This window comes from Triticum aestivum, chromosome 2D (genome assembly GCF_018294505.1).
Source record: "Triticum aestivum cultivar Chinese Spring chromosome 2D, IWGSC CS RefSeq v2.1, whole genome shotgun sequence".
In the NCBI taxonomy this organism is placed as follows: Eukaryota; Viridiplantae; Streptophyta; class Magnoliopsida; order Poales; family Poaceae; genus Triticum; species Triticum aestivum.
The window spans coordinates 566779472-566841580 of NC_057799.1; the positions used below are offsets into that span (position 1 = coordinate 566779472).

The 62109-nt window shown below is 46.0% G+C and overlaps 1 protein-coding gene and 1 pseudogene across 2 annotated transcripts; both read left to right on the top strand.

Annotated features, from left to right (window-relative positions):
* Nucleotides 1-44029: 44029 nt before the first annotated feature.
* Nucleotides 44030-46736, top strand: LOC123050022 (uncharacterized protein At4g15970). Its single transcript, XM_044472870.1, has 4 exons — nucleotides 44030-44379; nucleotides 45353-45718; nucleotides 45862-46343; nucleotides 46493-46736. Exons 1-4 carry the CDS (start codon nucleotides 44134-44136, stop codon nucleotides 46509-46511), a joined length of 1113 nt encoding a protein of 370 aa, XP_044328805.1. The 5' UTR covers nucleotides 44030-44133; the 3' UTR covers nucleotides 46512-46736.
* Nucleotides 46737-47375: 639 nt separating this feature from the next.
* On the top strand, nucleotides 47376-60099 carry LOC123054545 (glutamate receptor 3.1-like; annotated as a pseudogene). Its single transcript, XR_006426227.1, has 23 exons — nucleotides 47376-47838; nucleotides 47927-48019; nucleotides 48107-48180; nucleotides 48371-48429; nucleotides 48511-48559; nucleotides 49174-49271; nucleotides 49488-49522; nucleotides 49594-49695; nucleotides 50105-50163; nucleotides 50250-50424; nucleotides 51283-51456; nucleotides 51669-51768; nucleotides 53299-53356; nucleotides 53449-53554; nucleotides 53874-54055; nucleotides 54669-54732; nucleotides 55057-55160; nucleotides 56147-56346; nucleotides 56460-57811; nucleotides 57897-58174; nucleotides 58768-58799; nucleotides 58891-59297; nucleotides 59397-60099. The product of XR_006426227.1 is annotated as a glutamate receptor 3.1-like (transcript).
* The last annotated feature ends 2010 nt before the right edge of the window (nucleotides 60100-62109 follow it).

Sequence of the window (62109 nt, forward strand, 5' to 3'; positions counted from 1 at the left end):
CACATCACAATTCGGACATGTACACTAATGCATGCACACCCAGGGAAAGGAACCCTTAACGGAACTATTCTCTCTGGAAGATGTTTCTTACAATTTCAATGTAATATAACATAACTAGCCGGATACAACTTGTCTGTTCAAGCAACTATGACCCCTACGCCTAGTTTCCACGCATACCCCAGTCTATTCGGCCGCGCGGGTATTCGAAAACACTCCGCACCTTCGGGTCCGGAGGTTGAAGTGAAAAGGTCTGCCATGACAAATGTTATACAATTCAGCTAGAGTTACATATATCAAGGAAAGTACATAGTCACTTGGACTCAAACACTTCCTCCTCTACATCGTCCAACAGGCGGTCTAACTTACAATCCTGTTGGGAATATTTGGCAGCCACCTCTACTTGGTCATATACTAAACTAACGGGAATTTCTTCCCCATTTGACCCTAACGGTCCGACACGGGCCATGTGATTTGGATCCAGCTTGGTATACCGTGTTTTTACCATGGCCCATGCCTCTCGCGCACCCTCTCGGCAGGCTGATATCTTCCATAGCCGGATACGCCGCCGCGCTCCCGTGAACAGCTCTACAAGCTTCTCCATACTCCCTGGAGGGGAGGCGGATGGCCATAAGGCCTTGGTTACACTCCACATTGCCAGCCGAGCTTGCTCGTGCAACTGCGACAGCCCTTGCAGAAGATCACTTGATGATCCGGACACCTCCTCTTCGGGACGGCCCGTCAGCATACCTGCAATCATAGCTATATCAGCTACTTTTCCTCCCAAACTGTTATGAGGTAAATATGGCCACATACTGAATATGCCTCCTCGCAGCTTTTTGTTCTCCTTCACGGAGTCGGCTAGCTAGGCCCGCACATCCTTCAGCTCTTCGCCCAGCTGGGTGTTTGCATCTTGGAGCTTGTTTTTCTCCTGTCTGACACGGGTCAAAACCCGCTCGCCTGCGGCATGCAGTCTTTTCGACTCTTTTTCCTCCAATTGATCCGATGGTCCTGTTATGAGATAAAGCCACAGTGTCAACACGATCGCTATACAATAATTGTTTCTCGATGGAAGCAAATATTACCGGAAGATGCCGCCTTGGATGTTTCCAGTTCGGCGGTCATTGCATTTAACTGCGTCCGGCACTTTTCTAGCTCTTGGGCTAGCATGTCGTTCTTCTCTCTAAGGACCTGGTTATACAACGATCCTTAAATCAGTTGTACCAACTGCTTTCAGTCTCGGGGGCTACGGGCACATGGTTATCCATTTCGGACAAAGAAAACTTACCTGCACATCTGTCAAATATTGCTTTGTGGCCTTTCTAAGCCCATCTCGAGCAGCTCGGATGTATGCGTCAGCCGAGCTGAAGGCATTAAATGCCTCTTCCAAGAACTTGGAGTTCCGTAAGACAGCCCTGCAGCGCCGATGATTCATGGCACTCTCTACTTCCGAGTTGGTAACGGACATATCTTCCGAACCCTCGGCTGAAGGACAGTCCGACGGTGTCCCCACAGCAGCCCCTCCTCTCCGGTAGGATCTAAATCCCGGTTGCTGGGAGTACGACCGGCCGGATCCCCGGACATTGTCCGGCGAATTTTCTTCCTGATAAAGGACCAACATAACAATCACGGTTGGGTACGATTGCTAAGGCATACCTTTAAATCCGTACCTCTTCGACGAAGGACCGGCCTTGTCTTCACCGACCTTCCTTTTCGAGGCCTTGCTCGGCGCGGGAGCCGCTCGCCTTGGAATCATCCCCGGCATAACATGACGTGCCGAACGCCTCTAGGTGAGGCAGTGCGAGGAAACTCTTTCGAGAGGGATTTCTCCTGATTACTTACGTGGGAAGCTGGAAGAATACTAGGATAATCGGCAACGATGGCCACTCATGTGCCGTCATAGCTCGCCTGGTAAAACACCCCTTCCGCGAGTACCACGAATATCTCCGGGTCCTCTTCAAACCCGGGATCGAGCTCCCGGTTGTGGTTCTCCGGCTGTGGGGCGGGGCTATTAAGCCCCTCGGTTACCTTTCGCCAGTGCTGTTTCAAAATAAACGGATTGGGAATTCGTTAAAAATGGCTAAGAGAGCAGAGTGAATAAAAGCAAAAGGGTTAGGTCTTACCCAGCTGGGAGGGTTGTACATGGAGTACCCGTCTCTGCGATTGATGTGGAGAAATTCTTCTTCCTCCCCTTTGAACAACTCGGCCAGTATCTTGGCTAGAGCGGCGGGGGTGTCCAAACCTTTCCGACCACAGCGGGAGGCATCATCCTCCCCATTGTAGTGCCACATTGGGAGCCCTCTATATTGAAGTAGTTGAACCCCTCATGCTATGGAGGTTGCTATTACCTCAATTATTGTAAATCCGGACTGGGCAAGCATCTTTATCTTGCCCAGGAGCTGACAAACTTCCGCACTGTCCTCCTCTTCAAGACTTCGGGGACGCTAGTTGTGACGTTTCTTCAGCGGAACACTTGCAAATTCCGGGAGACCTGGCGAACTGGGTCGGGAAGAGCGACGTCCTCTATATAGAACCATTCGAAAGGCCATTCTTCAGATGCCTTCCTTGGTGTGCCGGACAGGTATCCGGTATCGGCGACGCGCCATACTTCGGCTCTGCCCACTTCAAATATTGACCCCTTGTGGTTGCGCGGGACAAGACAGGACAACTTTCTCCACAGTTTGAAATGGGCCTCAATGCCTAGGAACAGTTCGCATAAAGCAACATAGCCCGCAATATGCAGAATGGAGGCGGGAGTAAAGTTATGCAGCTGAAGGCCATAGTATTCCAGAAGCCCCCGGAGGAATGGATGGATTGGAAACCCAATGCCCCTTAGCAGATAAGGGACAAAACACACTCGCTCCCCCCGGATGGATTGGGAAAATCCTCCGCCTGGGTCTCACCGTTAAGGGAGGCTAGCCCTGCTCGAACAGGGACCAGATCTGCAGGGGGGAGAAATCCCTGTGTTTGTAGTTTCTCTAACTGACTATGGGCCACTGAGCACCTCTCCCACTCGCCTCTCTCTGAGTCGGAGCAGGAACTGGGAAAGCTAGCCATGTTGGAATGGCTTCTCCTAGTAGTCTTTGGGGATTTTCTCCGCGGGATGCCAAATGGAGCTAAGATCCGATCTCTTTAAATAGGCGCTCTTCCTGGCCTGAGCGGGGTGTTATTTGCAAAAATACCCCGACCTTCTGCATTCGCTCGACACGTGGAAGACGAGGTTATTAACGCGCAGAAGCCGAGGGGAGACATGGAAATCTGCGGCCGAATGCATTACTTGGAAATCATTAAAGGAGGAACCCGCCTTGCAATGCCGAAGACAATCTGTGTGCCAAACACCTTGCTATTGAAGAATGGTTCGGGGGCTACTGAGGGAGTCCTGGACTAAGGGGTCCTCGGGCGTCCGGCCTGTTATCCATGGGCCGGACCGATGGGATGTGAAGACACGAAGGGCGAGACTGTACCCGTGTCCGGATAGGACTCTCCTTGGCATGGAAGGCAAGCTTGGCGATATACTATGAATATTCCTTCCTATGTAACCGACTCTATGTAACCCCAGATTCCCCCGGTGTCTATATAAACCGGAGGGTGTAGTCCGGAAGGGATATACTCATTACCATAGTCATACAGGTTAGACTTCTAGGGCTTAGCCATTACAATCTCGTGGTAGATCAACTCTTGTAATACTCATATTCATCAACATCAATCAAGCAGGAAGTAGGGTATTACCTCCATAGAGAGGGCCCGAACCTGGGTAAACATCGTGTCCCCTGTCTCCTGTTACCATCGACCTTAGAAGCACAGTTCGGGACCCCCTACCCGAGATCCGCCGGTTTTGACACTGACACTTATTGCAAAAAATTATTAGCTATCGAAACAAAGTACTACACGCATGATCCTAGGGGGATAGATTGGTAGGGAAAGACCATCGCTCATCCCCGACAGCCACTCATAAGGAAGACAATCAAAAAATAAATCATGCTCCGACTTCATCACTTAACGGTTCATCATACATGCATGCTATGGGAATCACAAACTTTAACACAAGTATTTCGACGAATCCACAGTTACTCACTAGCATGACTCTAATATCACCATCTTTATATCTCAAAACAATATGCAAGGAATCAAACTTCTCATAGTATTCAATGCTCTTTATACAAAAGTTTTTATTATATCCCTCTTGGATGCCCATCATATTAGGACTAAATTCATAACCGAAGCAAATTACCATGTTGTTTAAGACTCTCAAAATAATATAAGTGAAGCATGAGAGTTCGATAATTTCTATAAAATAAAACCACCGCCATGGTCTAAAAAGATTTAAGTGAAGCACTAGAGCAAACTGCCTAGCTCAAAATATATAAGTGAAGCACATAGAGTATTCTAATAAATTCACGATTAATGTGTGTCCCTCTCAAAAGGTGTTTACAGCAAGGATGATTGTGGCAAACTAAAAAGCAAAGACTCATATCATACAAGACGCTCCAAGCAAAACACATATCACGCTTAGATGCTTGGTTGTCCGTGAATATTAACTTGGGGTGCCTTGGGCATCGTAAGCTTAGGCTCTTGCCACTCCTTATTCCGTTGTCCATCAAATCATTACCGAAAACTTGAAAACTTCACAACACCAAACTCAACAGAAAACTCATGAGATCCATTAGTATAATAAAATAAATCACCACTTTAGGTACTGTTGTGAACTCATTCTTAATTTATATGGGTGTTATATCTACTGTATTCCAACTTCTCCATGGTTTATACCCCCGATACTACCCATAGATTCATCAAAATAAGCAAATAACACGTAGAAAACAGAATCTGTCAAAAACAGAACAGTCTCTAGCAATCTGGAAATTTCGTATACTTCTGTAACTCCAAAAATTCTGAAAAGTTAGGACAACCTGGGAAATTTGTATATCAATCTTTTTTAGACAAATCAGGATTTTATCATGCTTCTGTGAATTTTAAAAATTCGGCTACTGGACGCAAAAGTTTTTGTTTTCAGCAAGATCAAATCAACTATCACCATAGATCATCCCAAAGGTCTTACTTGGCTCAAACACTAACTAAAACACCAAAACACAATTACTACAGAGGTAATAATGTGTTTATAAAAACAGAAAATAAAAATATTGGGTTGTCTCCCAACAACCGCTTTTCTTTAAAGACTTTTAGCTAGGTGTTCATAATTTTAATGATGCTCGCATGAAAGATAACAATTGAAACACGAAGAGAGCATCATGTAGCATGTGAAAAACAAGTTTAAGTCTAAAATACTTCCTATGCATAGGCATTTTACTACAGAGGTAATAATGTGTATATAAAAACAGAAAATAAAAATATTGGGTTGTCTCCCAACAACCGCTTTTCTTTAAAGACTTTTAGCTAGGTGTTCATAATTTTAATGATGCTCGCATGAAAGATAACAATTGAAACACGAAGAGAGCATCATGTAGCATGTGAAAAACAAGTTTAAGTCTAACATACTTCCTATGCATAGGCATTTTATAAGCAAACAAATTATCAAGGCAAGCAAAAACTAGCATATGCAAGGAAGAAGGAAGAAACATAGCAATCTCAACATAACGAGAGGTAATTTAGTAACATGAAAATTTCTACAACCATATTTTCCTCTCTCATAATAATTACATGTAGGATCATAATAAAATTCAACAATATAGCTATTACATAAAATATTCTCTTCATGATCCACATGCATGAAAAGTTGACACTTTTCCAAAATAGTGGGATTGTCATCAAATAAAGTCATGACATCTCCAAGACCACTTTTATCAAAAAAATCATAAGATTGATCATTCTCCAAAGTAGTGGGATCATTATTACCTAGAGTCGTCAGTCTTCCATACCCACTTCCAATATTATCGCAAACATATTCATCATGAGGCTTAAACAAATTCTCAAGATCATAAGAAGCATTATCACCCCAATCATGATCATTACAATAAGTAGTGGACATAGCAAAATTAGCATCCCCAAGCTTAGGGTTTTGTATATTATTAGCACAATTGACATTAATAGAATTTATAATAACATCATTGCAATAATGCTTTGAATTCAAGGAAATATCGTGAATCGCTTAAATCACTTCATAAATTTCTTCTTTTAGCACTTCATCACAACTTTCAGATTCATGAATTTCAAGCAAAACTTCATAAAGATAATCTAGTGCACACAACTCACTAGCAATTGGTTTGTCATAATTGGATCTTTTAAAAAGATTAGCAAGTGGATAACGATCCATAAACTCTTTGCTTCTGATTTTCAATAAACACACAATTATACCAAGCAAACGAGCAAACAAACCAAGTAAGACATAAGGGCAAACAAAAAGACGGACGAAAGAAGGGCGAATAGAAAGGCAAATATTTTGTGTTTTCCCGAAAACGTTCTAGAAGTGGGGGAGAGGAAAATGAGAGGCAAATGGCAAATAATGTAATGCAAGCGATGAGAGTTTATGATGTGTACTTGGTAGGCTTGATGTAGAACCTCCCCGGCAACGGCGCCAGAAATTCTTCCTGCTATTTGTTGAGCTTGCGTTGATTTTTCCCTTGAAGAGGAAAGGGTGATGCAACAAAGTAGAGATAAGTATTTCCTCAGTTAAGAACCAAGATATCAATCTAGTAGGAGGCACAAGCAAGTCTCCAATCTACGCACCTGCACAAACTAACAAACACTTGCACTCAACGCGAAAAAGGGGTTGTCAATCCCTTCATGGCCTCGAACAAGAGTGAGATCTAATAGAGATAGGTATAAAAGATAAATAAAAATGCAAACTAAAATAAATCAAAATAAATTGCAGCAAGGTATTTTTGGGTCTTTTGGTTTATAGATCTGAAAACGTATGATGGAAAATAGACCCGGGGGCCATAGGTTTCACTAGAGGCTTCTCTCTTGAAAGAAAACATACGGTGGGTAAACAAATTACTGTCGAGCAATTGATAAAAAAGCACAAAGTTATGACGATATCCAAGGCAATGATCATAAATATAGGCATCACATCCGTGTCAAGTAGACCGACTCCTGTCTGCATCTACTACTATTACTCCACACATCGACCGCTATCCAACATGCATCTAGAGTATTAAGTTCATAAGAACGGAGTAACGCCTTAAGTAAGATGACATGATGTAGAGGGATAAACTCAAGCAATATGATGAAAACTCTCGGTGTCAAAACCGGCGGATCTCGGGTAGGGGGTCCCGAACTGTGCGTCTAGGATCGATGTAACAGGAGACACGGGACACGATGTTTACCCAGGTTCGGGCCCTCTCTATGGAGGTAATACCCTACTTCATGCTTGATTGATCTTGATGAATATGAGTATTATAAGAGTTGATCTACCATGAGATCGTAATGACTAAACCCTAGAAGTCTAGCCTATGTGTATATGGTAGTGAATGTGTCCTATCCGGACTATGCCCTCCGGTTTATATAGACACCGGAGAGATCTAGGGTTACATGGGGTCGGTTGCATAAGAAGGAATCTTCATAGTTGATCGCCTAGATTGCCTTCCACGTCAAGGAAAGTCCAATCCGGACACGGGTATGGTCTTCGGTCTTCATGTCTTCACAGCCCATCAGTCCGGCCCATGGATAGCAGGCCGGACGCTCGAGGACCCCTTAGTCCAGGACTCCCTCAGTAGCCCCTGAACCTGGCTTCAATGACGAGGAGTCCGGCGCGCAGATTGTCTTCGGCATTGCAAGGCGGGTTCCCCTTTTTTCCGAACTCCAAGATAATCTTCGGTCATGATGATTGTATCCGGACCTGTTATACACCACACACAATCACAGAGAGAATATAATATTTGCATGAATCTAGTTTGTTGACAGCTTCTTTATAACACGACATCGCGTCCGTCCGGTTATAATTTCGAACCGTTTTTCTTCTGCCATCCCACGTTTTGATACACGGTTGCTATTGGCATGTCTTGTCGAAGCAGAGATCGTGTCCCCTTATTGCGGGATTCTCATCAATGCAGGCATGGGTAACCCAACCGTGTCGTTTGCACAACCCTTGGGAATAGGCGAATCTTAAGGCGAGTGAGGAGGCGTTTAATGTTTGCTGCCTTTATAAGAGGATAAGGATCCCCTCTTCCTCTTCTCACGCTATCTCTCTGTCTCCGCCTTCCCGATCTCGAGCTCCAGCGCCCAATTTCTCATCTCCTTTCCACTCAAGCAACCATGTCCGGATCCGGTGGTCGGGGCAAGTGGATGGTCTCCTCCGTTAAGGAGGAGGACATTACTGAGCTCCGAGCGGCTGGATATCTGGCGAAGGGAATAGCCCATCGCTTGCCGGCCGAGGGACAAATCGTCCCAACGCCGGAGCCCGACGAGAGGGTAGTATTCCTTCCTCATTTCTTCCGCGGGCTGGGGTTTCCACTCCACCCTTTCGTCCGCGGGCTGATGTATTATTATGGGATAGATTTCCGTGATCTGTCCCCGAATTCCTTCCTCAACATCTCGGTGTTTATCGTCGTGTGCGAGGCCTTCCTCCGCATCCATCCCCACTTCGGGTTGTGGCTCAAGGTCTTCAATGTGAAGCCGAAGGTGGTGGATGGCCAGCACGCGGAGTGCGGAGAAGCCATGGTGAGCAAGCTACCCAACGTCTCCCGGCCCAAAGGCACTTTTGTGGAGACAGTAAAGGAATGGCAGAAGCAATGGTTCTACATCACAGAACCCCGCAGCACCACCTGGGCCGCGGCTGCCGAATTCCGCTCCGGCGCTCCCATGCGACTCACCTCCTGGGTCGAGAAGAGTCCGGACTGGTGTTCACGTGATGAGCTGATAGCGCTGCAGACGCGCGTTCAAAGCATGACGACCAAGAACGTCAAGCTCGTTGACATCATCCAGGTGATGCTGGTCCGCCGGATTCTTCTGTGCCAGCACTGAAGCCGCCCTTTGTGGGAGTTCAATTCGAAGAAGCACCAAACCTTGGTGAGGCTCTTCGAGACTACTCACGAAGGTGCCTGGAAGTTGCTTTTTAAGGGCAACGACAAGCCACCGGCCACGGATTCAGACCGTGGCCACGCTTGTACACACCCCGCCAGCAAGGTATGTTATTCCCGACGTATCCCCAACCTCATTGTTTCGAGGGTGGCGTCTGAGCTTTTATTATGGTTCCTTTAGGACTGGGTGGAGAGGGCGAAGCGGATCCAGTGTCCGACTCCGCTGCCCGAAGAACCGGTCATCCCGCGCCTAGCGGAGATGCTGGTGCCGGCGCCATACAAGGCGCCGGAGAAGAAGGCCAAGGGGGCCAAGAGTGGCCCCCGTCGCAAGGGTACTTCAGACTCGATGTCCGAAGACGACGAGGCCCATTCCTCCGTTCCTGAGGACAACAATGAGGAGGAGGAGGAGGAAAACAACCCTCCTCCCGAGGGGAAGAAGAAGAAGAGGGCGGCCTCGGCACATCCGAAGGCGAAAGCGCCCAAAAAAAGGAAGGGCGCCCCAGCGGTCAACACCGCATGGGACGTTGAAAGCAGTCCGGAATGGCGCCCCCGCACTAAGCCCCAGGCCGCATCATAAGTGACAGGGCTTGCTCGTGCGCACATCCAGCCCTTTCTCTCCGTTATCTTGATATAGTTAACTGTACTTTTGCAGTCCGGCCCGCGACCTAATCCAGCGATCCTCGTCTGGAGGCCCGTTGGCTCCGTCGGAGATGGCGAGCCAGTCGCCACCGCCTGCTTACTCTCCCGGGGCCGGGGACGACATCGAAGTGCTGTCCCGGAGGGCCGATCCGAACCGGAGAGGAGCCTAGGACGCTATCGGGGAGGCGCCACGAGGCGAAGCATCCACTGCCGGACACATGGAGGAGACGATCCCCATGAAAACTGGCGAAGAGGGCCGCATCCAGTTTGGCCCTCAGCCGAATATGATTCCGAAGGCCCATATGGCTCCGGAGTCGGGCGAGTAGCCTCCTATGAAGGAGGGGGGTGCGCCGCTTCCGCCGGTGGTCCCTGTCCATCCAGGGGCGCCGGACAACCTGATGGAGGCGCTGGGAGGCGCCTCCGTTATGGAAGAGCACCGCGTCCTTATGGGCGCGGTGATTGAGAAGGTTCAGTCTGCCAAGAGTGAACTGAACGAGGCCTGCAGCAACCTGTTGACAGGTTTCGAGGTAAGTAACATAGAAAGAGAAAAAAACCTGTAGTCAGTAGCCCCTGAGACACTGTCCGGCGAGAAGAACCGGACAGAGGATCTATTGTAGGAGACTAACATAGCATTTATGCATAAGCAGGCGTCGCTGTTGGCCGCAACCTCGCATGCTGCCGAAGTCTCTGAATTGAGGCAGAGGCTGGAGCGGACCGAGAACGAGCTCGGCGAGGTTAGAGTTCGGCTCCAGGAGAAGCAAGGTGAATAACGACTCACTGTATGTTCGGAAAGCGTAAGCGATGTATATTGACTGTAGTGTCATAATATGTGCAGGAGCCACGACCGAGGTCAAGGCCCTGAGGAAGGCCCTGGGCGAGGCTAAGGAGGAAGTTGTCCAGCAGCAAGCCGCCCGTAAGAAGCTCGAGGCCCGGGTCAAGGAAATCCAGCAGGAGCTCCAGGATGCGGTGAAAAATGTGAGACCTTGGAGAATGATGCGTCGGCTCAAGAGGCCGAGCTCACCAAAGCTCGTTAGAGCGCGGAGACCGCACGGAATGAGGCCCAGGCCGCCCTCCAGGAGATCCAGGAGGCCAAGAAGATCACAGTGGATAAGGCATTTAATATGCAAAGCAAGTATGCGGAGAAGCAATACCTTTTACTAACCCGGGTTCGGAGTTCCCCAGGGGCTTTTGCTGATCTACCATGCAGCGTATCAGACGCTACAGAGTTCTACCGAGCCGAAAGAGGAGGTGCTACGGAGAGGTTATTCTGGTCGCAGTACGCGACGCCAGAGCATCCCGTGTCCCTCACCGATCAGCTGAAGCAGCTGGTGGAGCTGCACAGGGTGGCCGAACTAGCCATGAAGGATTTGACAATCCGGCTATGGCCAGCCGAAGCTATGCCCAGCAGCTACTTTGGACTCGTGAGGCGTCTGGTGGAGGCCTGTCCGCGGCTGGACGTCATCAAGCGCTCCGCCTATATTGAAGGTGCTCGTATGGCCTTCGCTCGCTGCAAGATGTGGTGGGCGAAGATGAACGCTGTTGAAGTTGCCAGCGGGCCGCCGGAGGGCAAGGAGCACCGCACACCCGAGCGATATTTCGCGGATGTCGTAGAGGGGTCTCGACTTGTGGCGGCGCAATGTTCGTGGGACATTATATTTGAATAAATGTATTCATGTTGCCTTTGCCTTGTATTATGGGAACAACGCCAGTGTTTGTAAAATAATTTTATTATGCTTTGAATTGTTTCCTCATGTGCGGCCGTGTTATTTGTAATTTGAGGGTTGGTCAGTCGTCGGCTTCTGCCCTCACGTATGTAGTACGGAGGTGTTCGGGATGGGTTCTAAACAATCTTGATCCAATTATATGGTCCTTTGGAGGAGTTGTTTAGCGCAACGAACAAGGCAATCGGACTATACGGCTTGAATGCCCTCAGTTAGCCATAGGAGTTTTATAATTAAGCAAGTGTGCAGCCCCTGGTCCGAGCCAGGGTGCTGTCAACATCTGATCAGGAAGTACCGATCCTTCGCCTGACGCGGAAAAAATCTCCAACGATTTTGTAACCCTCGAACAGCTGACCGGCTCTCGCCGTATCAGGACAGTCAGTTTTCAGCTTTCTCTACTGAGGTGCTCATCCGGTCAAGGCCAGGGCACAATCGCAGTAGTTCTCCCTTTACTACCCTAGCCGATAGAGCGGAACGTAGGGTAGCAAGCACAGGAGCCGGGCAACCCAACTATTGACCAAAGACATGATTCGGAGCCAATGCATATAATGCTAAATTCGGGGTGCCGAACTTGTACATAGGAAGTGTTCGGACTTTACTGCCGTATTGTGGGGCTACAAGTAGCCCCTGGCAAATATGAAACGTACAGAAGAGTATCGATGCAGCAGATAAGCAGATCGAGATAAAACGAAGTAAGAAGCGGAAATCACACATACTGGGCCACGAACCATTTTTATTATAACTGGATGGATATGTCAAGGCGTATCTTGTACATATGGAGCGAGAAGTATCCGGGCTATTTAACATGCCGGGATCAGTAGGGGGCAGCGTGCGGGTCCTGAGAAATAAGTTTTAATATCGTCAAGAAGAACGTATAAAGGTTACCCTACACACCTGTGCTGCTTGCCTCCGTTGTATGCCAATCCTTCTAAAGGACTTGCGATCAGGCCCGCGGAAAAAGGAACCTGAAACAAGAAAAAGGTAAAAGTATGTGTGTGTCCGGGATCTGTCTGGCCGAACTGTAGACCCCGGGTTATCTTGTGCCTCCGTCGATGTCCATGGAATTTTGAGTGCGTAATTGTGTACGCGTGGTATGAATGCCACTACCTCATTGGGATTGAGACGGAGGCCGGATTGCTAGTCGAGCTCTTGACGAGCCGCACCGTCCTGTTTCAGTGTAGTCCGGGACCTCTTAATGATGTCTGAGGGCTCGTCAGCCGTACTATGGTGCTGCTTGAGAAGGCCGCTCTGTACTTCTGCTGCTAGGGCGGCGGTGTGCTCCTCTGTTCAGAGGGAGCATTCCGTATTGCCATTGACTGTTATGACGCCGCGTGGGCCGGGCATCTTGAGCTTGAGATAAGCGTAGTGTGGCACTGCGTTGAATCTAGCAAACGCGGTTCGTTCGAGCAGTGCGTGATAGCCGCTGCGGAAGGGGACGATATCGAAGATTAACTCTTCACTTCGGAAGTTGTCTGGAGAACCGAAGACCACTTCCAGCGTGATTGAGCCCATACAGCGGGCCTCTACGCCTGGTATGACTCCTTTAAAGGTAGTCTTTGTTGGTTTGATTCGCGAGGGGTTAATGCCCATCTTCCGCACTGTGTCCTGATAAAGCAGGTTGAGGCTGCTACCACCGTCCATCATGACTCGTGTTAGGTGAAACCCGTCAATAATTGGGTCGAGGACTAGTGCGGCTGAACCGCCATGGCGGATACTTGTTGGGTGATCCCGGTGATCAAAGGTGATCGGGAATGATGACCACAGATTGAATTCTGCGGCGACTGGCTCTACCGCGTAGACGTCCCTAAGTGCTCGCTTACGCTCCCTTTTGGGGATGTGTGTAGCGTATATCATGTTCACCGTTTTGACTTGAGGGGGAAATTTCTTCAGCCCCCCAGTGTTCGGCTGCCGGGGCTCTTCGTCCTTGTCCTCACTTTGTGATCCCTTTTCCTTGTTTTCGGCATTTAACTTGCCAGCCTGTTTGAAAACCCAACAATCTCTGTTGGTATGATTAGCTTGCTTATCCGGGGTGCCGTGTATCTGGCATGGACGGTTGAGTATGCGGTCCAGGCTGGAAGGTCCTTCATTGTTCCTTTTGTAGGGCTTCTTCCGTTGGCCGGACTTGGAGCCAGTGAATCCGGCGTTGATCGTGGTGTCATCGGTGTTGTTGCCATTGCTTCGGCGTTTGTGTCTATTGCACCGGAGCTTGCTAGTGCTATTCTTGGCCTCGGCGGGGCCTGTCTCGCTAGCTGTGTTGTTACTACGGGACAGCCAACTGTCCTCTCCCACGCAAAAGCGGGTCATGAGTGCCGTGAGGGCTGCCATGGACTTCGGCTTTTCTTGGCCGCATGCTAGCCATTCGTCACGGATGCTGTGTTTGAAGGCTGCTAAGGCCTCGGCATCCGGACAGTCAACGATCTGGTTCTTTTTGGTTAGGAACCTAGTCCAGAATTTTCTGGCTGATTCTCCAGGTTGTTGAACTATGTGGCTTAAGTCATCGGCGTCTGGTGGCCGGACATATGTTCCCTGGAAGTTGTCCAGGAAGGCTTCTTCCAAGTCCTCCCAGCTGCCGATGGAATTTTCAGGCAGGCTATTAAGCCAGTGCCGAGCTGGCCCTTTGAGCTTTAGTGGGAGGTATTTAATGGCGTGGAGGTCATCTCCTCGAGCCATGTGGATATGGAGAATAAAATCCTCGATCTATACTGCGGGATCGGTTGTGCCGTCGTATGATTCAATATTGACAGGTTTGAACCCCTCGGGGAATTCGTGATCCAGTACTTCATCTGTGAAGCAAAGAGGGTGTGCGGCGCCTCTATATCGGGCCGCGTCGTGGCGTAGCTCTGACGGAGTCCGTCTGCGGTATTCGGCCCGGGCGTGATTAGATTTATCACGTCCGAATAGGTAGCCGTCGTCGTGCCTCGAGGCACGCCCTCACGATCCGTAGATCGATCTTGTATGTCCTGCTCTATCGTCCAGGATTTGCCGGAGGTCGTACGTGTGACCCCGAACTCTTCCGTCTCTATCTTTACAAGGCAGTGGGGCAGGCTGCTGTTCGGGCTGAGTTGCCGCTTTATCCCGGCCGCGGGGTGGCCGGTCGGCCGCCCTGTCCCGACCACGTGGTGGTCATTCTGCATTACGCAAGGGAGATGTGTGCTCCGGTGCTTCCTCATCGAATTGAGGTAGCAGTCTGCGTTTCGGGTAGCTCTTTGTTGGGCGCCTGAGGCCGTATTCTTCGGCTGTCAGGACATCAGTCCACCTGTCGACGAGCAGATCTTGTTCAGCTTGAAGCTGCTGCTGTTTCTTTTTCAGGCTCCTCGCAGTGGCTATGAGCTGAAGCTTAAAGCGCTCTTGCTCCAGAGGATCCTCAAGCACGATGAAGCCTTTGTTGCCGAGGCTTGCCTCCTCCTCGGAGGGTGGACGGTAGCCGTCGTCCTCCGAGTCATCTTCTATGGCCTGTTCGTCAGGGTTGTCTTGCCTGTTGTCGTGTTCCTCCTGTTCGGATGTAGCTCCGACAGGGTCTTCATTGTTTTCGGCGTCGCCTGGAGTACTATTCTCTCCAGTGCTGGTGTTGCCGTCCTTTGAGAGACGAGGCTTAGAACGGCGCTTGGGGCGTCGGCGCTTGGACTGCGTCTCAGAGGTTTTATTCGCATCTGGCTCTTCGTTGTCGTCGCCAGATCCTTTGGGTGTATCAACCATGTACACGTCGTACGAAGAGGTAGTCGTCCAACGTCCGGTGAATGGCGGGTCTTGGCCTTGCTCCATATCAGCGTCATCGTCTATACCATCGATGTCTTCGGAGCTATAGTCCAGCACGTCGGTTAAGTCATCGATAGTGGCTATGAAGTGGGTGGCGGGTGGGAAGCAAAATTCCTTGTCATCTGTCTCTAGCTCGACCCAAACATAGTTCGGCTGTGAGTCCTCCTCCAAGGATAAGTTCTTTAAAGAATTTAGTATGTCACCAAAAGGCAAGTGCTGGAAGAAGTCTGCGGCGCCAAATTCGAAAATCGATAACAGATCCAGCTCGGTGTCCGCAGGCGCGTCTGATCTGGAACGTGTAGCCGAAAACGAGTCCGGAGTTCCATTGACGCAAATATTGCAGGATGTCGAGTCCGTGTGCGGCTCCAATGCCATGGACTTTGTGGCCTCGAAGGGCATGATCTGCTTCGGTTCTGAGGCCATTGCAGCAACAGGATCCATCTCCTGGGTGTGATCCGATGACAGATTTAAGTCATGTTCATCGAAGAGAGGGGGAGCGACTGCCGCAGTCTTGAATCCATCGGAGATCAAGTCTCCGCGAGTATACGTGACGCAGTTCAAGCTTCCAGATCTGACCTGATGGTCAGGGGCGTGACTATCGACCTGCTCCAGATGGCCACGCGAGTTGGCCCGCAGTACGAAGTCGCCGAACACAAAGGTTTGTCCGGGGAGGAAGGTTTCTCCCCGAACGGCGCCATTACTGACGATCGAAGGGGACATCGAATCCTTTGCCGACGGCACAGTGGAACTCTCAATGAAAGCACCAACGTCGGTGTCAAAACCGGCGGATCTCGGGTAGGGGGTCCCGAACTGTGCGTCTAGGATCGATGGTAACAGGAGACACGGGACACGATGTTTACCCAGGTTCGGGCCCTCTCTATGGAGGTAATACCCTACTTCCTGCTTGATTGATTTTGATGAATATGAGTATTACAAGAGTTGATCTACCACGAGATCGTAATGACTAAACCCTAGAAGTCTAGCCTATGTGTATATGGTAATGAATGTGTCCTATCCGGACTATGCCCTCCGGTTTATATAGACACCGGAGAGATCTAGGGTTACATGGGGTCGGTTGCATAAGAAGGAATCTTCATAGTTGATCGCCTAGCTTGCCTTCCACGTCAAGGAAAGTCCAATCCGGACACGGGTATGGTCTTCGGTCTTCATGTCTTCACAGCCCATCAGTCCGGCCCATGGATAGCAGGTCGGACGCCCGAGGACCCCTTAGTCCAGGACTCCCTCAAAAAACCCATCTTTTTATCCTTGATGGCAACAGTACAATACGTGCCTCGCTACCCCTACTATGTCACTGGGTGGGGACACCGCAAGATTGAACCCAAAACTAAGCACCTCTCCCATTGCAAGAAGAACCAATCTAGTTGGCCAAACCAAACCGATAATTTGAACAGAAATACAAAGATATTTGATCATGCATAAAAGAGTTCAGAGAAGACTCAAATAATATTCATAGATAATCCGATCATAATTCCACAATTCATCGGATCTCGACAAACACACCGCAAAAGAATATTATATCGGATAGAACTCCAAGAACATCGAGGAGAAAATGGTATTGAAGATCATAGAGAGACAAGAAGCCATCTAGCTACTAGCTATGGACCCTAGGGCTGTGGTAAATTACTCACGCTTCATCGGAAGGGCAATAAAGTTGATGTAGATGCCCTCCGTGATCAAATCCCCCTTCGGCAGGGTGCCGAAACGGCCCCAAGATGGGATCTCACGGGAACAGAGCCTTGCGGCGGCGAAAAAGTATTTTGGTGGATGCTTCTGATGTTGGGGGAATATTTGGGTATTAATGGAGCAAAGATTAGGGTCAGGGGACCTCCGAGGGGCCCACAAGCCCTCAGGGCGCGCCCCGAGGGGCGCGCCTAGCAGGCTTGTGGCCTCCTCGGGAGTCCTCTGCCCCCCTCTCCAAGTCTTCTGGTCCAAGAAAAATCATCGCATAAGTTTTATTCCATTTGATATTCCTTTTCTGTAAAAACTCAAAAATAAGGAAAAAGACAGAAACTGACACTAGGCTCTGTGTTAATAAGTTAGTCCCAAAAATAATATAAAAAGTATATTAATGCATATAAACATCCAAAACAGATAATATAATAGCATGGGACAATAAAAAATTAGAGATACTTTGGAGACGTATTAGTCAGTAGTCTCCAAACAAAGTTGGAATCCTTGAATATAACTTCTTTTAGGAGAAGATTATCCCCTAAGCTAATGAACTCGTGTGAAGAGCTGAAAAAGGAGGTTTTGAACCTAAAAATAAGTGAGCTTCCTGATGAAGTGTATTGGAAGTTAGATAGCTCTAATAAGTACACTATTAGATCTACGTATATTTGGTTGTAAAAGGACCTTGCTGGGTCTAGCTTCAAATGGATTTGGGCTACTAAAGTTCCTCTTTAAATCCAGATCTTTATGTGGCAGGTTTTTCAAAATGCTATTCTAACCAGATACAACATGAAGAAAAGGCGGGGCCTAGTAACCCAAATCGTTCATTCTGTGATCAGTTGGAGACGGCCCAACATATATTTTTCTTATGTCCTGTAGGTAGGGTTGTCTGGAGGACTGTTGGGTCCATGTTGGGGACCGAGTGTTGCCCTAACTCCATATGGCAATACTATGCATGGGTTTATGCTTTCTTTTCTGGTCATGAAAAGCTTTACACTGTTGGATTGGCAGCAATTTACTAGGCTATTTGGCTTGCCTGAAATCGTGCCACCTTTGAGCTTAAATGGATAAACACTCCTTTTGAGATTGTTTATACAACTTTTCTTATGTATTGGGCAAGTCTTTAGAAACAAGATATGATGGATGTGGTCAGGAAAGGCGCGGAACTGTTGAAGGAGAATGTGTCCCAAATGTTGTTGATGTGCGGATCACCAGTTCCTGACAAGGGTGATCGTGAGGAAGTCTAGCGCGGGTGGACGCTGATCTTGCCCAAGAGGACGTGCAACATCTTCTCTCATCTGGGCGATCGTCTCATTTTGGTGTCCTTGATGCTTCGCACAGGGGGGGGGTTGTTTCTGTTGAACTATTGGAGCCATGGTCTGGTCTCCCTTTCTTCCTTTTGTAATAGGCGTAATAGGTGGTTGCTTGTAGTGTACTTTGGGTGACATCAGATTTTTGCCGCATGGTCTGTTGTTTCGATGACACGCACATACAGTGGATTTATTGGTGTTGCTCCGAGTTCGCTTCTTCTCTTTGCCTATCTTTATTGATTCGGTTACTTGAGACAATGTATTTCCGTTATAAAAGTAATAGAAATGAGGAAGCCTAGTTCAATGAAAAAAAACAAAGGGACTTTTGCATTTATGTCCCTAACTCGAACCACCTACTCATATTTGCCCCTAATTCTGAAGCATGCACAAATTTGCCCCTCTGTCGTTAGGTGACCTTATAGAAATGCCCTTCTGTGCCATTACCGTCCGGTTAAAGGGCTTTGACCATTCGAAAAAGCAGCAAAAAAACCAAAAAAATCTGAAATTTTGTGGGATCGAAGATACTCGAGTGCGCAAGGTGCGCGCAAATTTTTGTGGTGTTTGGACATTCCAGGAGCCCGGGAGAAAGGAATGAATTTAATTTGTATGCCCGTGAACAGTAAATTCAAAAATAGCCAAAAAATCAAAAAATATGAAATTTTGCGAGATCAAAGACGCTCGGGTGTCCAAGGTGCGTGCAAATTTTTGTGGTGTTTGAATATTGCAGGAACTCATGGAGAAAAAATTTCAAAATTTGGCTAAAAAATCTTTCAAAAAATGCACTATTTTGTTCTTTTGGCTAGAGCTCATCGCATGTCATTTGATCACAAAAATTTGCTCGCACCTTGCGCACTCGAGTATCTTCGATCCCACAAAATTTCAGATTTTCTAAAACCTTTTTTGCTTTTTTTGGACGGTTAAATCCCTTTGACCTGACGGTATCGGCACGGAAGGGCATTTCTATAAGGTGACTTGACAGCAGAGGGACAAATTTGAGCATGCTTTGAAATTAGGGGCAAATATGAGTAGTAAATTCGAGTTAGGGACACAGATGTAAAACTCCCAAAACCAAAGCATGATTGATTGGAGTTGCGATAAAAGGGAGAAGAACTAATGTAAGTGGTTGATGTGCCTATTGAAGAAATTGATCTCACAATCCAAAATCGATGATAAGAATACTCTTGACATTCCACTTTGGCAAGATGTCGAAGACAAGAGGACGATGCTTTATGATGTTATCCTTAAGCCTTGCAAAGTAAGTCCATACTAGTTTAAGTGCACGAGTCTCTACTTTCTTCCATTTTAAATGGTCTTTACTTAGCACAATTGTATATGCTTAGAATTACAATCGCATCTTAGACGTGCTTACATTTTTTGGGAAAACATCCAATCTATTAATCTTCAATCATGGTGGTACAACAAACACTAAAAATAATAAAAAATTACATCCAGATCTGTAGACGACCTAGCGACGACTACAAGCACTAAAGTGAGCCGAAGGCGCGCCACCGTCATCGCCCCTTCATCACCGGAGCGGGCAAAACTTGTTGTAGTAGACAACTCGGAAGTCGTCGTGGTAAGGCCCCATAGGACTAGCGCACCAGAACAGCAACCGCCGCCAATGAATAGTAGCGTAGATTGGAAGTATCCAACCTGAAAACCCACGAACGTAGATGAACGACGAACAGATCCGAGCAAATCCACCAAGGACAGATCCGCCGGAGACACACATCCACACGCCCACCAGCAATGTTAGATGCACCACCGGAACGGGGGTTAGGCGGGGAGAACCTTATCCTGTCTTCAGGGAGCCGTCACCGTCTCACCTTCCTGAGTTCGACACAAACCCTAACAAATCTCAAAGACACATCTAAAAACGAAGCCCTCCCACCGGCAAGGGCCGGGATCCGCCGCGCTCCCATGACCCTAAGGCCATTGGAGACGAGGCGGACTGGCGCCAGCGCCAGTGGGAGGCAGAGGGACCCTAGTTGGGGAGGAGACGACTGCCTGAGTCATGTACTTTAACATGGACTTTCCTCTATAATTGTCTCACCTAGACATGCTTACATTGAAATATTGAACTACTTTTTTCAAAATTCTCGCAACGTTAGAGAAGCCGCATAGTAACATGCTGACGTAGCTACATCCTACATTACAACAACATGCTAATCATCAAATTACAATGAACAAAACTAAGCACGAAAATGTGTCATTTGAGTATTTTCAAGAGCAACATAGAGAGATAAGGTTGTGGTTTTGAGAAGTGGGATCTCATGCCATGACTTAGTCGCTAAACCAAACTTTTTTTTGATCAAAGGGGTTTCCCCCCGCCCCATTTTTATTAAAAACGGAGCAAAACGCGATTCAACAGAGACTGCTACAAGCAATCGGGCCTACCCGAGGTGGCAGACTAGAGTAAATGGAAAGCAGGATAAACTACGGCCTAAAAAGTTTAATGCGTCGCAGACACAACTAAAGCAAACTGCCGAAAATGGAAAAGCGTCTACTGTCAAACAGACAGACTATAGTCCTCGCCCGAGCCATGACAGAGGCATCCAAGATATGTAGGGATCGTTCTTTTTGTTGTGCATCACATTTTTTCTTTTACTCTGAATGAGCCTTCAGCGCCTCGCCTCGGGTCCTCTTCATGCAAGCTCTCAGCCCAAAACCCACGCAATCCTGAGTAGCTCGCCTCTTCGTCAATCCAGGAGTTGAAGGCATCTTCTCAGCAACACTGATTGGTCGCCCACACAGAGGATCTTCCATTGATGTAACGATGCGCTGATCCTTGCCAAGATTCCACGGGTGCTTGTCCATGGTATGCCTTGAAAGCACATGTCATTACGCATAGTCCAAATGCCCCAAATGGTAGCAACCCAAGCAATATTAACAACAGATTTCTTGTTATTCAAATTCCAAAAGGAAGATAATTCAGTCATATTATTAGGACTATTAAACTCAAAGGAGTCAGTCACATCACTCCAAATCTGTTTGGCAACCACACATTCAAAGAATAAGTGGCAAACTGTTTCATCCTCATCACAATACAAACACTTTAAGTTTTCCACCACCCTCCTTTTATTTAGATTATCTCTGGTAAGAATTTTATATTGAAAGCTAACCACAGAAAAACTAGATATCTATGGGGCACAACGATCTTCAAAAAAAAATCCAGATAGGGGTAGAAACCCCACCCCAGTTAATCATGTTGTAAAAGGACTTGACGGAGTATATCCCTGATGATTCTAACACCCAAATAGGTTGGTCCTCCTCATTAGTTATGGTTATGTTAGATATGACTCAGATCAAATCATGCCATCTCTCCATAAACTCAGCCTCCACACATCTGTTGAAGGTAAGTTTTAGAGTAAAACCATCCCACACCTCTGAAACTGTACAATGTTTTTGTTGATAGATTTCATAGACATCCCAAAATTGGGTTTTTAGGGAAGAATCCCCCACCCATACGTCATCCCAAAAGCTGACCTTATCGCCATTCCCCAACTTCCATTTGTAAAAAGGTCTAATCCCTTCAAAAGCCCAGGTAACCCCCTTCCAAAAGGGAGAGCCCACACCCTGTTTGGCCCACAGTACATTGGGTTTGTCAGTTCTATATTTGTGATCTACCAGCCTCACCCAGTTTTTATCACTGTCCATAAATACCTTTTTGCCCAAGAGGCTAGCAGAGCCATGTTAAATTCCCTTAAATTGGGTACCCCAAAACCACCAAAATCCTTTTTCTGAGAGATTGACCCCCAGCTAGCAAGATGGTATTTATGTTCATCTCCCAGGTTCCCCCAGAAGAAATGAGCCATCTGTGAAGTGATAGCTTTGATTGCCCATTTGGGGAATTTGATGACAGACATTAGATACATAGGAATACTAGCAATGCAGGCTTTAAGGAGGACTAACTTTGCCTCATAGCTAAGTAGTCTCCCTTTCCAGCCACAAATTCTCTTAATAATCTTATCTATGATATACTGAATGTCTTCTCTTCTCAATTTGAGGTAGTGTAATGGAACTCCTAGATATTTCAGAGGGAAATCCCCCAACTTACAGCAAAAGATTTGGGATAACAACTTAGCATCATCTTCATTCATATTTATTGGCACTACCTCACATTTATCATAGTTAATCTTCAACCCAGAAAGGTTTTCAAAACATGCCAGAAGCCACTTTAGATTCTTAACATATTCAGGTTTGGGATTAAGGAAGAGGATTGTGTCATCAGCATATTGCAAACATATCAGTCCTTGTGGGATGATATGGGGAACAATCCCAAAGATAATGTTGCTGTTAACAGCTTTAGCCAGCATACGAGAGAACACATCAGCTACCAGATTGAAAAGCATGGGGGAGCTCGGATCTCCTTGTTTGAGCCCTTTACCCCCTACAAAGTAAGGTCCTAGGACATCATTAATTTTGACACAGAAAGAGCTTTTTTGCAAAATGGAGAGGTTCCACCTAATCCATTTAGCTCCAAAACCCCTAGAAGTTAGCATCTCCACTAGGAAATCCCAGTTCACCCAATCATAGGCTTTTTCATAATCTAACTTGAGTACAATCCCAGGTTCATTTGATTTATGAACTTCATGAATGGCCTCATGGGCAGTAACCACACTTTCTAAAATAAATCTACATCTTAAAAAAGTAGATTGGCATGGAGATAGGAGCCTATGACCTACAGGGGCCACCCTGTTTGTCATAGCTTTACTAAAGATTTTTACAGAGCAGTTACTCAAGCAGATTGGTCTGAATTTCCTCATATTTTTGGCATCTGGCTCTTTAGGGATAAGAGTAACAATAGAGTAATTTAATCTCTGGATATCCAGGGTCCCATTTTCAAAATCCCTCACCAGGGCCATAAAATCACCTTTGATAACCTCCCAAAAGTGTTGATAAAACAAGAATGAGAGGCCATCAGGGCCAGGGGCCCCATTAGCATATGAGCTCATGATAGCTTCTTTGATTTCCTCTTCTGAAAAAGGCTTTTCCAGTGAGGCATTCTCTGCTTCTGTTACCAGCTCTTCCTCAGACCAAAATTGGTCATCTAGATGGATATTGGGTCTGGGTTCATAACCAAAGAGGTTTTTATAAAAGTCAGTAGCAACATCTAGCATGTCTTTAGTGGAGTACACAGGTCCATCTGGACCCTCCAGGATAGATAGTTGATTTTTCCTTCTGCGCTGGTTAGCAACAGCATGAAAATATGTTGTGTTTCTATCCCCCTCTTTGATCTTCCTATCTCTACATCTCTGCCACATGGCAGTTTCTTCTTTTCTCCAAATTTCTTCAAGCTCTCCTCTGATTTGTTTCATTCTGAGGACATCCCCAGCATTGGTTCTGCTTTGTTCAGCAAAGACATCCAGGATATCAAATTCCTGAAGTAGGTCCTTTTTTCCTTTTCTTCATGGCTGCTTCTAGGTTTATACTCCAACCTTTAACACTTCTCCTAAATAACTTGGTTTTAAACTGCCAGGTCCCAATAGCAGTTGTGCATGGTGAAGGTGTGGCCCATATTCTTTCTACCAAGGCTCGAAAATCTGGTTGTTCCAGCCACCACTTCTCAAATTTAAAGGGTCTGGTTGGGTTGCATGTACCCACCCCAGAGTCAAGGAGAATTGGGGCATGATCACTTCCCACCCTAGGCAGCGCACACAAGGTAGTGAGAGGGAAGTGACTGTCCTAGCTAGTGGCAGAGAAAACCCTGTCAATGGTGGCAAAGATGGGGTTGTCCTGATTGTTACTCCAGGTACATACCCTGTTTGATAGTTTATATTCCATAAGGCCCCATTTTTTTATCCAGTCATTGAACAAAAATGTCCAAGAAGTATTAATATTGCCTGAGGATTTCTCCTTAGCTTCCCTAATCAGATTGAAGTCACCCCCAAACAGAACAGGATAGCACAAGCCATCCATACTTTCATGTAGTTCAGCAATAAAGTCAATTTTGTCTACAGCATAAGCTGTTCCATAAACCACAATCAAATGCCAGCAGAAGCCATCAGTTTTATTTTTTTAAAGATATAATAATACAGTACTTCTTATTACTAACACTAAGAACCTCAAAAAGATTGGATTTAGTACCCACAAGGATACCCCCAGCAGAGCCTACTGCAGGTAGTATATGCCACTCATAAGCAGTAGAGCCAGCTAGGGCATTGAGGAAAGAGTCAGATAAATTCTCTCTCTTAATCTCTTGAAAGCCTAAAAAATTAGGCTTATACTTGTTAACTAAGTTAGACAGGCACTGTAGTTTCCCTTTTTGGCCCAGACCTCTAATATTCCAAAAGATACCAATCATGGAATTTTGAATGGATGTGTCAAACTAAAAAGTCCACCTCTCACAGCATTCCCAGAGCCACCTTCATCACCAGCAGTGCCCCCTGGTGTGTTGGTGCTGGGAATGTCTCTTTTAGGAGTATAAACTCCAGTGTCAGCACTAAATCCAGTATCTAAATTGTCAGGCAGAGATATCTCAGGATTCTTTGAGAAGCAAATAAAAGGCATTTTTCAGTTTCATCTCTAATCATGTCATTAATAATCTGGTTTTTCTCTATCTCATCATCACCAATCTTGATGTTAACTGCAGAAGCATAAGCCTCTAAACTAGATGTAGATTCAGTATTAAAAGACTTACCTTTAAAGGTAGGGGGATTTCCAGGTTTTGTTTCATCTTGTATGCTGCAGCTTTCTCCATGATGTTTTGCCTGTTGTGTACCCTGGAGCTTAGTCTTGGAGCAACAACTGGGCCCCACTTGTTCTTGGGTGTTGGCCTTTCCTTGATTTTCTCCATAAGTCCCATTATCTTCAAGCCACTGGCTATTGGAGCTTCAACAGTATCCATTTCCTCATCTGATTCAGCAGTTTCACTAGCAGTATCAGAAGTAGAATCCTCCAGTTCTTCCAGCAGGCCAGAGCAGTATAGCAGACATTGGGGAAGTGATAGCGGCATCACCACTTGATGATGCAGCAAGCATACTGGCCTCATTTGTTTTGTTGTGGGGAGTGTTAAGGATTTTGACTGCCTCAGAGAAGGGTATCGAAGAGCACATGCTCTGGGCCTTAGTTTCTTCTTCAGTCTTCTTATTAACTCTCACAGGAGAGATGCATGCCTCTAACAGAGTAGGGGGATGGAATGTACACTAGTAGAAAAAGGGTCAAATGTGAGACACATTAGTCCCGGTTTGCATTTGAGCCGGCACTAATGTGTCCATTAGTGCCGGTTCAAACGGCTAGGCGGGAGGAGATCTTTAGTACCGGTTCAGTGTGAACCTTAAGTACCGGTTCATGCCACGAACCGGTACTAAAGAGGCTGGGGCCAGGCCAGCCCCTTTAGTACCGGTTCGTGGCATGAACCGGTAGTAAAGAGGTTGTGGCAGGCTATTTTTAGTCCCACCTCGCTCCCCTAGCAAGATTTTTACCACCTTAAATATGTTACTTCTCATACTATCACAAGCACTTGGTCTTCATTGAACTCTATGTGTAGAATTTGTGGTCGCAATATGAGTCTTCACCGGTTCTAAACCGTTCAGGACTCATATTGACAATTCAGATTGTACACAAAAAGATCATAGATAATCAATGTATTTTTATGTATATTTTTACATGTTTACGCCCTCACTCTCTCCACTCACTCGGTCTCCCCCTCAATCCCCCGCGCCGGTCCTCCCCCGCCAGCCGCCCCTCACTCTCTCCACTCACTTCAAAACTGGACGCACTTCGTGTACAAACTGGACAATCTCTTTCGGAGTATCAGGGTTTCGGACGAGAACTCATCTGTTACACGGGCACTTCAATGTTTTTTAAACTTATTTGAACTCCAGACTATTTTGCGTTTAGTATGCAGCATTCAAAGCGATGTCATCAATTTCCAACACGTTCTGACATCATTTGCTGTTTTTCAATCATTTACCGATTTTTTTAGAGAGCTAAATAACCGTGAAATTGAAAATCACTACAAAATGAACTCTGAAAATGTTGGAACTTGGCATGGTATCATCATTTCACCCGCATAGCATGTGCAAAAGAGTAGAGAGGGTCACGGCAAAAACTGGACGCACTTCGTGTACAAACTGGACAATCTCTTTAGGAGTATCAGCGTTTCGGACGAGAAGTCATCTGTTACACGGGCACTTCAATGTTTTTAAACTTATTTGAACTCTAGACTATTTTTGCGTTCAGTATGCAGCATTCAAAGCGACGTCATCAATTTCCAACACGTTCTGACATCATTTGGTGTTTTTCAGTCATTTACCGATTTGTTTAGAGAGCTAAATGACCGTGAAATTGAAAATCACTACAAAATGAACTCTGAAAATGTTCGAACTTGGCATGGTATCATCATTTCACCCGCATAGCATGTGCAAAAGAGTAGAGAGGGTCACGGCAAAAACTGGACGCACTTCGTGTACAAACTGGACAATCTCTTTCGGAGTATCAGGGTTTCGGACAAGACCTCATCTGTTACACGGGCACTTCAATGTTTTTTAAACTTATTTGAACTCCAGACTATTTTTGCATTCAATATGCAGCATTCAAAGCAACGTCATCAATTTCCAACACGTTCTGACATCATTTGCTGTTTTTCAGTCATTTACCGATTTGTTTAGAGAGCTAAATGACCGTGAAATTGAAAATCACTACAAAACGAACTATGAAAATGTTGGAACTTGGCATGGTATCATCATTTCACCCGCATAGCATGTGCAAAAGAGTAGAGAGGGTCACGGCAAAAACTGGACGCACTTCGTGTACAAACTGGACAATCTCTTTCGGAGTATCAGGGTTTCGGACGAGAACTCATCTATTACACGGGCACTTCAATGTTTTTTAAACTTATTTGAACTCCAGACTATTTTTGCGTTTAGTATGCAGCATTCAAAGCGACGTCATCAATTTCCAACACGTTCTCACATCATTTGGTGTTTTTCAGTCATTTACCGATTTGTTTAGAGAGCTAAATGACCGTGAAATTGAAAATCACTACAAAATGAACTCTGAAAATGTTGGAACTTGGCATGGTATCATCATTTCACCCGCATAGCATGTGTAAAAGAGTAGAGAGGGTCACGGCAAAAACTGGACGCACTTCGTGTACAAACTAGACAATTTCTTTCGGAGTATCAGGGTTTCGGACGAAAACTCATCTGTTACACGGGCACTTCAATGTTTTTTAAACTTATTTGAACTCCAGACTATTTTTGCATTCAGTATGCAGCATTCAAAGCGGCGTCATCAATTTCCAACATGTTCTGACATCATTTGCGGTTTTTCAGTCATTTACCAATTTGTTTAGAGAGCTAAATGACCGTGAAATTGAAAATCACTACAAAATGAATTCTAAAAATGTTGGAACTTGGCATGGTATCATCATTTCACCCGCATAGCATGTGCAAAAGAGTAGAGAGGGTCACGCCAAAAACTGGACGCACTTCGTGTACAAACTGGACAATCTCTTTCGGCGTATCAGGGTTTCGGACGAGAACTCATCTGTTACACGGGCACTTCAATGTTTTTTAAACTTATTTGAACTCTAGACTATTTTTGCATTCAGTATGCAGCATTCAAAGCGACGTCATCAATTTCCAACACGTTCTGACATCATTTGGTGTTTTTCAGTCATTTACCGATTTGTTTAGAGAGCTAAATGACCGTGAAATTGAAAATCACTACAAATGAAATCTGAAAATGTTGGAACTTGGCATGGTATCATCATTTGACCCACATAGCATGTGCAAAAGAGTAGAGAGGGTCACGGCGAAAACTGGACGCACTTCGTGTACAAACTGGACAATCTCTTTCGGATTAGCAGGGTTTCGGACGAGAACTCATCTGTTACACGGGCACTTCACTGTTTTTTAAACTTATTTGAACTCCAGACTATTTTTGCGTTCAGTATGCAGCATTCAAAGCGACGTCATCAATTTCCAACACGTTCTGACATCATTTGCTGTTTTCAGTCATTTACCGATTTGTTTAGAGAGCTAAATGACCGTGAAATTGAAAATCACTACAAAATGAACTCTGAAAATGTTGGAACTTGGCATGGTATCATCATTTGAACCCGCATAGCATGTGTAAAAGAATAGAGAGGGTCACGGCGAAAACTGGACGCACTTCGTGTACAAACTGGACAATCTCTTTCGGAGTATCAGGGTTTCGGACGAGAACTCATCTGTTACACGGGCACTTCAATGTTTTTTAAACTTATTTGAACTCTAGACTATTTTTGCGTTCAGTATGCAGCATTCAAAGCGACGTCATCAATTTCCAACACGTTCTCACATCATTTGGTGTTTTTCAGTCATTTACCGATTTGTTTAGAGAGCTAAATGACCGTGAAATTGAAAATCACTACAAAATGAACTCTGAAAATGTTGGAACTTGGCATGGTATCATCATTTCACCCGCATAGCATGTGTAAAAGAGTAGAGAGGGTCACGGCAAAAACTGGACGCACTTCGTGTACAAACTGGACAATCTCTTTCGGAGTATCAGGGTTTCAGACGAGAACTCATCTGTTACACGGGCACTTCAATGTTTTCTAAACTTATTTGAACTCCAGACTATTTTTGCGTCCAGTATGCAGCATTCAAAGCGACGTCATCAATTTCCAACACGTTCTGACATCATTTGCTGTTTTTCAGTCATTTACCGATTTGTTTAGAGAGCTAAATGACCGTGAAATTGAAAATCACTACAAAATGAACTCTGAAAATGGTGGAACTTGGCATGGTATCATCATTTGACCCACATAGCATGTGCAAAAGAGTAGAGAGGGTCACGGCAAAAATTGGACGCACTTCGTGTACAAACTGGACAATCTCTTTCGGAGTATCAGGGTTTCGGACGAGAACTCATCTGTTACACGGGCACTTCAATGTTTTTTAAACTTATTTTAACTCCAGACTATTTCTGCGTTCAGTATGCAGCATTCAAAACGACGTCATCAATTTCCAACACATTCTGACATCATTTGCTGTTTTTCAGTCATTTACCGATTTGTTTAGAGAGCTAAAGCAAAAATATTCACAAAGAAACTAAATACAGCAAAAAAAACTACTCAGAAATAAATAGAAGAAAATAAATAAAACAGAAAAGAAAAAACTATATAAAAAATTACTTAAAAATAAATAGAAGAAAATAAATAATGCAGAAAAGAAAAAAACTATATAAAAATTGTTGGGGCGCTGCCTAGTGGGCCTGCCAGACCTAGGGTGTGCAAATTCAGGCCCAGAAGGGCCAGCAGGCTCACAGGGCAGCGCGCCATAGTTAGGCCCAGAAGCCTGCTATATAGAGAAGTTCGAAGGAGCAGTCGCGGCTGGGTTTATAAACCAGTGCGGCTGCCCTTCGCTCGGCGAGGTGGGACTAAACATTGTGCACCGCGGGTGGCAGCGCACAACCATTAGTACCGGTTGGTGGCTCCAACCAGTACTAATGTGTGGGCCTTTAGTACCGGTTCATGCCACGAACCGGTACTAAAGGGGGTCGTTTCCCGCCGCTTGACCTGGCGAAAATTGGCCTTTAGTACCGGTTGGTGGCTCCAACCGGTACTAAAGGCCCCTCCTATATATATGGCACTTACGAAAAATTCAGTTTCATCAACCACCACTTCTTCTCCAACTTCTTCGCGCGACATCGCCGCCGCCGCCGCGCCGTCGCCCATCGCGCGCCGCCCTCGCCGGGCCCGCCGCCCCCGCCGCCCGTCGCCGCCACCCCGTACTACGTCGCCGTCTCGATCGCGCCGTCGCCCCCGGCCCGCCGCCCGTCGTCGCGCCTGTTGGAAATATGCCCTAGAGGCAATAATAAAATGGTTATTATTATATTTCCTTGTTCATGATAATTGTCTATTGTTCATGCTATAATTGTGTTATCCGGAAATCGTAATACATGTGTGAATACATAGACCACAACATGTCCCTAGTGAGCCTCTAGTTGACTAGCTCGTTGATCAACAAATAGTCATGGTTTCCTGACTATGGACATTGGATGTCATTGATAACGGGATCACATCATTAGGAGAATGATGTGATGGACAAGACCCAATCCTAAGCATAGCACAAGATCGTGTAGTTCGTTTGCTAGAGCTTTTCCAAATGTCAAGTATCATTTCCTTAGACCATGAGATTGTGCAACTCCCGGATACCATAGGAGTGCTTTCGGTGTGCCAAACGTCACAACGTAACTGGGTGGCTATAAAGGTGCACTACGGGTATCTCCGAAAGTGTCTGTTGGGTTGGCACGAATCGAGACTGGGATTTGTCACTCCGTATGACGGAGAGGTATCTCTGGGCCCACTCGGTAATGCATCATCATAATGAGCTCAATGTGACCAAGTGTTTGGTCACGGGATCATGCATTACGGTGCGAGTAAAGTGACTTGCCGGTAACGAGATTAAACAAGGTATTGGGATACCGACGATCGAATCTCGGGCAAGTAACGTACCGATTGACAAAGGGAATTGTATACGGGATTGATTGAATCCTCGACATCGTGGTTCATCCGATGAGATCATCGTGGAACATGTGGGAGCCAACATGGGTATCCAGATCCCGCTGTTGGTTATTGACCGGAGAGTCGTCTCGGTCATGTCTGCATGTCTCCCGAACCCGTAGGGTCTACACACTTAAGGTTCGCTGACGCTAGAGTTGTAGAGATATTAGTATGCGGTTAACCAAAAGTTGTTAGGAGTCCCGGATGAGATCCCGGACGTCACGAGGAGTTCCGGAATGGTCAGGAGGTAAAGATTTATATATGAGAAGTCCTATTTTGGCCACCGGAAAATGTTCGGGATTTTTCGGTATTGTACCGGGAAGGTTCTAGAAGGTTCCGAAGTGGGGCCCACCTGCATGGGGGGACCCACATGAACGTGTGTAGTGGGGGCAAGGCCCCACACCCCTGGTCAAGGCGCACCAAGAGCCCACCTTAGAAGGAATAAGATCATATCCCGAAGGGATAAGATCAAGATCCCTAAAAAAGGGGGATAACAATCGGTGGGGAAGGGAAATGATGGGATTTCTTTCCCCCACCTTTGCCAACGCCCCAATGGACTTGGAGGGCAAGAAACCAGCCCCCTCCACCCCTATATATAGTGGGGAGGCACATGGGAGCAGCACCCCAAGCCCCTGGCGCCTCCCTCTCCCTTCCGTGACACCTCTCCCTCTCGCTGAGCTTGGCGAAGCCCTGCCGAGATCCCCGCTGCTTCCACCACCACGCCGTCGTGCTGCTGGATCTCCATCAACCTCTCCCTCCCCTTGCTGGATCAAGAAGGAGGAGACGTCTTCCCCAACCGTACGTGTGTTGAACGAGGAGGTGCCGTCCGTTCGGCTCTCGGTCATCGGTGATTTGGATCACGATGAGTACGACTCCATCAACCCCGTTCACTTGAACGCTTCCGCTCGCGATCTACAAGGGTATGTAGATGCACTCTTTTCCGTCTCGTTGCTAGAAGACTCCATAGATTGTTCTTGGTGATGCGTAGAATTTTTTTTAATTTCTGCAACGATCTCCAACAGTGGCATCATGAGCTAGGTCTATGCGTAGTTTCTATGCACGAGTAGAACACAAACTTGTTGTGGGCGTAGATGTTGTCAATTTTCTTGCCACTACTAGTCTTATCTTGTTTCGGCGGCATCGTGGGATGAAGCGGCCCGGACCGACCTTACACGTACGCTTACGTGAGACAGGTTCCACCGACTGACATGCACTAGTTGCATAAGGTGGCTAGCGGGTGTCTATCTCTCCCACTTTAGTCGGATCGGATTCGATGAAAAGGGTCCTTATGAAGGGTAAATAGAAGTTGGCATATCACGTTGTGGTTTTACGTAGGTAAGAAACGTTCTTGCTAGAAACCTATAGAAGCCACATAAAAACATGCAACAACAATTAGAGGACGTCTAACTTGTTTTTGCAGCATATGCCTTGTGATGTGATATGGCCAAAAGGATGTGATGAATGAAATATATGTGATGTATGAGATTGATCATGTTCTTGTAATAGGAATCACGACTTGCATGTCGATGAGTATGACAACCGGCAGGAGCCATAGGAGTTGTCTTTATTTTTTTGTATGACCTGCGTGTCATTGAATAACGCCATGTAAATTACTTTACTTTATTGCTAAACACGTTAGCCATAGAAGTAGATGTAATCGTTGGCGTGACAACTTCATGAAGACACGATGATGGAGATCATGGTGTCATGCCGGTGACGAAGATGATCATGGCGCCCCGAAGATGGAGATCAAAGGAGCAATATGATACTGGCCATATCATGTCACTATTTGATTGCATGTGATGTTTATCATATTTTGCTTCTTATTTGCTTAGTACGACGGTAGTAAGTAAGATGATCCCTTACAATAATTTCAAGAAAGTGTTCCCCCTAACTGTGCGCCGTTGCGAAAGTCCGTTGTTTCGAAGCACCACGTGATGATCGGGTGTGATAGATTCTAATGTTCACATACAACGGGTGTAAGACAAATTTACACATGCAAAACACCTAGGTTGACTTGACGAGCCTAGCATGTACAGACATGGCCTCGGAACACAAGAGACCGAAAGGTCGAACATGAGTCGTATAGAAGATACGATCAACATGAAGATGTTCACCGATGTTGACTAGTCCGTCTCACGTGATGATCGGACACGGCCTAGTTGACTCGGATCATGTTTCACTTAGATGACTAGAGGGATGTCTATCTGAGTGGGAGTTCATTGAATAATTTGATTAGATGAACTTAATTATCATGAACTTAGTCTAAAATCTTTACAATATGTCTTGTAGATCAAATGGCCCACGCTAATGTTGCCCTCAACTTCAACGCGTTCCTAGAGAAAACCAAGCTGAAAGATGATGGCAGCAACTATACGGACTGGGTCCGGAACCTGAGGATCGTCCTCATAGCTGCCAAGAAAGATTATGTCCTAGAAGCACCGCTAGGTGACGCACCCATCCCAGAGAACCAAGACGTTATGAACGCTTGGCAGCAGCGTGCTGATGATTACTCCCTCGTTCAGTGCGGCATGCTTTACAGCTTAGAACCGGGGCTCCAAAAGCGTTTTGAGCAACACGGAGCATATGAGATGTTCGAAGAGCTGAAAATGGTTTTCCAAGCTCATGCCCGGGTCGAGAGATATGAAGTCTCCGACAAGTTCTTTAGTTGTAAGATGGAGGAAAATAGTTCTGTCAGTGAGCACATACTCAAAATGTCTGGGTTACACAACCGCTTGACTCAGCTGGGAGTTAATCTCCCGGATGACGCGGTCATTGACAGAATCCTTCAGTCGCTTCCACCGAGCTACAAGAGCTTTGTGATGAACTTCAATATGCAGGGGATGGAAAAGACCATTCCTGAGGTATATTCAATGCTGAAATCAGCGGAGGTGGAGATCAAAAAGGAACATCAAGTGTTGATGGTGAATAAAACCACTAAGTTCAAGAAAGGCAAGGGTAAGAAGAACTTCAAGAAGGACGGCAAGGGAGTTGCCGCGCCCGATAAGCCAGTTGCCGGGAAGAAGCCAAAGAATGGACCCAAGCCTGAGACTGAGTGCTTTTATTGCAAGGGAAGTGGTCACTGGAAGTGGAACTGCCCCAAGTACTTAGCGGACAAGAAGGCCGGCAATACCAAAGGTATATGTGATATACATGTTATTGATGTGTACCTTACCAGCACTCGTAGTAGCTCCTGGGTATTTGATACCGGTGCGGTTGCTCATATTTGTAACTCAAAGCAGGAGCTGCGGAATAAACGGAGACTGGCAAAGGACGAGGTGACGATGCGCGTCGGGAATGGTTCCAAGGTCGATGTGATCGCCGTCGGCACGCTACCTCTACATTTACCTACGGGATTAGTTTTAAACCTCAATAATTGTTATTTAGTGCCAGCTTTGAGCATGAACATTGTATCAGGATCTCGTTTAATTCGAGATGGCTACTCATTTAAATCCGAGAATAATGGTTGTTCTATTTATATGAGAGATATGTTTTATGGTCATGCCCCGCTGGTTAATGGTTTATTCTTAATGAATCTCGAACATAGTGTTACACATATTCATAGTGTGAATACCAAAAGATGTAAGGTTGATAATGATAGTCCCACATACTTGTGGCACTGCCGTCTTGGTCACATTGGTGTCAAACGCATGAAGAAGCTCCATGCAGATGGACTTTTGGAGTCTCTTGATTATGAATCATTTGACACGTGCGAACCATGCCTCATGGGTAAGATGACCAAGACTCCGTTCTCCAGAACAATGGAGCGAGCAACCAACTTATTGGAAATCATACATACTGATGTGTGCGGTCCAATGAGTGTTGAGGCTCGCGGTGGCTATCGTTATGTTCTCACTCTCACTGATGACTTGAGTAGATATGGGTATGTCTACCTAATGAAACACAAGTCTGAGACCTTTGAAAAGTTCAAGGAATTTCAGAGTGAGGTTGAGAATCAACGTGACAGAAAAATAAAGTTCTTACGATCAGATCGTGGAGGGGAATATTTGAGTCACGAATTTGGCACACACTTAAGGAAATGCGGAATAGTTTCACAACTCATGCCGCCTGGAACACCTCAGCGAAATGGTGTGTCCGAACGTCGTAATCACACTCTATTGGATATGGTGCGATCTATGATGTCTCTTACCGATCTACCGCTCTCATTTTGGGGCTATGCTTTAGAGACTGCCACATTCACTTTAAATAGGGCTCCGTCGAAATCCGTTGAGACGACACCGTATGAATTATGGTTTGGGAAGAAACCTAAGCTGTCGTTTCTAAAAGTTTGGGGATGCGATGCTTATGTCAAGAAACTTCAACCTGAAAAGCTCGAACCCAAGTCGGAAAAATGCGTCTTCATAGGATACCCTAAGGAAACCATTGGGTATACCTTCTACCTCAGATCCGAAGGCAAGATCTTTGTTGCCAAGAACTGGTCCTTTCTGGAGAAAGAGTTTCTCTCGAAAGAAGTAAGTGGGAGGAAAGTGGAACTTGATGAAGTACTACCTCTTGAACCGGAAAGTAGCGCAGCTCAGGAAGATGTTCCTGTGGTGCCTGCACCAACTAGAGAGGAAGTTAATGATGATGATGATCAAGGTACTTCGGATCAAGCTCCTACTGAACTTCGTAGCTCCACAAGGACACGTTCCGCGCCAGAGTGGTACGGCAACCCTGTCTTGGAAATCATGTTGTTAGACAATGGTGAACCTTCGAACTATGAAGAAGCAATGGCGAGCCCAGATTCCAACAAATGGCTTGAAGCCATGCAATCCGAGATAGGATCCATGTATGAAAACAAAGTGTGGACTTTGACAGACTTGCCCGATGATCGGCGAGCGGATGGTAATGTTACCATCTATAAAGCTCGACTTGTCGCTAAGGGTTATCGACAAGTTCAAGGGGTTGACTACGATGAGACTTTCTCACCCATAGCGAAGCTGAAGTCCATCCGAATCATGTTAGCAATTGCTGCATACTATGATTATGAGATATGGCAAATGGACGTCAAAACGGCATTCCTTAACGGCTTTCTTAAGGAAGAATTGTATATGATGCAGCCGGAAGGTTTTGTCGATCCTAAGAATGCTAACAAGGTATGCAAGCTCCAGCGCTCCATCTATGGGCTGGTGCAAGCATCTCGGAGTTGGAACCTTCGATTTGATGAGATGATCAAAGCGTTTGGGTTTACACAGACTTATGGAGAAGCCTGTGTTTACAAGAAAGTGAGTGGGAGCTCTGTAGCATTTCTCATATTATATGTGGATGACATACTGTTGATGGGAAATGATCTAGAATTCTTGGGAAGCATAAAGGCCTACTTGAACAAGTGTTTTTCAATGAAGGACCTTGGAGAAGCTGCTTATATATTAGGCATCAAGATCTATAGAGATAGATCAAGACGCCTCATTGGTCTTTCACAAAGTACGTACCTTGACAAGATATTGAAGAAGTTCAATATGGATCAGTCCAAGAAGGGGTTCTTGCCTGTATTGCAAGGTGTGCAATTGAGCACGGCTCAATGCCCGACCACGGCAGAAGATAGAGAAAAGATGAGTGTCGTCCCCTATGCCTCGGCCATAGGGTCTATTATGTATGCCATGCTGTGTACCAGACCTGATGTAAACCTTGCCGTAAGTTTGGTAGGAAGGTACCAAAGTAATCCCGGCATGGAACACTGGACAACGGTCAAGAATATCCTGAAGTACCTGAAGAGGACTAAGGATATGTTTCTCGTTTATGGAGGTGACGAAGAGCTCGTCGTAAAGGGTTACGTCGATGCTAGTTTCGACACAGATCTGGATGACTCTAAGTCACAAACCGGATACATGTATATTTTGAATGGTGGGGCAGTAAGCTGGTGCAGTTGCAAGCAAAGCGTTGTGGCGGGATCTACATGTGAAGCGGAATACATGGCGGCCTCAGAGGCAGCACAAGAAGCAATCTGGGTGAAGGAGTTCATTACCGACCTAGGAGTTATTCCCAATGCGTCGGGCCCGATGACTCTCTTCTGTGACAACACTGGAGCTATTGCCCTTGCCAAGGAGCCCAGGTTTCACAGGAATACCAGGCATATCAAGCGTCGCTTCAACTCCATTCGTGAAAATGTTCAAAATGGAGACATAGATATTTGTAAAGTACATACGGATCTGAATGTAGCAGATCCGTTGACTAAACCTCTCCCTAGAGCAAAACATGATCAACACCAGAACTCTATGGGTGTTCGATTCATCACAATGTAACTAGATTATTGACTCTAGTGCAAGTGGGAGACTGTTGGAAATATGCCCTAGAGACAATAATAAAATGGTTATTATTATATTTACTTGTTCATGATAATTGTCTATTGTTCATGCTATAATTGTGTTATCCGGAAATCGTAATACATGTGGGAATACATAGACCACAACATGTCCCTAGTGAGCCTCTAGTTGACTAACTCGTTGATCAACAGATAGTCATGGTTTCCTGACTATGGACATTGGATGCCATTGATAACGGGATCACATCATTAGGAGAATGATGTGATGGACAAGACCCAATCCTAAGCATAGCACAAGATCGTGTAGTTCGTTTGCTAGAGCTTTTCCAAATGTCAAGTATCATTTCCTTAGACCATGAGATTGTGCAACTCCCGGATACCATAGGAGTGCTTTCGGTGTGCCAAACGTCACAACGTAACTGGGTGGCTATAAAGGTGCACTACGGGTATCTCCGAAAGTGTCTGTTGGGTTGGCACGAATCGAGACTGGGATTTGTCACTCCGTATGACAGAGAGGTATCTCTGGGCCCACTCGGTAATGCATCATCATAATGAGCTCAATGTGACCAAGTGTTTGGTCACGGGATCATGCATTACGGTGCGAGTAAAGTGACTTGCCGGTAACGAGATTAAACAAGGTATTGGGATACCGACGATCGAATCTCGGGCAAGTAACGTACCGATTGGCAAAGGGAATTGTATACGGGATTGATTGAATCCTCGACATCGTGGTTCATCCGATGAGATCATCGTGGAACATGTGGGAGCCAACATGGGTATCCAGATCCCGCTGTTGGTTATTGACCGGAGAGTCGTCTCGGTCATGTCTGCATGTCTCCCGAACCCGTAGGGTCTACACACTTAAGGTTCGCTGACGCTAGAGTTGTAGAGATATTAGTATGCGGTTAACCAAAAGTTGTTAGGAGTCCCGGATGAGATCCCGGACGTCACGAGGAGTTCCGGAATGGTCAGGAGGTAAAGATTTATATATGGGAAGTCCTATTTTGGCCACCGGAAAATGTTCGGGATTTTTCGGTATTGTACCGGGAAGGTTCTAGAAGGTTCCGAAGTGGGGCCCACCTGCATGGGGGGACCCACATGAACGTGTGTAGTGGGGGCAAGGCCCCACACCCCTGGTCAAGGCGCACCAAGAGCCCACCTTAGAAGGAATAAGATCATATCCCGAAGGGATAGGATCAAGATCCCTAAAAAAGGGGGATAACAATCGGTGGGGAAGGGAAATGATGGGATTTCTTTCCCCCACCTTTGCCAACGCCCCAATGGACTTGGAGGGCAAGAAACCAGCCCCCTCCACCCCTATATATAGTGGGGAGGTGCATGGGAGCAGCACCGCAAGCCCTTGGCGCCTCCCTCTCCCTCCCGTGACACCTCTCCCTCTCGCTGAGCTTGGCGAAGCCCTGCCGAGATCCCCGCTGCTTCCACCACCACGCCGTCGTGCTGCTGGATCTCCATCAACCTCTCACTCCCCTTGCTGGATCAAGAAGGAGGAGACGTCTTCCCCAACCGTACGTGTGTTGAACGCGGAGGTGCCGTCCGTTCGGCGCTCGGTCATCGGTGATTTGGATCACGACGAGTACGACTCCATCAACCCCGTTCACTTGAACACTTCCGCTCGCGATCTACAAGGGTATGTAGATGCACTCTTTTCCCTCTCGTTGCTAGAAGATTCCATAGATTGTTCTTGGTGGTGCGTAGATTTTTTTTTAATTTCTGCAACGATCTCCAACAGCGCCGTCCCCGTCGCGTCGCCGTCTCGCGCCGCCGCCCGTACGCCGCCGCCCCCCGCTCGTACACACACACACATACACACACACACAGAGACACACACACACACACACATTTTCTTTACTTTTTTCTGTTTTCTGTTGTTTAGATTAATGTTAGATGAATTACGTAGATAAGAATGTTAGAATGTTAATGTTAGATGAATTAGATGGAAAAGTTGTTAAATATTAATGTCAATTGTTAGATGAATTAGCTAGATATTAATTAGGTATATATATATATGAGATTTGAACTAGTTGAATTAATATAACTAGTTTATTTTTAGTATGAAAATTAATAGAACAAGTTTAGTTTTAGTAAGAAAATTTAGGTATATGAGATTATTTGAACTAGTTGAATTAATATAACTATTTTATTTTTAGTAAATGCTTAGTTGAACTAGTTTATTTTTAGTAAGAAAATTTAGGTATATGAGATTTGATGATCTAATTAAAATATTACTATATATAGCTACTTTATATATTTTAGTAAGAAAATTAATAGAGCTAGTTTATTTTTAGTAAATTCTTAGTTGAATTAGTTGAATTAATAGAACTAGTTTATTTTTACTAAGAAAATTTAGATATCTGAGATTTGATGATCTAATTAAAATATTACTATATAGAACTAGCTACTTTATTTTAGTAAGAAAATTAATAGAACAAGTTTATTTTTAGTAAATGCTTAGTTGAATTAGTTGAATTAATAGAACTAGTTGAATTAATAGAAGTAGTTGAATTAATAGAACTAGTAAGTGTTTAATGTTTCACCTATATGAACATAGAAAATGTCGTCTGACGACGAAAAAGATTTCATTATGTGCGAATACTGTGAAGACCAGCGCGACCTGTGCGACAGAAATTTCCTTGTTGATGATAGGCGCTTCAGCATCAAGCTGGATGAGACCTTCGAAGTGGATACAGTAAGTCACAACGACAAGTCTTTTTTCGTAATTAAGCATGACTTATATATATGCTTCATTTGCTTCAACTTATAATTTTAAATTTTCACTATTCTACTAGTGCATCCCCTGCCATGCAAGAATTTTTGTCTTGGATAAGATAGGTTTTAGTGCTATGGAAACTATGGAGGTAAAGAGAGTTTACCTGAAGACCGAGCATGGTTATACTTTCAACGTCAAATTATACAATGCAGACACGTACACTTATTTTGAATGCAAAACTTGGCAAGCACTATGCAAGGCTTATGCATTTGAGCCTGATATGGTTATCACCTTTGATATTCGTCCGGAAGATGATATTGAAGGTAATAGAGACATCTGGGTCGATGTGCAGATGCCTCCAGTTCTACCATTATGTGAGCTTCTCAACCATATTTATGTCTTTGATATTGTTTATTCAAAAATAGTTGACAACTAATTTTTATTGACAGCTTATTTCCATTCAAGCAAACATGTCCGGCGCTTGGTAGACAGGACCTACTACTGTCCCGGAGCTGAACTAAACTGCGAGGAGATAAGTCATTATGTTTCATGGCTTGAGGATCTTCATACTGTCAAGACAAATTTTCTTCCTGCACTTAGAAATGTTAGTACTCAAAACGTGCGACCAATAGTGATCGTATTGAACTACGGTCACATCTATTTACGAAAGATGGTAAGATTTTTACTATTTGTCCTCAGTGCATCTTTTGCATACATTATTTTTTGCTAAACTTTCATTGCTAAGTATATTAATTACTATACGATGTTCTTCAACAGGGACTCCCGATGACAGTTGTGCCTCAGTGGATCGAGACTAAAGGTCACATGTCAATGGTTAGCTTACGGCCAAGATATCCTACATTGCACATGAGTGCATTCAGGATTTCTAAAAGCGATGAATGCTTAATAGTGAAAGATTGGAGCAAAATTGTTAACGATCCCAGAGAAGTACTAGGGGGCAGCAATGAGAAGCGCAGCCCACGATTAGGAGACAGGTTCATCTGCATGCTCCAGTATGATGAATCAGGAGAGCTATACATGTTCTATGCTATTTTACCTGAGAGAGAGCAGCAGGAGTGATTTAGCTAGTTCATGCTCTTAGTACTTGTCCTCTCATGTCCGTGTTCTTCGTCCTGAACTTAATCTCAAAGAGTGATTTGCTTTTGTGGTGTTATGAACGCTTATAATATCATGACCATGTTGAACTCGATGATATCTTTGCTTCTGGTACAAGTGAATGTTTCTTCTTTAAGCTAGTGTTGGTGGTGATTAGATAGCGGTAATGACTATGATGATTAAACAGTGGTAATGACGACTATGATGATTTTTAGCTAGCTAGTATACTGTTGTTGATGATATGATGCAAGAGTTTTTATATTAATATGATGATGATGAGTTATTATATCATTTATGAAAGAAACCGCAGATTAGTTTCAGCTGGATGGATCCTAGCTAAGTGATCAAGTATATGCCATATCCATATTATACTTGATCACTTAATTATAGGTGATCAAGTATAATATGGATATGGCATATACTTGATCACTTAGCTAGGATCCACATGCATCCAGTCGAAACTAATCTGCGGTACTTTCACCTAATGATTTAACAACTATAAATAAATCACTAAATTAAATTGAAAACACAAAATTAAAGGAAAAATAAAAAATAAAACCAAAACACCCCCAAACATTTAGTACCGTTTGGTGTTACCAACCGGTACTAATGTCCTACACGCACCCGGGCCTGGCTCGTGCCACGTGGTGGCACTTTAGCGTCGGTTCGTGATGAACCGGTACTTAAGGGGGGGGGCTTTAGTCCCCACTCTTTACTGCCGGTTGTGGAACCGGCACTAAAGGCCCTTATGAACCGGCGCTAAAGCCCGGTTCTGCACTAGTGGTAGTACCATCATCAGTTGTTTTCTTCCCAGCTGGAGTTTTTGTGGGGGCCCCGTTGGCAAGGTCCAGATCATCTATAGGTTCCTCTCCATCATCCAGGATGTCCTTATCCAGCTCCTCATCAATTACCTTGTTGTCATCATCCACAGCTATGTCAGTAGGTCCATCATCATCATTAGGATCATCAGCCCCTATCTGGTCAAACCCTTCCACAGTAAAGGATAAGATATAGAGTTTTTTCCTCATCTCCATGATCCGTTCGAAGGGGATCTTGGCTGGGTCCCTGCAAGCAATTTTGACTCTCACTTTCTCATAAAAGCTCTTCATCAGGCCATTCCAATCTACATCCACAAGGATTCCAAAGCAGGAAGCAATCTGAGACAGGACCTTCCATGTGCACCATTTAGACGACAACCCCTCAATGACAACCCATGCTTCAGTAAGCTCGCTGAATGGGTCAATTGCACCGGTCCACTTTTCAACAGACACATACACTCCATCGATGGGCAAATCAAAGGCAGGAAATTCAATCAGTTCTTCGACATCTTTCCAGGGTGGGAATCTGACCAGGAACTTCTTCTCTGACAGTGGTCTGATCTGCCACGTCCATTGCTTGTTTTTGCAGAATATACCAGACAGATTCTTAACCAGATCTGATTTGTTGATTTCACCTTTCATGACCCACACTTCTCCACAGTTTCTGAAGTTCAGCCAACTTGCTTCTCGACCCACAGGAGCGTCAATGTGATAGAACCCCAGTCCCAAAGAAGAACTCCCAAAGAAAGTGGCCACTGGGTGAGATTGCGCCCAGGCTGCGCAATTATTGACATTGTGCCCCTCCAATCCACAGATGAAGCAAGTTTTCTTCTGAATGCAGTTACCAACGTAGTGGCCAGGGCCTCCACAGGTAAAGCAAACCATATCCTTGTATCGCTCATCGAAGACTTGCACCGGTGGGGTGGGAGGGACCGGCGGCGGGGGCGCTGCCACGGTTGCTTGTGCAGGAGGGGCAGCACCTTTGCCGGGCGCGGTAGCAGTTCGCGCGCCCCCCATGGCTTGGCGACGCCCAGGGTTCTTCTGCGAGGCCGGGGCGGGTTGCTTCAGCCCCCCCGGCGGCGCACTCTTGTCTGCCATGACAGCCTGAGCAAAGGACTTGGATCCCTCCCCAACCCCCTCCCTGATGATCTTGAGCTGTGTCGGGGGAGGATCAAACGGGCGGAGATGTTTGACTGGGAATAGATCAGAGGGAGAAAAACATCCAGCACGAGCTAGATCTTTCCTGAGCCATCCTAGAGTGGTGGTGGTTTTGCTAGGTGGAATGGGGCGAGGCTGGCGACGGCGGGGGAGGGAATGGACCAGAGCTGTCCAAAAACCCTAGAAATAGTTTCATCCGCGTCGTCTCGAGGAGGAAGCGTATTTGCCAAAGGCGTTTTCACTCTCTCGCATCTGATAGGTGGGAGAGATGTGGCAACGGGCCTCACGTTATCCCGCCCAAATGTACTCCCTCGCGGCCCAGGGGAAAAATCCCCTAATTCCGGCGATTTGGACCTCGCCGCCGACGGTGATTTTCGATTCTCCGAGCACAAGCTCTGCCCAACCTCTAATGGTTCCAACACTATCATCGATTGCGAAATCAAATGACTAACCTGTCCCCTTGGGATACAAATCCCCTTGTTAAATCTCGAACGGGCGCCTGGCGGAACCTCGCCGCGGTCTCCAAACCACGGCGGTTCCAGCGTGTCACGGCGAGGCGGTGGATCCACCCCGCCCACAACGATCCTCAGGCGCTTGGCGGAATCACGCCAAGGATGCATTCCCAGCGGAGGGCTCGCCGTGGCTCTTCCGATTTTGCTTCCGCCCTCGCCCAAACCATGAATTCGGCCGGCGGGGAGGACGGAAACGGGGGCATCCTTGCCCTCTCCTCCAGCGTGGCCTCCTCGAAGATTCGCCGCGCTAGCTTCCTCTGCTCCACATTCGCCCTCCTTCGTTGGATCTAGGCGACCTTCATGGCCGCAGATCTCATCTCCGGTGCGGTCGCCTCCGCAACCGCCCGATCCGCCGCCTTCCACTCCTGCACGCACCGGATCCACTCGAAGGTAGCGTCCCGGATCCTGGTCGCGCGCTCCGTCCACCCCCTGGCTCCGGTCGCCATGAGCATCGCCTGCGGAACCGGAGAAATCAGCCGCAGGATCTCTGGGATTCTCTCGCGAATGGTTGGCGCAAGTTGCTGGGGTGGGTAGGCGTGGGTGCAGCTAGCGCGAGCACCCCTCGCCGGCGTGGAGGCATGGCGCTGGGTTAGATCTGTGGTGGCGGCGGCTATGGCGAGAGGGAGGTGCAGCGTCGCGAGAGCGAGAGGCATGCGAGAGCGAGAGGTGTAAAGACCCTAAACCAAACTATTTCTTTTTTGTCCGTAGTTTATAAATTCTGTCTTTATATGATGCAAATTTAATTCTGCCGAATAATCGAGACCAAAGGCTCAGAATCCAAGCAAACGCATCTTCCAAATTTGTTCCGGTTGCCGTCTTTCACGAAACCACCTGGATCCGCTTTCAAACTACATCGGCGTACTTTCCCTTTACGCTTTCGAGGCTCCGGCTCGTCCGTGTACCAGTGTCCATTCCGCCGCTGCGGCAACTACCCACGCCACCGCCACCGCCATTCCGGCATGGCGAAGCCTCCGCGCCACACCCTGACCATGCCGTCCGCCCACCCTCGGGGGATCCCGACACGCGCCATCCCGCGAGCCGCCGCGGCGCTCTTTTTTGTAACCCTCGTCGGCGTCGCCCTGCCCTTGGCCGTGCTGCACCGCGCCGCCGTCTCGCGGCACTCGCTTGAGGACCCGTGGGGGCGGTACCCGCTTCCCTTGTTCGCCGTAGACGACGAGGAGAGCGCCCAAGGTGATGATGATCTGGTCAGTCCGCCTCATCCCTCTTGGACCAGTCCCCAGTATTTGGTGCGGTAGTTGTATCCACTGTTAAATCATGACGAATGCTGGATAATTTGGGCATTTCTGCTTTGCCATGTAGCTACGGGATTACTAATTGCAGTGCGGTGTTTGACTTGGATTATGCTATCCTGTGTCCAGTGATGTATTCTAAACGAGAGTTGTCAGTCCATAATGAAATGCTTTGTGGAATCCTTCAAGTGCTTACACAATTACGATGTGCGGTTGCGTCATCTGTGTGTGGTCTTGGAGAATTTCCCTTGGGATGGAGCAGTTCTGTCCACCTGGACGTCTTAGATGTGATGAGATATACACATCAGTTGGTGCACTGCAATCTACTATTTATATTCTTTAACTTCTGAGTCACTGTCATTAAAAGCCGAATTAGTATCTACTGTATTTTGGGATGACAATAACTTCTAGATAGCTTTTGGAACTTCACTAAAGAAGTTGATCGATATTTTCTCTTGGACAGTGATGTTATTTTGCTTCTCAATAACTGGGACGACGCTCTAATTTGGACCACATAGCAGTGCATCTTACACACACACTACAAGTCCAGACTTAAGAAACAACATATTAGTGCATCTTACACACTATCACTTGGTTTTGCTTGGCATGGCCCCCAACTAAATACAGATGTTGATTGTTCACATGAATGCTTACTATTTGGTGAATAACATGAGGCTATTCACGTAATAGGAGTATAGGAATACTTGAGAGAAGCAACAACGATGTTTATTATTTATCATTTGATAACAATCAAGGCTACCTTAAGTTTTGTTTTAGCTGCATGTTTCATCATTTGTTGCCGCCTATGTACTTCTTTAGAAGACCCATATTTTTTTCATGTTTAATCTTCTGGGTTATGCATATTTATGCTTAATCAGATAGCTTCTTCAGTTTACTTATTGGTCTTCAATTAATCCATCCTTTCTAGGACAGTGAGGATCTCAAACTTGACCGAGTTTTGCAGAAGGCTTCAATGAGGGACAACACAGTTATATTGACTACACTTAATGCTGCATGGGCTTCTCCTGGCTCGGTGATAGATCTATTTGTTGATAGTTTTCACTCTGGTGTTAGAACAAGTTCACTCTTGAACCATCTAGTCATTATAGTATTTGATGGGGATGCGTACAGACAATGTGCCAAGATCCACCACTATTGCTTTGCTCTTGGAACTGAAGGTGTGGATTTTTCTGAAGAGAAGAGGTTCTTGACTTCTGGGTATTTGGAGATGATGTGGAAAAGACTAGATTTCTTGCGGCTGGTTCTTGAAAAGGGCTACAGCTTCATATTCTCGGTAAATTACTCAGTCATCTTGACCTTTTTTACAGAGATAGATTCAGCCTTGTTGCCCATGATGGAGTATAGTGATCTTTTTCCTTCTGTGAAACACGCTTGTCAGGTTTAGTTCATCTATCTTTCATTTTCATTACATTTCAGGATGCAGACATAATGTGGTTTCGCAATCCATTTCCTCACTTCTATCCTAATGGTGACCTTCAGATTGCTTGTGACCACTATGTTGGGAATGCAACAGACTTGAGAAACATTGCTAATGGAGGCTTCAATTATGTGAAATCGAATGAACGGACCATAGAGTTCTACAGTTTCTGGTACTCATCACGATTGAGATATCCTGGCTACCATGATCAGGATGTCTTCAATGCTATTAAGCATGATCCATATGTCGCAGACATTGGGCTGGAAATTAAGTTTTTAAGTACAGCATACTTTGGCGGATTCTGTGAACCAAGCAGAGATTTAAATAAGGTCTGCACTATGCACGCTAACTGTTGCATCGGTTTGCGGAGCAAGATTCATGATCTAAGGATTATGATGGAAGATTGGAAGAACTATTTGTCACTGCCTCCAAGCTTGAAAAGATTGTTGACATTGTCCTGGAGGGTGCCACAAAATTGCAGGTATTATGTCCAACAGTGACGTGAAGACTGTTTTAGTAAGAAATGTGATTGGATGAAATTTTGTCGGTTCATGTGTTTGCAGCTTTCTAGTCGGCATATTTTTGTTCTGGTAGTGTTGCATCTAATCATTTTAATTGTTTGTTCTGCAGCCTTTCTTCGCTAAACTAATAAAATTCCATGCTTATGGAACACAAAAGGAAATGAGAACAGTGGAGCATGCATAATGTGTTCTCCACATTTTCATCAAAGAACTAACTGGAAGGTCGGGCTACTAACTTCATTAGTGTTTTCCCCCATACTTTACCAACTTCAATTTGATGTAAGTAGAATTTGATGTTGTAATTAATCGGATATGTGCTGACCTCTGTATGGATGAAACATAACTTCCTTGAATGATCATGTTTATCTTTCAAAAAAAAAAAGAATGAGCATGCCTGCTGAGATGAGAGACAGATCACAGAAAACAACTCGTTTTTTCTGTGTATTGTCATCGGGTTTTTTTATTAGACATGAAAAGATGCACTATGCGCTTCTCAATATTTTGATCGACTTCAGATACTTCCCGGCGACCCTCAAATGCAGTTACTTACCTATTTTGAACTCATGATGCTGGACATCATCAGTAGTGTTAGTAGTAGACAGCTGTAGTTGTTCCTGGGGTTTACTCCTCGTGTTGGAAAAAGGATCCCATCCAAGCAAATGGATTTGTATATATGTTTTTTTGACATGGATTTTCATATTTCTTAGCAAAATTACATTCTGCATATATCTTATAAATAAATAATAAAAAATCATTCTGCCCATACTGGACCGGTCTTTTTTTTTAATTTTTTATGAGGACAAGGAGCGGTTTTAGAGAGAAATTGTTGGAGAGCTCTGTAATATTGGGCTTCCTGGCACGGTCCATACAGCAAAACGCGTAGGCGATAGGCCCGCACCGCACGCAAGCCCCCTCAGCCTTGTTGTGTATGGGCCGAACTGTCAAGTGAGACCAGCTTGCCAGTCTCGCCCATCAATAAACCCCAGAACCCAGGTCCAACCCATCAGACCTCGCCGCACCCTTTCTCCCCCCGCATTGCCGCCGCCGCCCCCTGCTGCCATGGCGAAATCATCGTCAGCGACGGCGACGGCGACGGCGTCGGGCACTAAGAAGCGGAAGTCTAAATCCGGGGCCCTCACCCACGAGGAGGTGAAGGCGCTCGGCCTGGAGCTCCTCTCCTCGCGCGCCCACCTCAACCACGCCCCCACCCTCCTCGCGCTCCTCTCCCCCACCGCGCCGCTCAGCATCGCCCTCGAGGCGCTCATCTCGCTCCAGTCCTTCTTCGAGCCCCTGCTCTCCTCCATCCCCTCCGCCTCCGCCGCAGCCGCCGCCGCAGGAGGTGCGAGCGACGACCCCGAGCTCGTGTTCGGGGCGTGGCTGCGGCAGCGCTTCGACGAGTTCGTTGCCGCGCTCGTCGAGCTCAGCGTGTCTCCGCACAGCGACGAGGCGATCAGGGTGAGTTTGGGGGCAGTTATAACTGTTCATTTGTGTGTTCGGCGATGGTGAATTGGCTAAAGGTAGTATACACCTTTGTTCATGGCAGGAAGTGGCGCTTGATGCGTTCATGGATTTCGTGAAGCTGGGGAAGGACGGGAGTTTCCACTCGGCAATTTACCACAAGTTTCTCCACGCTGTGGTGAGTTTTCCTGCCTAGTAACGTGCTTCCTGCAGCCAGAAGTAGCGTTTAATGTCTGCTCTTTTATGTGTTTCAAATTGTTTTCAGGTTCATGCTACGAATTCCATTGATGATGTTCTAGAGTTGCTTGGGTCCAAGTACTCTAAGTATGCTGATGTTTGGTATGTGGTGACTGGTGACCACTCATTCAATTATTTCTTGTGTATTTGATTACCAGATCCTTGAAAAACATGTTTCCCTAAGAACTTCAATTGTATAGAGCTGGCGGTATTGCTAACTTGGTGGAATACCCAAGATATTTTTATAGTATGATTTTGCAATGCACTTATTTTTCTCCAATTGCTCCTGCAGTTTTTTTACTTATACTAGCTTAGACAAGATCGCCAACAGTCTGGGCAGTCAAACCACTGGTACTATCTCTTGCTATGCGTAGTTTGATTTGCCACATGTAACTTCCTACAATGTGGTTAAGTTGCCCTTGTTTTAACCAGGCTCTGGAAAAGATGTCTTGCAGAATGGGGATGACGGGGCTGAAGACAGGTATACTTCAGGTTTTTATGCAGGCATATTTTAAATCCTGAACATTGATATAAGTGTGTTAATGCAACTTCATGAACCAACTACGATTGTATTGTTGGACATTTCCGTAGGCACACTTTTTTTCCTATCTTAAGGTCTAAACACATGTTATTCTGCACCATATCTACCGATATGTTGCAATTGCGTGCTCACCCAATACCAATCATGTTTTCTTGTAAAAGAACAAGGATAACCTGGAAAGTCAAGCTTTTATAGTTGTACCTTACTATGTTCCAGACTCCAGTTCCAACACCTTGATTGTAGACAGCTCACATGGTTGCAGGAACATATAGTGTGTTTGTTGTTCTCGTATCATGCTTGCGTTTCTGCAGTGATACGATTTAGCATTAATGTTGCTTGTGTACCTTGTTCTACCTTTATCCATGCAAAGTCATTTGCAGAGTTGCAGTTGGATTATATATGGTGTGAATTATTTAGGTCATAGTTGTTTGTAGGCTTATTCCATACAAAGCTTTCAAGCGATTGTTTGTAGTATGTTGATACCTTCAAGTTTTGAAGTTCGAACAGCTATTTTAGTTCTGTTTCTTATGCTCTTCCCTTTCTTGCTTTAACAGGAGCGCTATCTGTGTACGCAATGTATACAATATTTTGGTGCATATTCCCGCATTGGATTTTAAGAAGGAATCAAAGTTTGATATGTGGAGTACTGTTGGTATGTATTTTCTGGCTAATCCTGTAGGAATGATCTTCCTCTAGTCTTCAATAACATTTGTGTTATTTTTAAAAACTTTTTATGCTCTTCTCCGCCTCTCCCCCCATTTTTGATTTTCCTTTTTCCTTAGGATTTTGTTAGTTCACTTGCCTCTTATGTATTTACATTCATTTTTGTTAGTGTGTGTATTTGTTTTAACCATTTGTGTTTGTGAAGGCCTTTCTTCAAAAGGAGAGAAGGACACCTCTGAGGTACTTCCATACACTTCATGAAGTAAAATGTACTGGCATGTTTCTAGTGATTAAGCTTTCGAGTGTTGCAGGGCTCCTCTGCTACGCGTATAAGCAAAAAGCTAAAATTGAAGTTCACCAAAGCATGGTTGGCCTTTCTCAAGCTACCACTTCCACTTGATGTCTACAAGGAGGTAAAGCTATCTTTCGTTATTCTCAGTATCTGATAAGTAATAATTTCTCAGTTGCTTCTTCTTGAACTGTCTATGAATGGTTATATGCGTTGCACCTTAATTTACAAATTGTTGTTGCTGATTTCCTGACTCCTTTTTTCTTGTAAACTATGACCATGTTTACATGCAGTCTACTATGCAAGGGGAATTTATTATACAAGAAAGTGTGTAGCCACTTAGGATGATGAAATAATTTGTAGTTTACCATTGTTGTTAAGAATAATTGGTTTTATTTTCTAGTTATTATAACCTCTAGCCTACCCCAACTTGTTTGGGACTAAAGGCTTTGTTGTTGTTGTTGTTGTTGTATAAAAATGCTTGAATTACCGATGTTAGTTGTCTATCTTGAGTGACAGTTTGTAATCTGCAGGTCCTTGCTACACTTCATCAGAATGTTATTCCTTCAATGTCAAACCCAGCCATCTTGTGGTAGGTTATTTATGTCCATTTTGTTCTTATTTGTACTTTTTTTTGATGTGGTATCTCACGCCTTCATAATTTTTTTCCTGTTGAAGTGATTTCTTGACTACATCATACGACATTGGCGGTGTTATCAGTGTGATGGCCTTAAGTGGTCTATTCATCCTTATGACACAGCATCAGCTTGAATATCCAAAATTCTATGATAAGCTCTATGCATTACTGACTCCTGCTGTGTTCATGGCAAAACATCGGTCAGTGTTCTTGCAAGTAAGTTGCTCTCAGTAAATATAAGTGTAATATTATGGTTACACTATGAATGAATATTGCCATACTTTAGCATGTATTAAGTTCTATGAACTAAAAGGGGTTTTCGAAGGACTGCCAGTCATCCAAGCTATGGATCCATTTCACGTTAACATTTTCATTCATGATCTTACAAGTGCTGTCTAGCCATGCACACCTTTGCATCTTTTGAATGCTGTTCCAGAGCCAAGTCCAGCAAAGCCAATTTCATTATTTCTGCTTATCAACTATTTGTCGGCGGAATGCTGAGGAATGTATCATGTTGATGTCATGTTTAACCAACAAACGATAAGTTTAGCATGCTGTTGAAAAAGTAATGTACATTCTATATTAGATTAGACTTGTTACTTTGTTAGGTTATTAGTTAACCATGAATCCTGTAGCCTGCCAAACTTGAATATACCTTAAGGTTGTTTGTATGCACATAAACATAAACAATGAGGCTATGTGATGCCACCTTCCTCGACATTTCTTTGTAACCCATCTATTTTGTCCAGCCATTGTGGCACCCATTGAAGACAAGTCCGTAACAGTAGATGGAAAACAAATATAGATTACAGTACTCAGCCCTTAATCTTGTGCAAGTGACAGGCCTGTGGCAGCGAGTGGATCATATCAGTGGATCACTATTAACCATGTTTGAACTCTGAATTATCAATCTTCCAGCCATGGATCTGGATATGACATCAACTTATTTCACGGATTGAACAAACAAACGTGTTTCTTTTGTTGCTTATTCTTATGAATATGCCAGATTGCAGTTTATTCTTCTTTATTGTTATCTATTTATTATGACTTTGTGTTTGACTTGTTTTCTTGCAGCTTCTGGATGCTTGTCTGAAATCTTCGTATCTTCAAGCATATCTTGTCGCTTCATTTGCAAAACGATTGAGTAGACTCACCCTTTCAGTGCCACCAGCTGGAGCTCTTATCATCATTGCTTTAATTCATAATCTGCTGCGGAGGCACCCATCCATTAATTTTTTGGTTCATTGGGTATGTTGCTTGCTATAGCCTTTTAGCCTTCATATACGAGCTCTTGGTTGATCCAGTGTGTATATATCTCTGTGCACCTAATAAACCATGTGTTGGTAGCGTATCCACTTAAGCTCACATTTTCTATGTTGTGTTCCGCAAGAGCCTTTTGTTTCGCAATTATTTTTGTGTTGTTCCATAAGCTAATTGCAATGCTTTCGTTTCTCTTTCAGGAAGTTGCTCAGGATGATGGAGTAGCTAGTCTACCTAAGAAGATTGGCGCTGACCCTTTTAACAATGAAGAGACAGACCCTGCAAAGTCTGGCGCAATGCGTAAGTTTCTGATCATATCAAACAGACTTTGTCTTCTCACTTCTTTTTCTTTCAATCCTCAATCTGTCCTAAGACAGAAGAGGCAAACAGCTGTCTGGTATCGCGGATCGGATAGAAAAGTTTTATTAGTGTGAGCCTGGTAGGGCTTTGCGAGCGGGCGCGCGCGGGGGTGGGGTGGGGGGTGTCTTGGTCATGACATTCATTGGGTTTGTATAGTATCCAGCTCAGTTTATCATCTAATTAACCAAGTGCCGTTGCTGTTCAAAAGAAAGATAAACCCCTAACCTGGCCACAGCTTTTTGTTTCAAAGGGGAAAGTGTTACTTCCCCTTGGCCTTCGGAGTAGAACTAACCGGATTTAGGACATTGATTAATCCTGCCTAGCCGAATCCAATATGACTTGTGGGTAGCATCACGCCTGAGTAGGCTACCTTAGTCCGGAGCCTGCACATAACATAATAAAAATAAAAATCATGATCTCAACTCGAGATTCTTTTTGCCCCCACATAACATCGAAATAAAATTCATGATCTCAACTGTAGTTTCTTTTTGTTCATCCCGAAGCATACGTTTTAACATAACTGGTTCGATGACAGATTGATGATTTGAACAGGAGTCCTACCTGGCTACAACTTTTTGTTCCTTAGGAGAAAGCGTTACTCCAGATTGGCCTACAGAGTAGAGACTAACCGGATGTAGGACATTGACTAGTCCTGTGTAGCCAACTCCAGTATGACTTGCCGGTAGCACCATGGCCAAGTCGGCTACCTGAGTCTGACGGATATGGCCCTAGTCAGCTGCCAGAGTCCAGTGACTTCACAATAGCCAGCACATAACATAATCAAAATTAAAATAATGATCTCAACTCAAGTTTCTTTTTGTTCTTCCCAAAGCATACCTTTTAAGATAACTGGCTCGATGTCAGATGGAGGATTTGAACATGATGAGGACACCTGGAGCAAAAATAGCACCTAAGGCTTTCTGAAAAGAGGGATTTTTTTGATGATTATAAAGTTTGGGTGTTGTTCTGTGCTAATATTGTTAAGTTTTTCTTTCTTGTGTTGAAATAATTCAACCTATATTTTTACTTTATGGCTTTTGCACCTTAGGTCTTGGTACTTGGTTATCTGTAGGAAGATTATTGCATGTTGTCCAGGTTGTCATAAGGTTTTGATATCTTTGATGTAGAAATAGAACTAGGGAGGAACTGATAACCTTAGCTATAACCGGTGGGTACTTAAATGAACATGACAACCAGCTATACTTCTGTTTGGTTGCTACTGCAACTGTACTAGACTGGACTAGATGGAAGTCTGCCTGATGAACAATGGTGGTGAGACAATGATAGTGGTTTCACTTGCCTGTTCTTCCAAATTACAGCTTCAAGCAACTTTTGTAACGAGTTACTGGGGGCCATTGCAATTCAACATTCTAGCATGATTGTATCTTTATGGACAATTGCTATTATTTGTCTAGATCTCATGGACAGTTTATTGCCTATCATATATTCATCTTTGATTATGCACCACAGGAAGTTCTTTGTGGGAAATAGACACGCTGCGCCATCACTACACTCCTGCAGTTTCAAGGTATCAGGAAGACAACTTAGTGTCCTTATTTCAATGGCGTCTCCGTTTTCCTGTTTGATTATTCAGCTCATTTAATGTGATACCGCTGCCAGATTTGTTGCGTCGCTTGAAACTGATCTCACTGTTCGGGCCAAAACAATGGAGATGAAGATCACAGACTTTAGTTCAGGCTCCTATGCAACAGTTTTCCGAGATGAGGTATGCCTGCATCGCACCCGTCTAACTACATTCACCCACAGCTTTCTGCGTTTACTTATTTATCACTTATATAGTTTGCCGAGATGAGGTAGGTCTTCACCACACCTTCCACTAGATATTTCTCTCTGGTTTATGTCAGCCCAAAACATGTCTAGCAAAACCAGCTTTGCCACCCTCTTATTGCTTAACTGTTTAAATTTTTGTGTTCAAGCCCGAGCCGGGTCGTTATCATAGGAGTCCTATCTACTGCCACTTGACGCTCATTACTAAACATCACTAAGGGTTGCTAAAATTTACCAATCTTGAATTTGAATTGTAGGCCCGGCGGCGGATAAAACAAGTCCCACTTGCGTTCTACAGAAGTACGCCAACATCTTTATTTCAAGAGTCAGATTTTCCTGGATGGACCTTTGGGTGCCAGTCGAATATGGGGGCGCAAGCTAGCGTAGAAGGAAATGCGGTCCACACGCTAGAAACCGTTGATGCCTCACTCGCTAAAAGGTCACGGGTGTAGTCGTGTAGATCTCAGTAGGGCCAGACAGGGTGTAACATTTCACTGCAAGTGCAGTGTTTTCGGAAATATTGTCTCAAAGCTATTTTAGCAGTGCTCCAGTGTTATAACACAATATATGAGCTGAAAGCAGTGAAGTATAAAACCATGTGAGGAAATTTTTCTTCTGGCTACTGCTGGTCTAAGATGTAATCTTGAATTTTTGCCAATTATTTATGTAGAGTAAATGCTGTTTCAGCTTAAGCAATCGTGCAAGTGTTGGACAGGGAAATATTTATAATCCATACTTGTGGGCCTATCGTGCGACGATATTCTCTTGAAGATTCTGTTGAAGACGGATTGGTTTATGCACGTCAGCCACGTTGTTTAACCCCTGAGCGTGGGCAATGTGACTGATTTAGAAAGGTTGGAGTTTGGATTTTACTAATCACTAGTAAGATACTGGCAAGTCCACTTCATGCTGTCAACAGATTAGTGTTTGGAGCCCACATGAAATACAGCGTGTTATGAGGTATGCCATGTGGTACGGTGTAAACAGCCACAAAATATCTCATTCGTCCGATGTTGTATCTGGCCTAACGTCGTCTTCATTGGCTCTAACAGCCTGTGGCGTGCACAGCGGGCGCTCCGAATGAACGGAGGCTGTTGCTGCTGCTGACCTTTCCAGGTACGAAATGTGGATCGGGATTGCCGAACTATCCAGTCCATCCATACGCCCAACCCACATATCCTCAGGTGCCAACCCTCTCCGGCTCTCCCACTGCAAACATCTTTACTGCCTTAGTTTTTCTCGGCTAACTGCTCTGCTGTAGTCCATCTCTTCGGAACTCCGTCCTGCGCGCGTGATTGCAGCTGCCATCGGATGGGTCCCTCGCTGAGTCAGCCGACCTGACAAGGTTTTCGACAGGTAAGCACATAAGCTCCCCACAGAGGTCGTGTGGGACGTACTACGGTGTACGTTGGCATCACATATTCATTCACATGTGTACAGGCCATGTACGGCGTAGATGCATTCCAGTTCGCTCCTCTTGCAACCTCCAACCACATGTTTGACATGAGGACCGGAGAGTTTTCTAGAGAATAAGATTGCATTTTGTCTCTCCAGATAATGACATGGGGCACAGCAAGCAGCAGCCTGGCTCCAACAGGCTAGACAGTCGTTGGCATCTCGGCTCCGAGGCGCTATCTGGACATAACTACTCGAGCTGCGGTGAATCGACTTCAGAGGCACCAAACCCCTCGTGGTGTCACACTTGGTGACGCTTCACAAGGCCACCACCGGAGCTAGCAAGTAGCTCTTGTTCGCACGGGCCACCGGCACCTCACACCCATCTCGTGTCATCTGATTAGAAGCAACTGCCGACCAGAGCTTCTTCAGGCCCAGTGGTAAGAGTCACTTCGTCTGGATTCTTATAAAGAAAAGGGGGGAAAGAGAGAGGTTGAGGGGTCAATTCTTTGTTTAATCCTGCATGTACCACGCTTTTGGATTCCCCCAGTTGTTTTCCTCAAAAGAAAGATTTAATTCCATGTCAACTTCGTGGAAGATCTTTTCCCTTGCTCCTCGCACTCATGGGGATCCCGGTGGTTGAGTTCGTCTCAGCAGCTTGCTTTTGTTTCCTTTCTTATGCTTCTTATACAGTTTCTGTTTGATAAGCATATCTTAAGATGAAGGGTCTCTTACTTTCTGAATCTTCAAAGGTAGCATCTGCTGATTTTTTTCTTGGGGATGCTGCCTTCCCAACATTTCTTGTCAGGAGCTGTCCATTTCTGTTCAGTTGAGCCCCAGTTCATATTGCCATATGATTTATCCTCCTCTCTTTCCCTAGGCCTTCACCTTTTGATTCTAGGCTTATGCAACTGCCCATTTTTTTCAATTCATAACTCCAGTACTATTTTGTGTTATAGCTAGTCATCATATCTGCTTGACATGCATCATCAGGAAAATTTTGTTTTTGTTCTTCCAGCCTGTCCGTTGTTCAGCTGAAGCATGGACGCCTAAGAATACCTCAGTAGTCTTCTAGACTCACCATGAAGTTCGCACTCCATTTCTGGGGTCTTTTCTGCTGTCTGTATGCACTCAGCAAGAATATCTATGCGAGGCCCGATGCAGTGAGCGTTGGAGCTCTTTTCACATTCAATTCCACGATAGGGAGAGCTGCCAAGATTGCCATTTTTGCTGCTGTCAATGAGATCAACAACGATTCAAGCATCCTTCCAGGCACAAACCTGGTTGTCGAGACGCAAGATTCCAATTGCAGTGGCTTCGTTGGCATTGTGCAAGGTACTTCTTTCATGTTTTTTTTTCTGAGCCACCGAATCATGCAGATTTATGTTATGACAACAATATCACCCACATGGTATACGACTTACAAATTTCTTTATTGCATGTGTTAGCATTGCAATTCATGGAGAAAGACACAGTTGCAATCATCGGCCCACAGTCTTCTGTCATCGCGCATGTTGTTTCTCATGTTGCAAATGAACTTCAAGTGCCTATGCTGTCCTTTGGTGCAACTGATCCAACTCTCACGTCACTTCAGTTTCCTTTCTTGGTGAGGACAACCCGTAGTGATCATTTTCAAATGGCTGCTGTTGCTGACTTAGTCGACTACTATGAGTGGAAGCAAGTGACAGCTATATATATAGATGATGATTATGGAAGAAACGGCATAGCCTCTTTAGGTGATGAACTTGTCAAGAGGCGGGCTAAGATCTCGTTTAAAGCTGCAGTTAGGCCAGGAGCAAAAAAGAGTGAAATGGCTAGTGTGCTGGTCAGGGTTGCATTGAGGGAATCTCGAGTCGTTATTCTGCATGCAAATCCTGACTCTGGCCTTACACTTCTCTCATTGGCACGCAATCTCGGCATGACCTCAAGCGGGTATGTGTGGATTGCAACAGATTGGCTCAGCTCATTCCTGGATTCATCGCCACGTCTCGACATCGGATTACTGGGCACAATGCAGGGTTTTCTCACATTACGCCAGCACACGGAAAATACAAGAAGGAAGAGTATGCTAGCTTCAAAATGGAGTGCACTGGTGAAGAAGGATAGTGTTGACGACAAGTTCTTGATTAATTCGTATGGCTTTTATGCGTATGATACTGTCTGGATCCTTGCTTATGCGTTGGATGCATATTTCAGTAGAGGTGGAAACATTTCTTTCTCAAATGACACCAAGCTACATGAAGTTGGGGCAGGGGGTCTGCAATTGAAAGCTATGACTGTCTTTGATGGGGGGAGGCTGTTACTAGAAAGAATCCAGCAAGTGAATTTCACGGGTGCAACTGGCCCTGTAAAATTTGATACAGATGGTAATCTTATCCGTCCTGCGTACGACATCGTTAACATAGTAGGATCTGGTCTGCGGACAGTTGGTTACTGGTCCAACTATTCTGGCCTGTCCACCTTGTTGCCTGAGACTCTTTACATGAAACCAGCAAAACGTGTTAGGGGAGATCAGAAACTCCACACTGTGATATGGCCAGGTGAGACTACGGTAAGGCCACGTGGATGGGTGTTTCCCAACAATGGAATTGAGCTGAAAATTGGAGTTCCCAATAGGGCAAGTTACCGTCAATTTGTGTCAGTTGACGATAACACCGGAACGGTGCGTGGTTTCTGTATTGATGTGTTTGTTGCCGCAGCCAACTTGTTACAATATCCAGTTCCATTTAAGTTTGTTCCATTTGGGGATGGTAGTCAGAATCCAAGCTATCCAGACCTTATCAACAATATTCTAACGAATGTAAGTTCGGGTTCTTAAAATCTACACCACTTATTACAGTTAATGTATCTGTACAGGTGGAGTACTAATGATCTTTCATGTCTAGGACTTCGACGCTGTGGTAGGTGATATAGCCATTGTCACAAATCGGACAAGGGTTGTTGACTTCACTCAGCCATATGTTGAGTCAGGGCTTGTGGTACTTACCTCTGTTAAGAAGCAAAGCTCGAGTGGATGGGCCTTTTTGCAGCCATTCACCATCAAAATGTGGTGCGTCACAGGGCTGTTCTTTCTTGTCATAGGAACGGTGGTTTGGCTGCTTGAGCACAGAATCAATGATGATTTCCGCGGGCCTCCAGTGAAACAGGTTATCACTGTATTCTGGTAAGGTCTCCTAGTATACCAATTGGAGCCATTTTTTGCTGATTTTTTTTCTTGAATACGCACGAGTGCGCGTATCATGCATTAAAGAAGAGAGAGTGAGCATAGCGCCCTCCACCCCAAAGTGTTCAAGTTACCCATTTTTTGCTGATCATCCTGTACAAAGCCAGCAAATTATGTTGTGTCTTTTGTTGACATCTCAGTGCCATTCTAGATGTGCCGATACAAAGTCTAGTGGCTGTAGTCTGTAGCTACTGACTTGCTTCTGTGCTGTCATTTTAACACGCGTATGTATAGATGTGAGCCTGGGGATTAGACTTATTTCCCGCACACTTTACATTATGTTAGAAGTGACTTCGAACCTGAGTGTAGGTGGGCTTGCAGCCATGTACTCTGCATCTCGTGAGAGCTCTTTTTTAACCAAATCACTTCCCTTCTGAAAAGTTCTTTTTAGGAAGTTCTACTTTTGCACTCGGTATAGATGATCAGTTGAGTGGGCGTTATACCAGAAATTATCACAATCTAGTTTCTTGAACGATGCAAGGGTCTTGTTTGCTTGAGGTTAATTACATGTTGTGTTAACTTTGCTTGTGCAGGTTCAGTTTCTCAACTCTGTTCTTCGCGCACAGTGAGTGAAAGGCAACTCTTAACCTTTCTACATACCATTGATGAAGATGTCCCAGTCGATTCACTAAAGTTCTTGTGCATTTTTATCTTAGGGGAGGACACGAGAAGCACCCTCGGCCGCTTCGTGATCATCATATGGCTCTTCGTGGTTCTGATCATCCAGTCCAGCTACACTGCCAGCCTGACCTCCATACTCACCGTGCAGCAGCTCATATCTCCAATCACAGGGATCGATAGCTTGGTCGCCAGTGACGACCCCATCGGGTTTCAAGTCGGCTCCTTTGCGGAAAGTTACCTCGTGAATGAGCTCGGTGTCTCGAGACACAGGCTTAAATCCCTCGGTACTCCGGACGAGTATAAGCAAGCGCTTGAGCTTGGCCCTGCCAATGGAGGCGTCACTGCCATTGTCGACGAGCGTCCCTATGTTGAGATCTTTTTGCTTCTGCATCCCAAATTCGCAGTCGTGGGCTCGGAGTTCACCAAAAGCGGCTGGGGCTTCGTGAGTTTATTTGATTATTTCTTTCCGCCTAGTGAAAATAATAGCACCTAGTTTCAGTGAGGTTATGATGCAGAGCTAACCTGGGCATTTTATTGTCAGGCGTTCCCGAGGGACTCGCCGCTGGCGGTGGACCTGTCGACGTCCATCCTGCAGCTGTCGGAGAACGGCGACCTCCAGCGGATCCACGACAAGTGGCTGGCGAACGACGTGGCGGGGTCCATGTCGCAGAACAACGAGCTGGAGTCGGACCGGCTGCAGGTGTACAGCTTCTCGGGGCTGTTCCTCATCTGCGGGGTGGCGTGCCTCATCGCCCTCGCCATACACGCCGGCATCCTCTTCCACAAGTACTGCGAGCAACGGCGGCAGGTGTCGGCCGACGGCAGCTCCCGCTCCAGCCGCAGCAGTTTCCGCGCGTTCCTGTCGTTCGCCGACCGACGGGAGATGGACGCCCATATAGCGTCCAAGGACAAGGCGGCCGGAGACCACTCCATTAGCGCGGCGTCGAGTAGCAGCGTCAGCACCACCACGTCGTGCTAAAGGGGCGGACGGACGGCTGCCGGTTAGCTTTCAACGTAGCAAGTGCGACATATAGCAGTAACCCCCAACGTAAGTATACTTAATTAGCGCTGTGCTGCAGAGTGTTCTCTCCTCGTGCTGCAGAATTGTAGAGATGCGTAAGCTGTTGTGCACATGGAGCAACTTCAGTACACGTTCCCGAGAAACTTGCTCTTGTAACTTCTGCTGCGTCCTGGCGCTTCCTACATCGCTGATATAGCTATTTGCTTTTTTTTTTTTTGCGAAAGCTTTTGGTTTGTGTCGTATATGTATGTATGTCAGTTTCCAGAGGCCGGCGATGAAGATTTTGTAAGCGTGCTCATTCCAGTGGCTGGCTGGCTGGCGATGTAGTTCGGTTGCTTTCGCTTTGCAGGGTGAGGCCGTGGCCCAAGGAAATGAGCACGGCCACCAGCCCACCACCGGCCGCCTTCGCTCGCGATGACGGTTTCGGCTGCGGTAGAAGCTTGCGTCCTAACATGGGCTCATTTCCTGCTGGGAGAAGACCGCGAAGTTAGAGCATCTCCAGCCATTGGCCCCTTAGGGGGCGTCTAAAATCGCCGCCTGAGGGTGAGCCGGCGCAAAAAAGGGCCTGAGGGCGAGTTGGTCCCCAGCCGCCGGCCCCAGGGCCGCCCCAGACGCGTTTAAAAATTAAAAATGTATAGCAAATTTCGGCACAGTTCGGGGAAGTTCGGCTAAACACGATAAATTTCGGCCAACTTGGACATATATTCCGACAAAGTTCGCCGATTTTCATTACATAGCAAATATATAATAAACTAATCTAAAAGAAACTGGCTGAACACCGAGTAGTCGCCGTCGTCGCCGCCATCCTCGTCGTCGGCCTTCTCCTCCTTGACGCGGGCGCGCCTGCTGGACCCGGCGTCGCCATGGCGGACTGGTGGCGGCGGCGTCGTCGTCGCTGTCGTCGATGACGACACCATCCGCTGCTGCTGACGGCGCTCGAAGTACGCCGCCCAAGCCGCGTGGTTGTCGGCGGCGTACTGGGGGAGGAAGAGTTGGGCGTCGGTGAGGGAGGCGCGCACGACGTCGACCTCGTCGGCGAAGTAGGAGGGTTTGGCCACGGCGTTGGGCAACGGGGGAATGGGCACTCCCCCGTTGCTGAGCCTCCAGCCCGTCGGCCCGGCGCGCATGTCCGGCGGCGCCGGGATGTTCGCCTGGAATAGGAGCCAGGACTCCTGTTCGCGAAGCGTGCGGCGGCCAAAACCGTTGGCCGCCGCCTTGTCTTCGGGGAAACGCTCGGCCATCGGGGAGGGGAGGGAGAGGGAGGGGCTAGGCGGCGGCGCTCGGGAGAGGGAGAGGGAGAGGGAAGGCTGGGCGGCGGCGCTCGGGAGAGGTATAGCTCGGCGGCGAGGGCTGGGCTGGTGTGGCCACAGGCGAGCGAGGCCACAGGCTTATATAGGTGCGCCGCGCCCGTGTGTACGCGTGCGAGGGAGGGGAGGCGTCGGCGCGCCGTCCCGTGACGCGCCGCCCGTGAGGAATCAATGGCAAGGCTGACCGGCGGCGGCAGCCTTGCCATTGATTCCCCGCGGGAACCGAGGCGTTGGGGGAAGGCGAGGCGCGGTGTCGCTGACGCGGCTGGCCCGCGACTTTTTCGCGCAAAAACCACTCGCCCCGGCGCCCCCGGGCGCCCCCAGCGCGCCAGGTTCGTCCTGGGTCCGCCGGCGCTGGTTTCGGCCCAGGCCAGCGAAAATCGGGCTCCTGGGGCGCGACTGGGCCGTTTTTTTAGCGCCGGCGCGAAAAAATCGCCTGGGGAGGCCTTCGTGGGGACGCGGCTGGAGATGCTCTTAGCTCTTCAGTGTGTCTGTTGTGAGAACTGCTACACGTACGACTAATTTCGTACGATGTACGTACGACAGTGGTCAGCAGCCGTTCGATCAGTTGGATGGACGAGCGAGATCATGTTGTACGAAAATCGTACGCACTGTTCATCGTATGCACAGCAATTTCGGTCTGTTGTCTGTTCGCCCTATCCACGCGTTGAGTTGAATATGATTACGGCTTGAATGAATGTACTCAACTGCATTTCATGGCGGCGATGATGGTATACATCAAGATGAGCTCCATTATGTAGGTAATTACGAGTTCGCAAAGGTAAAAGAAGTCATGATCACAGCACAAGTGCTCTTGCCGTGCTCATCGAACCAACCAACGCCAACACCCATTGGCCACTAGTACTGCCCAGCCATCACTTGTTGAAAATCCGTTCCCTCCTTCGGTTTGCCCGTGGCCGTGAGCT

What these genes read in the sequence shown, in the direction of transcription:
- LOC123050022 (XM_044472870.1), top strand. Translation starts at nt 44,134, where the DNA reads ATGGCGAAGCCTCCGCGCCACACCCTGACCATGCCGTCCGCCCACCCT. An exon ending in CCCAAGGTGATGATGATCTG is followed by an intron (nt 44,380 to 45,352) that starts GTCAGTCCGCCT and finishes CATCCTTTCTAG; the next exon opens with GACAGTGAGGATCTCAAACT. An exon ending in GCTACAGCTTCATATTCTCG is followed by an intron (nt 45,719 to 45,861) that starts GTAAATTACTCA and finishes ATTACATTTCAG; the next exon opens with GATGCAGACATAATGTGGTT.